Source organism: Lepidochelys kempii, unplaced genomic scaffold, assembly GCF_965140265.1.
Source record: "Lepidochelys kempii isolate rLepKem1 unplaced genomic scaffold, rLepKem1.hap2 scaffold_117, whole genome shotgun sequence".
Taxonomy (NCBI): domain Eukaryota; kingdom Metazoa; phylum Chordata; order Testudines; family Cheloniidae; genus Lepidochelys; species Lepidochelys kempii.
This window is the reverse complement of record NW_027333596.1, coordinates 14,910-75,857: the sequence shown is the minus strand read 5'-3', so window position 1 is coordinate 75,857 and position 60,948 is coordinate 14,910. Positions and strand designations below refer to the sequence as shown.

The window sequence follows — 60,948 nt, the reverse complement described above, 5'->3', positions numbered from 1 at the left end:
GCTGCCTCAGATTCACCCACTCATTATTGCTCATGGCTATGGCTACACAGGGATAAAAAAACCCATGGACGGCCTAGGTCAGCTAACTTGGGCTCATGCTCTGCGGCTGAAAAATCATGGTATAGACATTTGGGCTCGGGCTGGAGCCCAAGCTCTGGGACCCTGCAAGGGCAGAGGGTCTCAGAGCTTGGGTTCCAGCCTCAGCCCAAATGTCTACACAGCAATTTTTTGGTCCTGGAGCTCAAACCTTGTGAGCTCAAGTCAGCTGATACGGGCCAGCCATGGGTTTTTTATCCCTGTGTAGACAGACCCTAATTCCGCTGTTCACCTAGTCTACACAGAAGGAGTCCTAGAAATGTACAGTCAGCCAGCCACTTCTTTTCTTAAATCACCAGGCTAGATAGAGTATTTGAAGCTGTTCTGGCTTTTACATGTGTTTCCACACACTACTTTGTTAGCTAACAGTTAAGGTTACTAAATGCTAATTCAAAGAACATCTGCCATTGTACACACTATTTAGAAACAAATATTAAAGACATGGAAATCAAGAGCTAAGATTAATTATGCCATTTTTTGACCTCAAGCTTAACACACCCTTCATTAAAAACACACCTCAGATTGGAATTTTCTGTCTGAAGAACACCTGAACAAGCTTAACGCCACCCTCTATTCTTCCCTCCCTAGTTTCTGTTGTAACCACCTGACAGAGGTCTCCCAAAAAGAAATTTAAGTAGTCTGATTTCTGCCTCAGAGCTCTGCACTGATCTGGAAGTTGATGGGTTTCCATATTTAATATGTTAACTGTTGTGGGTTGTGTTATGAATTAACTGTGTGAATGGAGAGAGGCTGGGGACAAGTATTAATACTTGGTGGCATGGGCCCCTTGGTGAGGGCCTTACATGCTGATTGCACTTCCTCCTCTCTCCACTGTGGAATATCAGAGCTAATTTTGATTTTATTAGAAGTCTAGTTATAGGCTGCTGAGCTCACTTTGGGCTGACAGTGCACCAGCACTGGGGCTCCCCTACTATAAGCTGAATTCACCTAAGAGCTGAAATCACTGAGTGTTGTGTTAAGTAGTGGGGGAGCCTGAAGATATATTGTGGAGCAGTTTGCGGGACGGCTGGTGAAGCAGTTCGACACGGAGCAGTGTGTGGATGGCAGGAGCTGCTTGTGGGCCGTGGAGCTGAGTGAAGGAGTTTGTGGGGCGGCTGGCAGAGCGGAGCGCAGCTGAGCGAAGGAGTTCGTGGGGCGGCTGGCGGAGCGGAGCGGAGCGCAGCTGAGCGAAGGAGTTCGTGGGGCGGCTGGCGGAGCGGAGCGGAGCGCAGCTGAGCGAAGGAGTTCGTGGGGCGGCTGGCGGAGCGGAGCGCAGCTGAGCGAAGGAGTTCGTGGGGCGGCTGGCGGAGCGGAGTGCAGCTGCGCGAAGGAGTTTTGTGGGGCGGCTGGCGGAGCGGAGCGCCGCTATGGGGCGGTCAGCTTCAGATCACGTAAGGTGCCTCTTACCCCCGTCCCATTTCCACCCAGGTTGGGAGGTAAAGCTCCGCCGATAAACTTTCGAACTCTGGGGCTGCCCTGACCAGGGACAGAGACTTTTGGGGCATTGGACTTTTGGGGTTGCTGGACTCAAGAACCAAAGGGAAAAGGGCATGCCCCAATTTGCCTGGGGTGGGGTTGTTTTTGCTCATGGGTTGTGTTATGAATCCGGTTGGTGGTGTTTCCCCAACATAATGCCACATTGTTTCTCTCTGTTATTAAAAGACTTTTGCTACACTCAGACTCTGTGCTTGCGAGAGGGGAAGTATTGCCTCTTGGAGGCGCCCAGCGGGGGTGGTATATATTTGTCCCAGGTCACTGGGTGGGGGCTCGAGCCGGTTTGCATTGTGTTATTGGAATGGAACCCCTAGATATTGAACCCGGCCCTTGTTGCTGCCAACTCTGACGGGCAGAAGGGTTACATTTTAAAGCAGGTTAAGAAGTGTTCCTGTCTTTAACACTCAGATGCTCAACTCCCAATGGGGTCCAAACCCCAAATAAATCCATTTTACCCTGTATAATGCTTATACAGGGTAAACCCATAAATTGTTTGCCCTCTATAACACAGAAAAAGATGCACAGCTGTTTACCCCCCCCCCCCCGGTATTAATACATACTCTGGGTTAATTAATAAGTAAAAAGTGATTTTATTAAATAGAGAAAGTAGGATTTAAGTGGTTCCAAGTAATGACAGACAGAACAAAGTGAATTACCAAGCAAAATAAAATAGAACATGCAAATCTATGTCTAATACAGTAATAAAACTGAATGCAGATAAAAACCTCACCCTTAGAGGAATTCCAGTAAGCGTCCTTTTACAGACTAGCCTCCTTCTAGTCTGAGTCCAACAATCACTCATATCCCCGGTACTTACTGTCCTTTGTTCCAGTTTCTTTCAGGTATCCTTGGGGGTGGAGAGCCTCTCTCTTTGGCCAGCTGAAGACCAAATGGAGGGGTCTCCCATGGTTTTAAATAGACTTTCTCTTATGGGTGGAGACCCCCTCCTCTCTCCTATGCAAAGTCCAGCTCCAAGATGGAGTTTTGAAGTCACATGGGCAAGTCACATGTCCATGCATGACTCAGTTTTTACAGGCAGCAGCCATTGCTTACCTGCTACCTTGAACTTCCTCATGTACACTTCTTATGTGGATTGGAGCCTTCCAAGATCCATTGTCCCTTAAGTGCTTCTTGACTGGGCACTTAATTTGCACTTTCTCAAGAAGCTGACCAAATGCTTTACAAAGGCTATTTAAAAATCAAGCCAGTTCACAGCCAATATTCATAACTTCAAATATAAAACCAATACATGCATACAGATAGGATGAATAGATTCAGTAGACCATAACCTTTACAGAGATATGTTACATCACATATGTAGCATAAAACATATTCTAGTTATGTCATATATACATTCATAAGCATATTTCCATAAAGCCTTATGGGGTGCACCATCACAGACATCCCTGTGGTCTGGCCTCAGGGTAAGAGCCAGAAACAGGGAGTCAGAGCCAGATTCAGGAACCAGGCAAGGGAGCAGGGCTGGAGTAGGACAAGAATGAGGTAGGCACAGGCATGATCACAGCTTCAGGTGTGAGCATTCATGCTGAGCTTAAATGCAAACCTGTTGGTTCCTTGCAGCCAATTGTCTAGGCTGGCCAATCAGGCGACTCTGCTGCAGCCCAGCTAGGTACATTGACTGGCCTGAGGGATAAGTCCCAGACTCAGTTGAGGGAACTCAAGCCCATAATTCTTGACAGCATCTGTGCATTAGTGTATTGGCATGTAGAGACCAAGGTGGGGCAGTAGAGGGACATGAGACTGAGGGGAGCAGATTTTTTTCAGCCAAGGGAAGTGTACTAGAAGGCAGAAAGATAAAATTACTGCAGCTGAATCTGGGGATTGGTGGGTGGGAACATGGGAACTGTATGGCGGAGGGAGAGGAATTTCATAAAAAAACAAACAAACTCAACCTGTGGTGTCTCATCCCCTTGATCATTCTGAGTATGGCTATACTACCATGCTGTACAAGCCCATCTGAAATCCTGGTTATGTACTCGTGTTGATAGCCTATACTGGGGTCTATGCCACTGCATCTTCAGTGCTACTTTTAGCCATGCTAGGTAGATGAAAGGTGGTGCGGGTATGTCTATCCAAGATCCAAGATACAATCGCACCGGTAAATTGCAGTGTAGACATACTGTCCGCCTAGAGCTCATATCCCTCTCTGCCACACTTTCACCTGTCTTTATCTTTTTTAATTGTTCACTCTTTAGCATAAAGACTGTGACCTCCTCTGTTTGGAAAGCACCCAGCACAGCGTAGGTCCCACCAACTATCTCAATGTGAAAAAGTTTTGGGGGCAGGGACAATAATGCTAGAGAAGAAGCTGAGGATCCAAAACGGGATAGGTAAAACAATGTAGCTCTTTAATAGTGAATATCCTTTAGAAAAACTTACAGAATTTAATAGAAAATTATATGCCTGTGATAGAATTCTGTAGGCTGGTTTAAAAGCCATAAAAAGAATCTTACTATTCTATACCTTTTTCGAGTAATTTCTATAGAACCCTATTAGTTTCCATTCTTATTAAATTCTAGAGAAACTTTTCATAAGGGTGGCTTAAATTGTTGTAATATCCTGTCCTTTCTGCACAGTATAAGTCATGTTCAATGTTAAAATAATGTAGATTTAGTATTGCTCACGCTAGAAGGGTCCGGATCTCACAGCAGATTATCAGTACCTGGGGCCACAGGGAATAGCATCCCAATTTAAAAAGGCATAAGAAAACCAGACACACAATTGGGAGAGAAGTGCAGATAGTATATTTAAAATTTGGAAATTTACATCAGTATATGAAGAATCCCTCCCTCACATTGTGTATTGAATGTATAACTAGGGCCCTACCAAATTCACAGTCCATTTTGGTCAATTCCATGGTCATAGGATTTTAAAAATTGTAAATTTCATTATTTCAGATATTTAAATCTGAAATTTCACGGTATTGTAACTGTAGGGTCCTGACCCAACTCTGAGGCAGCAGCACAGAAGTAAGGGTGGCGGTATGCCACCCTTACTTCTGCGCTGCTGCTGGTGAGACACCGCCTTCAGAGCTGGGCACCTGGCCAACAGCCACTGCTCTCCACCCACCCAGCTCTGAAGGCAGCGTAGAAGTAAAGGTGGCAATACTGCAACCCCCCCAACAGTAATCTTGCAACTCCCCCCACAACCCTCTTTTGGGTTAGGACCCCCAGTTTGAGAAACGCTGGTCTCCCCTGTGAAATCTGTATAGTATAGGGTAAAAATACACAAAAGACCAGATTTCACAGTCCATGATGCATTTTTCACAGCCACGAATTTGGTAAAACTATGTAACAGGATATTTCCTGTCAGACAGGGTGTGGATTTTGTTTCTGTAGCAGAAATAGATTGATTTACTAATTGTGCACAGAAGACAGGAGCTTTCTTGTACTATTTCACTCAAGGTTATACAGACAAACTGACCACTGCACATCTTATAATCAGTTGGCCACATTTATGGTCTCAAAGGCTTTGACATCTGGAAACTTGTCACAGGAGAAATTAACAAGCAGTTGCTTGGTTCCACTCTTGGTGGGAATGATTTCAAATGGTATTTTGGAAGTTTGCCTGGACTGTAGTGAGGGTATTCTAAAAAACAGAAACAAAAGGAGAAATATCAGTTGAAAACAGCCTTGTATTTTATATTTGAGTTTCCCTGCCAGCCATCCTCCCTATGCATTTCTGTCAGGAGGGAGCAGGAGCTATACAATGGGCATCCAAAGGGGCCTAAAGGAGTTAGATCTCCAATGCTTTTGCTGGGAGTTGGGTACTTAGCTGTCTTCAGCCACTTTGGAGTTCCCTACTGTGAGTATGCAATAGATAATTCAGAGTCTGGTTAGCATTTTCACTTACATTTAAGGATATGCAGGTGTTAGACTAAAGGGCATAGACAAATAGAATATTTGGCAGGCATTTGTACCTGCCAAGTGCATGCAGAAGTTTGTGTGTACAGATCTGTGAAGGCCAGATGGAGGTCTGGCTGAAAATTTACTCTTCCTGGTTCTACAGTAAAATACCAGCATTACAAGACATTAATGATCCAAACATGTATGAAAAATGAACCGGATAGCATCTATTATATTACAGCTCTTTATAGCTATACCATACCTCATTTATCAGTAGCAAATACACTAGTGCCCCCTAATGAGTAAGGGTTTCAATTTATTGATCTAACCCCTACTGAATGTCTACATCTCCCAAAACAATGACATTTTTTGAATTTCAAAACCAAGGTTGAAAAATCATATATGCCAATGGTTACTATTTAGGAGAAATAGTCTCTTGTTTTAAAAAAGTATTTATCACAATATTCACCACTCCTTCCATTCTGTCCCTCCATAATTAATATATTTAAATCTCTAAATACACAAATTTTATATCTTTCAAAGTCTTAGCATGTCTGGCTTTCTAAACATTACGATTTAGGTCTGGATTATTAAAACCCAGCCTCTTTTTATCAGCAGTTTTTCCATATACTAGTTGCAGGAGGAATTTTGCCCCAGCAGTAGTTGTGCATGGAGAGAGACGGGGGTACATTTTCAGAAGGATGGCCTTCTTTTGAGGGTGCAATTTCTGTCTGAAATATTTGAACTTATTGAAATGTTCACAGTTTGAAATGCAGGCACAAATCTGCATACTTGCACCTCTACCTACCTGATATGGGTTAATATCAGAGAGAGAGAGAGAGAGAGAGAGAGAGAGAGAGAGAAATACTCAGATTTGCACACACACAGTTCATTTTAAAACGTTTTTAAAAGGACCCAAGGTTAACAGGTACAGCTTTTTTGGGTAGAAACCATCACTTACTCTGTATCATGCCTTCTACAGTAGGGAGTGACCTGGTTGGCACTGCCACAATATTCAAGTTTAATTGATTGCATCTGCAGACTGGCTGCCAGGGCCTCAGCCCCACTGAATGTTTATCCCACTTATATCATTTAGACTTTTACCCAATGTGTGGTGCAATCAGGTAAATGGGTGAATAAATAGCACCAACTTATGCCCACAGTTATTGGCACCTACAAACTGCAGTGCCAAAAGAAAGGTCAGGTTGAGGCCTCATTAAAAATCACGTCTTTGTTTTCTTGAGTCTCATTTCCACAGACAGACCTCTGTGGTCATAGCCAGAAGGAAAAATGTGTCATGCCAACATTTGCTTCAAAAACACCCAACCCTAAGTCCTGTTGTGTGCAGCGTTTGTGTCAAGAAGTTGATGCTCCTTGTACTTACTCTATCTCAAGCTTTCCTTTCACCAGGTCACTGCCTTCTGCCAGCAGCACACAGTCTTTCACTTCTTGGTCGAGAGGATTGGTAAATATCACTTCCACATTCACTGGTTCATTCACCTTCGCATCACTGGGGACCTGCACAGACCAAATACTTTCATGATCACATTCTAAAGCAGAAAATGATGTTATGAGTCATCAAATGTTGAGCACTCTTAAGACACCCCACCATGTCAGGATGAGAACAGAGCATCTCTGTCAATGGAAAAGACAGTTAATGTAGGAACAAAAGATCCAGTCTAAATCTCCTTTCATTGTCCCTTTTCCCCAGTGCTGAAGCTGTGTAAAGCAGCTGAAGCACTGTTTCTCTCCAGGTGGCAAAGGGACAGATCTTTACCTGCATGACAAGGTCAGGGTTATCCAGAGTGATGTTTCTTTCCACCACCACATCAATCCCACTTTCAACTTGACACAAAGCTGTTACTCGAATCATGTTGTCTCCTGTTAAATTTTGCTGGTACTCAGCATATGTTATCTTAACAGGAAACTGTTTCTCTGAAAGGCAATAATAACATAAAAAGAAAAGGAGTACTTGTGGCACCTTAGAGACTAACCAATTTATTAGAGCATAAGCTTTCGTGAGCTACAGCTCACTATAAAATTTTAAAAATAAATAGGATGAGATGCACTCGCAAAAGTCTAACAAATGTCATTCACCTAAAATGAGTATTTTCCTATCACCCAGTATCTGGTGCTAGATAGTACATGAGCTTCCCCTGCTTTTCTCTCACTTCTTGCTGCATTGCCTGTCTGCCTGTCTGGGACTGGACTGGGGTTGGTTTCTCTTCTTCAGTTCCTTCTGCCTCATTCTCTGCCCCTTTTTCCCTCCCCATTGTTCTTTCTGGAAGGTGATGAGGAGTAATGGTCTCAAGCTGCAGTGGGGGAGATTTAGGTTGGATATTAGGAAAAACCTTTTCACTAGGAGGGTGGTGAAACACTGGAATGCGTTACCTAGGGAGGTGGTGGAATCTCCTTCCTTAGAAGTTTTTAAGGTCAGGCTTGACAAAGCCTTGGCTGGGATGATTTAATTGGGGATTGGTCCTGCTTTTGAGCAGGGGGTTGGACTAGATGACCTCCTGAGGTCCCTTCCAACCCTGATATTCTATAATTTTATGATTCTATGAGGCAGATAACTTGCCACTTTGCATTTCATTAACTAGTTAGTGTCTATTTAATTGTAATGGGAAAATCTTCTCAGGCCCTATCCAGGACTAATTCCATAAGATGCATATTACCTGGACCTGCTTGTGTTGTGTACTTGCATTTTCTCAAGCTTTCCTCTATCTGTGCTTTATCCAAAGTTATTTTATAGCATTTTCCTTCTGAACTAATAATTCAGGCTTCTTTTTGTTCAAGATATAGTATAAACAGGGCATTTCAGCCACTTTTGAATCATCAATAATTTCATTCCCCCCAATGAAACAGTTTTCTTCCTTTTACTGTGCTGCTTCTTCCCATTATAAAAATCCATGTAACTTTTCAGAAGCCCTTTGGCTGCCATTAACTCATCTTGCTTTTTTGTTGTCCTTATCTTTTCCATACTAGCTTCTGTTAACTGAGTATTCTGGTTTACTTGCCACCACCTCTTCATTTCTGGTATGTTTCTTCCACCCCCTATATCTGAGCAGTGTTTGGGAACCACACGGGAAATGTTTTATTTCTTAGATTTTTCTCTTTTAGAAGAACTTTAACCTGCTTTGGATTAAAGATGGTGTCTCTTAGGAATCCTCAGCCTCCTTCCACGCTGGAATTTAAGACCCTTTCCCATTGCACCTTTCTTAGTAGATTTCTTCATTCCCTCAGTTTTGCCACCTTTAAATCTAATTCTCTCATACTGTTACGACAAACTTGTTTCTTTGGTTACACAATTATATGAAAAATTACCTTCTTCAGAAGCAAAAGTAGCTGAAAGGGAGTCTTTCCAGACCTTATGAATTGGCTTCCCAGTGTACACGATGGTCCAAGCAGTCAGATTTGCCTTTACAGTCTTAGCATCAGAGGTCAAATTTCTGAGAACCAAGATTAGGCTGACATCTTTGCCGATCTGTAAGGAGCCATCCACCTTGAACTTCCCTGAAATGTCAGGCTTTTGATCAATTTCTGGTCGCTTCTCTGATGTGGCACTAAAACCATATACTCGACCCAGCTTTGTACGAGCCTTTTCATACACTTCTCTTTCCTTCCGAGAGCCTATTAGAGAGAGAGAGTGAGCCATGAAAATCATAATAAAAAAAACAGTAAAATATGTCCATTTGTAAATGTTGTATGCAGGGTAGTTGTAGCGGCGTTGGTCCTAGGATATTTAGAGAGATAACCATCTTGTCTCTCCACTTTTAACTGACAAGCCTGATGCTTACCCAGCAGGATGTAGGGCCCTGACAGATCTGCCTCCAGGGGAGACAGAGCAACTGTTTACTGCAGCCACTATTAACCTGTTGGATGAGTGACAGGCATGCATTCATTTCAGAGTTGCTGTCCTTAAACTTGAGAGCACTAAACCTGTTAATTCCAGAGAGGAACTAAAGCTTAGTTCCGAAACCTTTCCTCATCCAACTTTTCCTAGGGCTGTACAAGTGGTAAATATAAATTCCAACTTGCTTCACTTTATTCTGTAAATGAAGCATCCCTCTAAACTGATGGGACTGACAGGCCTGCAGCTTACTTGAACAGGCCTTACTCTGATATGAGGGTTTGAATGATCAGCCCTCCCCCCCTTTAGACATTTTTAATATCTTTGTGTCTTACTCTTTTTTACACATGCAAACTTAGCTAATAGAAGTTTGTATTCTGTATTTTGTACAGGCAAAACTGAAGGTGCGAATTTAGCGGCCGGTTGAGGTCCTTTTGAAAGCGTTGCCCTTCTTGTGGAGTTTGCTATCTGTCTATCTTAGATTTCTATACAGTACCTGTAAACTATCTAATAACTGTGTTGTCAGTAGCAAATGCAATTTGAGCAGCCTGTGTTATCATGGACAGGACGGGACAGGACATGTTTTGCACAATGTAATTAAGAGCAACATTACCCAGATCTCATGAATCAAAACTGACATATCAGAAATGGTATGGCACAATACTATACCTTCCGTCTTCCTCCTTGGCGTAGCGCTGTAGGAGCCTCACTAGCTGTAACTTTTGTCCTAGCTGTTGTAGTACTTGCTAAGGTACTGGCTCCTATTACAATGTTTCTACCATTTTAAGAATTAAGCTTTCATGCTACTATCACAAAACAGGATTTTCTCTTTACCTTCTCCATATTTGTAATTATTAGTGACATCTACACGGGCATAACTGCCTACTGCCTTGGTGCTGATGAACTGGCCAATTGATTTGGTCTCAGAAGAGATCGGCTTTGCCTGTCTACGCCTAATGTCGTAAGTCCAGCTGATACGGTCTGCATTCACCTCAGCAAATACGAATGGACAATCATACTCAAGGTCTACATCTCCTTCTTTGATGGCTATAAGTGAGGCAGGACCACACTGATATATTCCTAGAGTATCAGGGAAAAGAAAATCAATTAGGGCTAGACTAGTCAAAACTCTCTAATAGAATGTAAGCAATGCACATTAGACATAAACTGTGTGTCAAGGACCCCTGAATTATACAGCCCTGCCACCCCACTCCAGCCCTCTCCTCCTTAAAGTTGTCCATTCCAGTCAGCAGCTTAGACTTTGTATTTATTTGTTTTGATGATAAATCCAATTTGTTTTATTCTGCCATCTAATTTTCAATAGCTGCAGATTTCTGTGCTGAAAACGTAGGAGTTTCTGGAAGAAGCTGGATAGGGAAGCTTGTTTTGTGTTTTGGCACCAAGTAGTAAACTGAGATCTTAACGGTGGAAAGGGATGCATGTTCTCATTTCCCTCCCTTTTTGGGCAGGGAGAGAAGTGATATTGTTTGGCCAGGGTTGAATTCCTCATTCTCCCCAACAAGTCCTGAGAGTGACTAGTTGTCCCCCTGCTTTAACATTTTCCTGAATTAAAATCCCTGTACCTGCACTTCTCTCCTGGGGAGTTGAATCCAGAATTTGCCATCCGTTGTAGGAGGGCCCCAGATCACTTCGGGTAAACCAGCTTTCATTCCAGACATGGAAATTCCTAGAGACAAGAATAAACGTGGTAAACAACTAATGTGTGACAGTTGTGTAGCGAGTTTCTGAGGGTCACTGATTGTATCCACTTCTACATGTCTGTAAACCCAGATTCTCTCATCTGACCAAATTGTTCATGCTGAAGGACCAACAAAACAAACAAAAACAGAGGCTTCATGTTGCCTTTGAGGCTCCTTCAGCCAGGAACTAGTTTGGCCCAGGACACAACTCACTGCAGCTTTAGGGGAGTTCTAAATTATGTTCAGCTGCTTACAGCCCCAAAAGCATATTGTGGCAGCCAGGGATTACAGGAGTGCAGCAGTGCTCTGGCCACATCCTGTGAACTGGGAGTTGCCAGTAGGGTGATCCAAAACCTCCTCTTCCCCTAGGGGAAACCCTCAGGTTGCTGATGAAGATGGCTTTCTGGCTACTCTTTGCTGCTGGCAGAAAGACCATAAGGGAGAATGGGGTCCATAAATACATTAAATGTCTGCACAACTTAATACATTTCCTAGCCGCACATTATACCCCCTAACAAAGCATTCGCAGTGAGACGTGGTTTCCCAGTGGTTTCTGTATTGGTATCTAATAGCTAAGAAAATAACAGAATGGTAAATGAAACAGCATAAATATTACTTTATTGCTGTTATAAACCATGCAAAATAAGAAATTATCCTGATTCTGGATCAGGCATGTCTCAGCAAGTAATGGCCCTTATTGAGGGTCCTCAACACTTCCAGCCTCCCACTAATTTACAGGAAATGCACTCCTTGTCTATCATTTATTGCTTACTATAGCAAATGTTGTAATTCTGTATATGTTCTCTCCTGAGACTGAATATTTCAGACTTGATCCTGAGAATCTCAACCTGAAGTTCTGGATGGGAGTTTCATTGGGAAATGTAAAATCAACAAGAATTTTATGTCTGACATAACTGAAAACAATCCCAGACATTTTATAGTTATACGGGAAGCCTTGGACCTGATTTTGAAAGGTTCTGAGCACTCTCAGCTTTCACTGGGTTCAACAGTGTTCCCTGGAGTACAAGGACTGAGATTATGGCTGGTCCTTGCACCCAGGATGCTCTCCCTTCCTGAGCACCTCTGCAGTTACACAGCATAATATCACACTAAATTTGTTCCTTAATTTATGCATCTACCATTTAATTCTGGGCATAATTCTGTGGATTTTCACCCCAGTGACCTGATATGGGGACAAGTAATACCTGTATAAAGGAAGCCTGTGTCCTGGTCATGCTGAAAGTTCACATCTTAATGAACACCCATAGGTGCTGGAACTAGGGGTCCTGGGAGAGCTGCTGAACCCCCTGGCTTGAAGTGGTTTCCATCATATCCAAGGTTTACAGTTTGGTTCAATGGCTCTCAGCACCCCCACTATAAAAATTGTTCCAGCACCACTTTGTGCACCCTTTTAAAAATCTGGACCCAAACTAATGAAGTCCCATTGTGTGATATTTTCAGGTTGACACCTTAGATTTTTGTATCCACTTTGGTCCTGTAGTTGTAGTATTGTTCGAACTCTTTCTAACTTAGCTTCAAGTGACTGCCGTAACTCTTTGTTAAATTAGACTCTGTACTAAATGAAGTACATGTGGATTAAATAGTGTTGATCATTGAGAATTGTTCTGCTCTTTGGAGAGAGAGAGAGAGAGAGACCATAATTTGGGTGTGAAGATTGGGGTAACCCGAGCTGGTGGTTTCCATGCTTTTTATTGTTTTGTTATTTATTTAATGATGTGTATCTTGTTTTGAGTTGCAGCTTTAACTATACGTTAACAATGTGTTTAGTGTGGGAATCTACACACTTTGATTGAGGAGTCTGTATCTATCCCGTCAATGCACAGGACCAAATCATGCCTTTGACTTGCATCTATAAGTCCCAATGATGTCAATGCTTAATACTGCAGATATTTAGAAGAGTAGTTGGTTACCAGACGCTGTCACTCCCCATGTTCAGATGATTTCCAGACTCATCATAATATATATCCACACTCAGGTTTCTATCTGCGTCATGGGCGGAGTTGAAATTTGAAATCACACGAGTAGGAATCCCCAGACACCTGAGCACTAAAGAAACCAAAACAAATAATTAAAAACCTGTATTTCTGAGATACAAAGTTTCTATGTTACTATCCTCAGCTAATATTTCTGGATAGTGATCCTGGCCAAACCAGGCTCTGACACTGCCAGTGCTTTGAAACAGGCCTCAGTATAGAGGGTTTAGCATTTCCCATAATGGAGCCTGTACAACAAACACGTCTGTGTTACTGAAACATACCTGTGGTCAGCACTGATGCAAAAACCCAGCATTGTCCATATCTAACAGGTCTAAATCCTGCATCCTTCCACTTTTGCAGGATTTCAACACTTCCATTCCAACTGCCTGGACTTGTTCCACCAGAGTAATTTCCACTCCAGTTTCCCAGCACCACCCCGTTATCATCATTACTGTTGACCTGGAAAAAAAATATACCCTAGATTAACACATAGCATAGTTTGCAGTAGAAGAAGGAAAGGAGGGAGAAACAGCCCTGTGTGGCATATAGTAATAATTAATACCTCTTATAACTGTTATGTAAGTGCTTTTTCATCAGTAGATCTCAAAGTGCAACACAGTCTTTACTATATTGATCCCCAGAATGCCCTTGTGCCATAGGACATTACTATTGACTCCATTTTACAGATGGGGAACTGGGGCACATAGAGGCTGAGTGACTTTCCCAAGGTCACACAGGGAGACTGTGTCAGAGGAAGGAACTGACCCTGAGTCTCCCAAGTCTTAGGCTAGTGCCCTAATCATTATACAAGGGGCAAAGCCACTGCTTCAGGGAACTGGCTTGCCACGAAGAAGGCATCTTATTTTAAGGGAAGTAGGAGATGTATTTAATCAAGAAATGAAAATATTTAGCCCCCTCTGCTCCTCCCACCCGAAAATAACAGCAGTAGGTCAAAGCACTTTACAGAACTTTAAGTGCATCATATCAGGATCCATGTGCCAGCAGTTGTGCAGCATACTGTAGATGTACTCCCCCAGCTTGAAACACGCTAAGTTTCAGCACAAACAAGCCCTTATGTGGGGAGATGTACATTACAACTTAGAGCAGCTTCATTGTTTTAAACTGAAACTAGTAGAAAAAATGTCTTGGCTGGATGCAGAAGTCTTAATAGTATATTGTCTCCTGCTTTTATTGCTACCTTTATAAATTTTTAAGTCAATTTAGTGCTCATGGAAGGAATGCTAGCCCCAGAGAATAAAATCCTCTACTTCAGGGGCAGAGCAACTGGAGAGATCAGGAGTAACATCTAGGATTCTGGGGAAGAGCCTTCTCAATAAAAAAATCCCTTGCCTATAGAACTCCTTACCAGAAGTGATCAAATAAGCCAAAATGTAAGACTACCAGGAATGACCTCTGTGAATACCACCAGACCCACTCTCAATCTCACTCTCTGTTTAAGGGGGGAAATGGAGTTATGAACTCTTTATTTTGTCTGACAACTGGATGCCAAAGTGATAGATGCCTCAGAAATACCATAGACTAAGAAGAACTTGCAGGCACAAATTGGGTAGTTGTCCATCACTGTGGTTTCTGAGCCACACAAACGGTGGATTTACCCTCACAGGGAAGTATCTTCCATCTGCTTTTAAAGAACTGCTTTTAAAGAAACAGTTAGTGGATTTGGCTTTTGCAATGTTTCTAATGCTGAGTAAATCAACCCTTTTCTTACCATGGCACTGAGCACACGGCCCACATAATTGGGATCATCTCTGCGAGACACATCAGTGGCAGGGTCTTGACGGTAGCTTAGGCTTCTATCCAGTATGGAAAGGCAGATATTCAGAATGTCCCCTTGAAACTGTGTTTTAAAAATAAGTTAATATATAGGTGATGCAAATTGTTCTTCCTTATAAATCTTAAGGGTACAATAGTCTAAATCAGTATTTGAAATAATAGTCTACATATTTCTTAAGGAGCCATTCTAGCTCCAACATAAATTATGGGCTTGGTGCAGGAGTTACTGGATACAAATCTCTGGCCTGTGTCATTCAGAAGATCAAACTAGATGATCGCAATGGTCCTTTCAGGCCCCAGAATTTATGACTGTGTAATAACAGTTGGGATAGTGCTGCCCAGCATCACAGCAGTTACATCTGTGTACAGTTTCAGAGTGGTAGCCTTGTTAGTCTCAGCAAAAACAACGAGGAGTCCTTATGGCACCTTAGAGACTAACAAATTTATTTGGGCATAAGCTTTCATGGGCTAGAACCCACTTCATCAGATGCACAGATTGTCTGTGTACAGTGTTATCCAGCAGAGACTTTAAAACATTTATAGCTGAACTATGGGAGTCCTGGTTTATGAGAAATGCGCAGTTATCGATACTGACCTTTATGTGAATTGGTATAAAGGGGGGCATGAGATGAGGCCTGATGCCTGTGACCAGGCTCCTGTTGTCCAGATAAGTCACTGGGAGGTAAAGAGGAACATGGCTAGGGCTGCCAGTGCCCCAGAAGGTCTCTCAAAGACAGTGCAGCACATAATGCAGCACAACGTATGAACTAGAAAGAGCAGGCAAGGTATTGATCTAGCTTGTGAGAATAAAGGAGGCCCAAACACCAAGTTCTTCACTTTGCATTTACCTGGCCATAATTCCAGCCCCGCCTGTGAATATAGTTTACGTTGCCCACAAAGAGAATTCCAAACTCTTCCAGCACGTACTCCTTGCGCTCAGAGCTGTCAGGCATAAACACATCATCCCCTGAAAATCCAAAGCAGAGATGCTGTAAAACCACAATGGGGCAGGGGTTTGAAAGCCTCAGATGAGCTTCTGTAAACACCCATCTGCTCTGCTCTCAATGTTCTCAATGGATTTTAGAAATTCAACCCTTTTGCAGTTGTGGGGTGAAGGAAGAGGGATGGGGGATAGCGAAGACACACCCATGGCTAAGTCTCTGTCCTGCAGGGGAAAGGAAGTGTGGGATAGATTCAGGGCCTTGTCTTTTTTTCTCTCGGGGATAGTACAGTGCCTAGTAGTGCCCAGTCTCCTCCCTTCTATGGTGGTGCTGAGCTGTGGGAGATACAGGGCTCAGTCTATGCCTTTCAGCGTAAGGGCTCTCTGGTAGGACTCCATAATCACACAAAAGCTACAGAGTGAACATGATGAGTTTGTAGCTTCCCTCTTGGGAATCCCACAGGACCCTGACTCTGCACAGAGAGGAGGTGGGGTGCACTCCCTACTGTGCGCTATACAGCAAATCTCTAAGACATTCAGCTGTTTTTTGTGTCACTGGAAGGTATTAGGACACTCTTGATTCCCACTCTTCGTGCTCAGTGTTACGGTACATATTGTTACTGTTCAGTTGCTGTACATCAGATGGGCAAGCTACACATATTAAAGCTGCAGTGAGTTACTTAGAGAGAAACCCAAGGTGTCTGTACCTGAAGACCAAGGGTTAAAGAGCAGAACGAATGTTCCGAGGGTCCGATGGGAGGCCCTACCACCTGAGGCAGGCTGCACGCTCAGTTTGTAGCGTCCGATGGCAGCATTAGCCGGGCTGGAAATAGAGATGCTGACGGAGCTGGAGTTGGTGGATTGTTGGACTGCACTCCAGGTACTATTGCTCGCTGTGCTGGAGATGTCAAATACAGCCTGGGTCTTAGCTTGCAGTGATGGTTGTGGTCCTTTCAAAGAGGATTAAGAACACTGAAATTTCTCCTGCACTCTGAAACTACATACAATTTCTATTCAACCCAGCAGAGAGGCAACCCCTGATGAGTGAGATTGTACCATATGTCAGCATGTTATAGACAAATTGATGCCAAATACTATTATTTGTGAGTCATACATTTAACACCCTGCACGGTCACCTGGGTAGGTACAACTGTGTTAACAATAGCTCTGAGGGGATGAATTCGTGCGGGCATTATTATCTCCTTCTGACGGGGTGAGTGGGCATCTGCGGGGAAGGACATCACCAGTTTATGAGGCAGCAACTTGTTTGTGTGAGGGACTGAAGAGGGGGCATTACCTGTTTCTGCAGTGAATGTTAAGCTCTCTCCAGTCTGCAGTGCTCTGTTGAAGGTCAAGATGATGGTGAAGGCTTGTCCTCTCCTCACAATCAGCTCTGTGCTGGAGTATTTATCAGTATGGTGTGCACTCGCATTTGCTTCAAGCTGCCAGTTGATATTTATCAATGTCAGAGCTGTGAGAAGAGAAAATAAAGGTAAGGAGAATCTCAAGGCCTTGTGGGGGCAGAGGAGTCTCTAGCGATGGACAGAAAAAAAGCTCGGTCATCTTCTTTGGAGTTGTACATGTTTTAAGTACAGGTGACTTGGGGCAATGGGAGGCAATTTGATGGAGGAGGTTCTTCCTGTGTTTGTGTCTCCATCACACAGAGGAACCAATTGTTCATTTTGCAAGCATTTATCTAGCTTCTTGGGAGATGGCATCTCTCAAAGCAGAGACTGTTGTAGCTAGTGCTGACTAAAATAGAACAAGATTTGGTTAATGCAGTACTAGAGGGAGGCTGGGAACGCATCTGAGAGGAGAGAGATGGTAGAGTTGAGAGTGAGTTGCTTGAATAAAGAATGCAGTTTAATTCTACTGACTGATTCTTTCAGTCAAAATACTGGCTGTGACGTGAGGCTGAAAATTTGAGGTATAAAGCAGGGTCATACAGGGGAATCCTCTTGGCCTCTGGGAAGGAAGCAGGGGACTCCAAAAACCTATAAAGCTGAGACATATTCCTGTTTTTTAAACAGTGATGTGACTTACTTCTGCAGCAAACTCAGCCCCTGTGGCTCCAAAGAGCAGGAAGTCAGCTCAGGTCTCTGGCACATCAAGACAAGACACCTGTTTAGACCTTGGGGTCAGATTTAACATGGCCTTCCAGGACCCTTCAGAATTAGTTCTGATTTCGTTTAAGCATTTGTCTCCATCTCTCTCCCATGCATATCACTTACACCAATTCCACAAGTGCAGTGTAGATAATATACAGAAGATGTGACCTCCAGCTAATACTGCATATTCTACTTACAAGTGAGAAGTGTCTCTTGAAATCACCACTCTACATGGCAGTGAATGTTTTCTCTAGAGTTTGGAACAAATATCTGCTTTGCATTTCCTTGAGCCCCCACTTTATAGTTCTAGTATATGATATTTCTGAGTCATGATATTTCTGAGTATGACTCAGACCTTAATTGTTTGTTATGCTACTAGGGCTGAAGGCTGTCAGACTGTGACTGAGAGGAGATTGTGAAACAAGCAGCTGAATCCTCCACAGTTGGGATGTAGCAGGGGCTCCATGAACCCCTTATTAAAATTCTGCAGTCAAATTGAGTGGAAAGTTTGGGTGCTTTCCCTGGGTCTGGAGGAGTTGCTCTCAGCCCCCTTTCTGGACGCTGCTAAATTAGCCCTGCCAGAAATGACTTACCTGGGTTCATTTGGATCTGCTGTAGAGCAAAATATTTCCTTTAAAATAGCCTTGATAGCACCAAGTGCCAGGTCCTGCATTTAAACAGTACCATGGGGAGGATCCTCCACACCTTTTCCCCAGGTCTACACCCCAGCCTCAGATCCCACAAATGGAACACTGGGCTGGGCTGTGAATGTGCTCTGAGTGGTTCACAAAAAGTCTGACCACATCCACCAAGTGCTGTCTTGTTTGTCAAGTGGGGCTGCCTCTTCCTGTTCCTGCAGTTAGGGTTATGAGAATGAGTTCTGTTTAAATGGAGAAAAACACAAATGGACAGATTCCCTATTCTCTCCTGCTTCCTTCTGTGAGCATATGCCAATGGTACATGGAGCATACTGGAGGTTTAGTGGAAAATGTTTGGGGAGCCACTTGTTAAAATATTGGCTATGATGTTGGCACATCATTGCGCAAATGTTACATGGAGGAAATTGTGGATTTGTGGTTATTTTCCTGTTGCTGCAATCTGTGGTTATTGTTTTTACTGTCCAGTTTTAACACGTACTCCCTCTGTTAACAAAGAGCTCTCTTAAACAGCCCAGTAGCATTTTTCATGGCTGTTTACTTAAGCAATATTTAGTGGAGCAGATTTTTTGGTACCTGCCCATACTACACACCTGACCCCTTTCCAACCCTGCTGCTTCTTAGTTCATTTCTTAGAGATGAACATTTAGATTAATGGAATGTCAGAGCCCACCTGGTACATTTAGAATTTCATCTAGTGGGCACTGGCAGACCATACACTGCACTTTCACCAACAAGTTAGGAAGTATTGGCAAAACGAATCCGCGAGGAATATGCCAAGATAGTAAGTGGTTCAAGTCACCCCAATAAATTTAAATAAAAACAAAATAACTTGTATAAATAAAATGCATGACTTTTAGAGTCCATGGGCCTGATTCTCTTCTCACTTCCTCTGTGTAGTTCCATTGACCTCAGTGGATTTACTCTTGATTTACATCAGCATGAGAGGAAAATCAAGGTCTCTGTTTCTGCTCTTTGGACACGGTTCTCTTATCAGTTTCACCAAGTGATGGTCCCGATTCACCTTATGCCTGCAGAGGCTAGGCTCCAAACTCTGGCAAAGAGGGTATGCCAAGAGAGGGGCGCAATCTCTCTCCAGGCTAGACTTCAATGCTTGGGCTCATATGAAGCCCTGTCTAGATTTAAAGGTGTTGTCCCCATCAGGTATAGTTGCTCCTGCAAGTACAAGGGGTGCACATTCCCTGCACCTACGGGATGGTATCTAGCCCCGTATGTGTGCTCAACACAGAAACACTTCTATAAACACAGGCTCTGTTAACACACAAACTCCATCTTAAAAGCTAGTTTTCAGTAAGTATTTGTAGACATGAGACCGAGTCCACAGAAGTATATTATTAATGCTCACAAAATACGTCTACCATAAATGCCTATATTAGTAATAGTTAGCTCTTGGCAAATGAAATTTAATGTGGATAAATGTAAAGTAATGCACATTGGAAAAAATAACCCCAACTATACATACAATATGATGGGGGCTAATTTAGCTACAACTAATCAGGAGAAAGATCTTGGAGTCATCATGGATAGTTCTCTGAAAATGTCCACACAGTGTGCAGCGGCAGTCAAAAAAGCAAAAGGGATGTTAGGAATCATTAAAAAAGGGATAGAGAATAAGACGGAGAATATCTTATTGCCCTTATATAAATTCATGGTACGCCCACATCTTGAATACTGAGTACAGATGTGGTCCCCGCATCTCAAAAAAGATATACTAGCATTAGAAAAGGTTCAGAAAAGGGCAACTAAAATGATTAGGGGTTTGGAACGGGTCCCATATGAGGAGAGATTAAAGAGGCTAGGACTTTTCAGCTTGGAAAAGAGGAGACTAAGGGGGGATATGATAGAGGTCTATAAAATCATGAGTGGTGTGGAGAAAGTGAATAAGGAAAAGTTATTTACTTGTTCCCATAATATAAGAACTAGGGGCCACCAAATGAAATTAATGGGTAGCAAGTTTAAAACAAATAAAAGGAAGTTCTTCACTCAGCGCACAGTCAACCTGTGGAACTCCTTGCCTGAGGAGGTTGTGAAGGCTAGGACTATAACAGGGTTTAAAGGAAAACTGGATAAATTCATGGAAGTTAAGTCCATTAATGGCTATTAGCCAGGATGGGTAAGGAATGGTGTCCCTAGCCTCTGTTTGTTAGAGGATGGAGATGGATCGAAGGAGAGAGATCACTAGATCATTACCTGTTAGGTCCACTCCCTCTGGGGCACCTAGCATTGGCCACTGTTGGCAGACAGGATACTGGGCTGGATGTACCTTTGGTCTGACCCAGTATGGCCATTCTTATGTTCTCTGATTCATATCTCTAGCTTGCCTTCTAAATTCCTAATATTTAACCTGACCAGCATAAAATAATCACATTCTGTACACTTTGGTAAATTCTTGGGTGATGCATCTGAACAGTCTTAGTGGTTCTCCACAACCCATTGTGCTCTGCATCTGTTTTGTAATACTGTACTCCAGTATTACAACCTATGGAATATCTTATTTTATCTGTTTGTTGTATTATTAAAAATTTAGGAAAATAAATGTTTAAAATATCTGTTACCAGTTATACAACTTATTCCAAATCCCAGAATATAGAGTATGCAACACTTAGAGCCCTTTGCAACAAACCCCCACTAAATAAACTATCCCAATAAGAGAATATAGCCTTATTCAGTTGCTCGCAGAGTATTTATTGAGAGACTTGTAATTTACTCACCAGCCATGATTTCTTGCTAGTCTGTGACTCGTGTTCTGTGTTCCTCTGGGCAGGTATGGTGCTGTATGATAAGGCTTCAAGCTGTGTTTGAAACACCATTTATAGAGAAAACCTTGGGCCTCTCCTTCTGTGCAAACCAATTACAATTCAAATGAGGTGGGTGAGGCACTCAGACAATGCGTTTAAATTTTCAGATGACAGTATGCTATCTGATAGGCTCTAAAGTCACTATAGTTATGCAAGACAGGAGGAAAAGCCAGGGTAGTGGAATCTACAAGTTACTTCTTCAGAGGGATCTGACTTAGTGATAAAGGAGTTCCAGGTTTCAGGTATAGTGATGTATCACTTCTAGGGATGAGGAGGAGTAATTTTTGAGTCAGTAAGAATTAATATCTTTTTCCCTATATGTCCCATAGGCAATTATATAACTTATAGGTCTTTTTTCCTGCTGTATGCTCAAAGCAGAGCTTCCAGCTCCTCAGAACTAGGGACTTGACTTCTCTCATGTATGAATCACTGGAGCCTGTTGAATTATGTTTTTCCCTCATGTTCAAAGTAGACTGTTTTGCTAGTGGTCACCAATCCCCTTTACTGCCACATATCCCTGGAGAGTAAAGTTCTCATATGGTAATAAACACCTACCCGAAAGAGAATCACATTTTTAAAAGGGTGGTCTCCTTTTTTCAGGCACAAATTACACACATATTTTCCACTTGAATTGTGGGTTCACAACTTGGTATTTACCCTTCGCCCGAATTTACCTCTGGGCACAAATCAGATAGCTAGAGGGTCAAATATTCTGACTTGCACCAGTAGTTCATTTCATAACACAAAAATACAGGCAGAAATTTTATGGGCACAAATCACCACATGCTGGAGTCTGTTTGTTTAACACACAAACACACACAGAGAGATTTGTTGTTATGGGGTAATTCATGAATGTTGGGATATGCCCTCTGGGCTGTGGTATGGTCTCATGGGACCATTGGTCTGTTGTTGCTGAATTTTTTTTAACTTTTTTTTTTTTAGGGGAAAGGGTATCAAATCACTTATGTTGAGAGACTGCTGCAAATGAAGTTCTGTATGGACATTGCAAGCAGAATTAAAACAAGGCAGGTGAAAGTTTCAGCTTCACAGTGGCCTCTCCCTATTTTGTTAGTACTTGAAGTTGAGCTGCATAACATAATTTTGTTTTTAATTTTCTATCTTTAAAACCAGCAAGGCATGAAAGAAGAGTTCAGTATGTGTACATTCTGAATAAATTGACTTAACATTATTCCTTATAGGAAGATTGTTTCCACGCCAAATGTTGATTCAGCAATGTGTCTTAGCTGTGACTTGCAAACTTACATTATGTCGAAATGCCAGGTCAAATATTTTTAAATTCCTAAGTGCTGTGACACACGCACACATAGACCTGATGGATTTCCTACACAGCTCTATGTCAAGCTCTATGTCTTTGGAAACAGAGCCTTGATTTGTAACAAGCAATTTAATGTTTTGCATAGGAAGACAGGAACGGCAATACTGGGTCAGACCAGTAAGTCATCTAGTCAAGAATTCTGTCTCTGACAGTACCAGCTGTTTCGGAGGAAACTGCATGAACCCTTATAGTCACATTTTGAAACAAGCAGTCCATAGGGGAAGGTTCTTCCTATCCCTGTCATTTAGGAGCTTACCACCTGAAGCAGGAAATTAATAACCCTTCTCCTTTATGTAAATGCCTCCTCCTTTTTTAATCCTCTAAATTAATCAGCTTATGCTATTTTGTGACAATGAGTTTCACAAGCTGTGTTGTGTAAAAATAATTGTCTTTTATTTCTGAACTTGTCTTTAATTGAACATCCCTTTGTTCTTGTGTTATGAGTAAAGGTTAATACGTGCCCAAAACTTTCCTGTACCAATCAGTATTTTATTTCTTTAATATCACCTTTTAATTGTTTCCTCCCTAAAGTAAATAATTCTAATGTTTTCTGTCTCTTTTCATACCGAAGTCTGTCCTTGGTCATATTTGTCACCCCCATTTCAGAGACTCTTTATTTCTGCTGTATCTTTTTTGAGATTTGAGGGTGGGGAATGAATAAAAAATGAAGGTACCAAACCAGAGATAAAACTGATGACATTATACTGATTTCAGTATTTTTTCCTCTTCTATTTCTTATGAATACTAGCATTTTGATCAAAGCTGCACACTAAGCAGAAAGTGCATGTGCCTCTCCTTCCCTTTTATCAATGTTCTTACATGGTAGATTTTGGTTTGTCTTTTTTTGCTCCTCATGATCAGCAAGATGTGTTTGTATTGCTTGTTCTTGGAACAATAATGTACAAGTAATTTGAACATAAGTATTTAGGAGGAAGCTGGGGCAGCAGTTGGAGCAACATGGTGACAAAGAAAACTTTGAATTAATCGCTTAGTAATGAAAACAACTTCAGTTGGTGGTGGAAATCCATTCCATTACAACAAAGTATATTAATAACTTGTTTGTTTTAAAGTCAACATTCTAATAACCTGTGCATGAAGAGGTCCAAAAATCTACTTATGTTTGAACTGTGGACTTCATAGAGCATTGTGTTTAAAGGCAGGGCTGGCTGAACTCATCAGTGTGTGTTTCTTTTCTTTTTTTCTTGTCCCCCGCTTTCTTCCTCCCCCGCCCCCAGGCATTTTCAAGGCATCTTCTGGCCATTAAAGAAGACTTATATTGGCCTTCTGAAACTCTCCAAAGAACAAAGAAACAAACCCCCAACTTGTGTGGATTAATCACAAATATTTTCATTCATGACTCTCAAAAGGCCTTTCAACTATGAAATGGTGACAACCACCTCTATAATAAATTATGCATGAGTATGAATACACTGTTTCAATTTCCTGTGTTGAAATCAGCTAATTGTCTAGCACAGCAATTCTCAAACTGTGGGTTGGGCCCCCAAAGTAGGTTGTGACTCTGTTTTAATGGGTCGCCAGTGCTGGTGTTAACTTGCTGGGGCTCAGGGCCAAAGCCCAAGCCCCACTACCCTGGACCAAAACCCCAGGGCTTCAGCCCTGGGTGGCAGGGCTCAAGCTTAGGCTCCCCTCCCTATGCCCGGAGCGAGCACAGGTTTTGCCCTCCCCCCCACTCTTGGGGTCACAGTGTAATTTTTGTTGTCAGAAGGGGGTCACGGTGCAATGAAGTTTGAGAACCCCTGGTCTAGCGTAAGGGTGGCATTTTTAGGGTTGTGGTCACTGTTTTCAGTGTGAAAATTGTCCTAAGAATTTTAAGCAGCTCTTTTGGCTGGAATTGAAGCATGTTTGTCCCTCTGTCTATCTAGCCTTTGGCACAGAGCAGTAATTTTCTTCTTTCAATATGTGACTATCCAAACTTGAACGCTAAAATTGGGAGTTATTTAATAAGCATTTATTAGATGTCCAAAAAAGCCATGATTCCATGATGAAGAAAGAGAACAACTTGGGCTAAAAGCTCAGCTTGGTTCAGTGGCAATGTGAAAGCAACAATTAGAAATATAAAGCAACATATAACAATAGAGAAAAAGGGGAAAGAAGCAGAGTGATGTGCTTTTATCCCTTAAGGATGACAAAGTGCTTTCCCATCCATTTAGTAACCAGTGAGGATGTTAAAGAACATCTATTGGGGTAAACATTTTCAAATTAGCAATTCTGAATAACTTGCACTCAGCAAAAGCTGGGTAAGGTGATCTCTAGCCCACTGATGTTCATTTTTTAAAAACTTGGAATAACAGGGAAATTCTAGGATACTGGAAGAATCCTAATGTTGTGGCAATATTAAAAAAGGGCAAGCAGAATGACCAGGGTTACTATAGGTTGATACGCCTGACATCAGTCCTGGGCAAAAGAATTAAAAAGTTGCTATGGGATTCAATTAATACAGAATTAAAGGACAGTAATATAACTAATGCCAGTCTGTATGGTTTTTATGGAAAATAGGTCTTATAAAGAAAACTGATTTCATTCTTTAAAAAGATTACAAGTTTGGATAATAAAGGTAACTGTTCAGATGTAATGGACTTCTCTAAAATGTTTGGTTTAGTACCTCATGACATTCTGATTTAAAAAATTAGCATTATACAGTATCGCTAAAAGCACACATTAAATGGATTAAGAATTGGCTGACAGACCTCAAAAGGTAGTTGTCAAGGGGAATCGTCATCCAAACAGGTATTTCTAGCAGGGATCTGCATGGATCAGTACTAGGCCTGAGGATGAAAATGTTGATTAGTAGTGATCTAGAAGTAAATATAAAATCACTGCTGATAACATTTGCGGATGACAGAAATATTGGTAAAGTGGTAAATAATGATACGCACAGGGAAATCGTACAAAGAGATCTGAATTGCTTGGTAAACAAAATGCATTTGAATACAGCCAAATGTAGTGTTCTTCATCTCGGAGCAAGGAATGTAGGCCATACCTACAGAATGGGGATCAGTATCCTGGAAAGCAGTGACTCTGAATAGAATATAGAGGTCATAGTCATAGTGGCCAGGCAACTCAACATGAGCTTCCAGTGTGATGCTGTGGCAAAAAGGAATATCACAATCTTTGGATGTATAAACGGGGCAGTGAATAGGAGTAGAAAGGTACATAGTGTTGGTGAGACTGATACTCTGTACATAGGTTTCAGAGTAACAGCCGTGTTAGTCTGTATTCGCAAAAAGAAAAGGAGGACTTGTGGCACCTTAGAGACTAACCAATTTATTAGAGCATAAGCTTTCGTGAGCTACAGCTCACTTCCTCAGATGCATATCGTGGAAACTGCAGCAGGCTTTATATATACACAGAGAATATGAAACAATACCTATTCCCACCCCACTGTCCTGCTGGTAATAGCTTATCTAAAGTGATTTCCAGCACAAATCCAGGTTTTCTCACCCTCCACCCCCCCACACAAATTCACTCTCCTGCTGGTGATAGCCCATCCAAAGTGACAACTCTTTACACAATGTGCATGACAATCAAGCTGGGCTATTTCCTGCATAAATCCAGGTTCTCACATCCCCCCCACCCCCATACACACACAAACTCACTCTCCTGCTGGTAATAGCTCATCCAAACTGACCACTCTTCAAGTTAAAATCCAAGTTAAACCAGAACATCTGGGGGGGGGGGTAGGAAAAAACAAGAGGAAACAGGCTACCTTGCATAATGACTTAGCCACTCCAAGTCTCTATTTAAGCCTAAATTAATAGTATCCAATTTGCAAATGAATTCCAATTCAGCAGTTTCTCGCTGGAGTCTGGATTTGAAGTTTTTTTGTTTTAAGATAGCGACCTTCATGTCTGTGATTGCGTGACCAGAGAGATTGAAGTGTTCTCCGACTGGTTTATGAATGTTATAATTCTTGACATCTGATTTGTTCTTTTACGTAGAGACTGTCCAGTTTGACCAATGTACATGGCAGAGGGGCATTGCTGGCACATGATGGCATATATCACATTGGTGGATGTGCAGGTGAACGAGCCTCTGATAGTGTGGCTGATGTTATTAGGCCCTGTGATGGTGTCCCCTGAATAGATATGTGGGCACAGTTGGCAACGGGCTTTGTTGCAAGGATAAGTTCCTGGGTTAGTGGTTCTGTTGTGTGGTATGTGGTTGTTGGTGAGTATTTGCTTCAGGTTGCGGGGCTGTCTGTAGGCAAGGACTGGCCTGTCTCCCAAGATTTGTGAGAGTGTTGGGTCATCCTTTAGGATAGGTTGTAGATCCTTAATAATGCGTTGGAGGGGTTTTAGTTGGGGGCTGAAGGTGACGGCTAGTGGCGTTCTGTTATTTTCTTTGTTAGGCCTGTCCTGTAGTAGGTAACTTCTGGGAACTCTTCTGGCTCTATCAATCTGTGTTGGTGAGACTGATACTAAAATACTTCATCTAGTTCTGGTGTCTATATTTTAAAAAGGATGTTGAAATATTGGAGCAGATGTAGAAAAGAACCACAAAAATTATTCGAGAGCAGGAGAAAATGCCTTACAATGACAGATTTAAGAAGCACACCTGTTTACACTATCAAACAGAGAGGTGACTTGTTTACAGTGTATAATACCTTCACAGGGAGAAAATACCAGATACTAATGGTCTCTTTAGTCTATCTTAGAAATGGATAACTAGAACCAATGTCTTGAAGCTGAAGCCAGATACATTCTAATTGGAAATAAGAAACACATTTTAACTGGGAGGGTGATTAACCATTGGAACTAACTCCCAAGGGAAGTGGTCAGGGCCAGGTTTACACCTTATGCACCCTTAGGCACAGCATCTTCAGCATCCCCCCTGCCTATAGCTGACTGTGTTGCACACAGTTTTAGAGAGATGAGGCACCCCTAGAACGCTGGGACCCCTAGGCACATGCTTACTGTGCCTGATTGGAAATCTGGACCTGGAAGTGGTGGATTCTCCCTCTCTAGATGTCTTCAAATCACCACTGGATGACTTTCTGGAAGATGCTTCAGACAAATACAAGTTATTGGCCTAAATACAGCGGAGACTAGGTAAAATTTAAGGTCCTGTGATACACAAGAGTTAAGATTAGATGATCTAATGTCCTTTCTGTCTGTAAACACTATGACAGTACACACTAGTGCTATGTCTGCATTAGGGTTTTTCAACTTTAGTAATTCTCCAGTTCATCAGCTCCACCGCCAGTAGACTAGTGGATGCTGTACTGTAAGACATGGGGAACAAATATTTAATATTGGGCTCCTCAATCTCAGAGAAAGGTCTAACACAATACAATGGCTGAAAATTGAATTTAGGAAAATTCAGACTAGAAATAGGACATAAATTTTTAACAGTAAGGGTAATTAACTGTTGGAACAAGTTGCCAAAGATCATGGTGGATTCTCCATCACCAGCAATTTTCAAACCAAGATGGGATTTTTTTCTAAAATATATACTCTGTAAATTATTTTATGGCCTGTGTAATACATGCGGTCAGACAAGATGATCGCAATGGTCTCTTCTGGCCTTGGAATCTATAAAGACAGCATAGTCTTCAGTCTGGCTAAGTTCTAGCCTGGGTTCTAGTTACACTATAGCTTCCACTGATGGCACTATACCCGTGGACAGTTACTGGTGAAATAAATCCTAGGGTGGACAAATCCTTGGCTGCCTCTGACTGAAAATGAACCCCTGGAACCTCAGTAACACCTTGCTCCTAGAAAGTTTTAATTTCAGTCACAGGACACAGAATTAACTTGAATTATCTAGACCTGTTCTGTGAAATCCATAATAGAGAGGTGCATAAATCACCTCTGTGTTATCTAGCTATTCTTGTTACATTTCCTTAGTTCAATGTCAAAAATTAAGTTATTTCTGACCTCTAACCCTACAGCTTATCTTACTTTTTTAAAAACCATCCTGTGCTCTTTGTGTTTTTTAATGTTGTCACCAACAAGAAAAACCCTGGAATTGGAACTTACTTGGCAGTTGTGACTAAGACAGAATCAGTTTTACTCTGCTAAAGACAGATTGGCTCAGGACTGATTGCAGTAAACAAGGTGGTTATGATTTGGACAGATACACGGGGACCACAGGACACAAAAGAAGTAAAGATACACGTATTCAAAGGCATTATTTCTAAAGAGTTACATTTCAGCCTATAACTGCACTTTAAAGAAATCTATGTATCTCTGGCACTGCAATTTTATAGTCACGTCAATGCCTCACAATTAGTCTGCAGTTCATCATAGATGAGGAAATGAGGGAAGTGTAGTCCCTCCAGAATTACAAGAAGGCAAGTAAGTATGGCGTTAGCACATCATCATCATGACTAACCTATAGAATTACAAACAGTGGGAAATTACTGTTTTGCTCAAGATTTTTACTTTAAAAGGTTCAGTCAAACAAACTATGATAGGCAAACTTAGGGCATATCCCACAGGATCAATTTGTGTGACTACAGGGGGAGAGTTGGGGGGGTGCTATATTCTTTCCCATTGTCATCTTTTTCCTGTGGTTCTGAATTATAATTTCTAGTTGCAAAATTTCTCAAGACAAGGGGAGGGATTATGCTTTAGCGGTTATAGGGTAAGACAAAGAGCGAGGGAGATCTGCCATTTAGAGAAGAGTGTTAGTCACTTATACTATACTAAAAATACTATCTATTTTTGACTCTGCATCTATGAATATGTTAGACTCTGACTCAGCCAGCATGGATTCACCAAGGGCAAGGTATGCCTGACTAACCTAATTGCCTTCTATGTTGAGATAACTGGCTCTGTGGATGAGGGGAAAGTGGTGGACATGTTATGCCTTGACTTTAGCAAAGCTTTTGATACGGTCTCCCATAGTATTCTTGCCAGCCAGTTAAAGAAGTATGGGCTGGATGAATGGACTATAAGGTGGATAGAAAGCTGGCTAGATTGTCGGGCTCAACGGGTAGTGATCAATGGCTCCATGTCTAGCTGGCAGCCGGTATCAAGCGGAGTGCCCCAAGGGTCGGTCCTGGGGCCAGTTTTGTTCAATATCTTCATAAATGATCTGGAGGATGGCATGGATTGCCTCAGCAAGTTTGCAGATGACACTAAACTGGGAGGAATGGTAGATACACCAGAGGGTAAGGATAGGGACAGCGGCAGTGGTGAGCTGGAGTGGTGAGTGGTTGTTACATTTTGAAGCAGTTTTAGAACTGGTTGTTAACCTGCTTCCCTGCAGGGGGCGCTGAGGCTTTGCTGGGCTCTTGCTGGGAAGTGATGTAATTCCTCCTCCGGCCACTGGGGGCGCTGCACTGCTGGAGCCATGTGGGCTGCCGCCAAGCCCTGGCACGAGTCCTGGTGCTGCTGCTGCTCCCCCAACCCCTGGCCCTGGGGCTCCCGCTGCTGCCTGGTGGGTCCCCATCTGCTCTGCTGGGCCTGGGCTGCATCCTGCTGCTCTGGCTGCTCCGAGCCGCACTCCCCGTGAGCACCCACCACCCTGCCTGCAGCCAGCCCCTGCCTCCAGCCACCCCCATACCCCCTGCCTGCAGCCAGCCCCTGCCTCCAGCCACCCCCGTACCCCCTGCCCTGCCTCCAGCCACCCCCTGCACTCCCTGCCTGCAGCCAGCCCTTGCACCCCCTGCCTGCAGCCAGCACCTACCTCCAGCCACCCCCGTACCCCCTGCCCTGCCTGCAGCCAGCCCCTGCCTCCAGCCACCCCCGTACCCCCTGCCCTGCCTCCAGCCACCCCCTGCACTCCCTGCCTGCAGCCAGCCCCTGCCTGCAGCCAGCCCTTGCACCCCCTGCCTGCAGCCAGCCCCTGCCTGCAGCCAGCCCCTGCCTCCAGCCACCCCCGTACCCCCTGCCCTGCCTCCAGCCACCCCCTGCACTCCCTGCCTGCAGCCAGCCCCTGCCTGCAGCCAGCCCTTGCACCCCTGCCTGCAGCCAGCCCTTGCACCCCCTGCCTGCAGCCAGCCCCTGTCTCCAGCCACCCCCGCACCCCCTGCCTGCAGCTAGCCCCTGCCTCCAGCCACCCCCGCACCCCCTGCCCTGCCTGCAGCCAGCCCCTGGCTCCAGCCACCCCCATACCCCCTGCCCTGCCTCCAGCCACCCCCTGCACTCCCTGCCTGCAGCCAGCCCTTGCACCCCCGCCTGCAGCCAGCCCCTGTCTCCAGCCACCCCCGCACTCCCTGCCTGCAGCCAGACCCTGCCTCCAGCCACCCCCGCACCCCCTGCCTGCAGCTAGCCCCTGCCTCCAGCCACCCCCGCACCCCCTGCCCTGCCTGCAGCCAGCCCCTGCCTCCAGCCAGCCCTTGCACCCCCTGCCTGCAGCCAGCCCCTGTCTCCAGCCACCCCCGCACCCCTGCCTGCAGCCAGCCCCTGCCTCCAGCCACCCCTGCACCCCCTGCCCTGCCCGCAGCCAGCCACTGCCTCCAGCCACCCCCTGCACTCCCTGCCTGCAGCCAGCCCCTGCCTCCAGCCACCCCCGTACCCTCTGCCCTGCCTCCAGCCACCCCCTGCACTCCCTGCCTGCAGCCAGCCCTTGCACCCCCGCCTGCAGCCAGCCCCTGTCTCCAGCCACCCCCGCACTCCCTGCCTGCAGCCAGCCCCTGCCTCCAGCCATCCCTTGCACCCCCTGCCTGCAGCCAGCCCCTGTCTCCAGCCACCCCCACACCCCCTGCCTGCAGCCAGCCCCTGCCTCCAGCCACCCCTGCACCCCCTGCCCTGACCGCAGCCAGCCCCTGCCTCCAGCCACCCCTGCACCCCCTGCCCTGACCGCAGCCAGCCCCTGCCTCCAGCCACCCCCGTACCCCCTGCCCTGCCTCCAGCCACCCCCTGCATTCCCTGCCTGCAGCCAGCCCCTGCCTGCAGCCAGCCCCTGCATCTCCTGCCTGCAGGCAGCCCCTGTCTCCAGCCACCCCCACAACCCTGCCTGCAGCCAGCCCCTGCCTCCAGCCACCCCCGCACCCCCTGCCCTGCCTCCAGCCACCCCCTGCATTCCCTGCCTGCAGCCAGCCCCTGCCTGCAGCCAGCCCCTGCATCTCCTGCCTGCAGGCAGCCCCTGTCTCCAGCCACCCCCACAACCCTGCCTGCAGCCAGCCCCTGCCTCCAGCCACCCCCGCACCCCCTGCCCTGCCTCCAGCCACCTCCCTCACCCCCTGCCCTGCCTGCAGCCAGCCCTGCACCCCCTGCCTCCAGCTAGCCTTGCCCCACGCCCCTGTCTGCAGCTGGCCCCACATCCACTGGTGCCCTGCAGTTCCCAGGGCAGTAACCCTGCACACCTGCTTCAATGAGGGGGGCAGGGAGCAGCTGGGACCCTCACATGTGCACACCCTAGGGTGACCAGACGGCAAGTGTGAAAAATCAGGACGGGGGTGGGAGGTAATAGGAGCCTATATAAGAAAAAGACCCCAAAATCGGAACTGTCCCTATAAAATCAGGACATCTGGTCACCCCCAGGGAGTGGCAGGGACCCACACATGTGAAACGGAGCTCATTTCTAGTTCAGGCCCATATTTTTTAAAAAGAGCTTTAGGCAGGGTTAACATACATCCGTATTTTCCCGGACAGGTCAGGCTTTTTGGTTCTTAAATCATTTAAAAATTCCTCCTGGGAAAATACAGACGTATGGAAAGCCTGTTGGTACAGAAAATACATACTGGGGCACGTCCCTTAAATCAGAACTTTTTATAGGGAACCGGTTATTAAGATTTTGTTAGGGGAAAAAACAATTAGTCCTTGCTTTTACCCCTTTAGGTGCTTGATTTGACTTTAGGATTTCACAATGTTTTAGATTCAGAGTTCAGTTTACACAGGCATCTTTTATTGGTGTACAGAAATACAGCTTGAGCTGGGTGCCGCCGGAGAGGGACCCCGCCCCTCAGAAATTGCAAGCAATTATACCCTTTACAGTTGGTAACACCGCCCTTGCCCATGTTTAAAGTTCAATTTTCTAATTTGAGTAGGGGTTTTTGCTTTTTTCCATTGGACAGTTTTGTTGCTGAGTGGACAGTCCGTTGCTGGGTGCAGGATTTGCTCTGGGAGACAGTCAGTTCTACTTGTATTTTTTTTTTAATCTTCAGTGATAACTGGCAGTTTTAACTGGTTTTGTAGCTGCTTTTTTAGCATTTCTTTTAGGTTAGCTTGACCTTGGCCTAAGGCTTTAACTACTTTAATTACTTATGCTAAGTTAGTAACTTATGCTAAGTTATAACAACAAACTGATTGAACATTCATATAAAATAGCATATAAGCACTTTTTTACAACAGTCCCCCCTTTGATTTTGTAGGCATTCCTGCCTATTTATTCTACAATTTACTTTGCATGAGCACTTTGCGATAGCCTTGAAAAGAACGAATTAACATATTTTGCAAAAGCTTTCTAATATACGATACTGCACAACATAATATTATTAGTACAATTAATACAGGAAGGAAAATTTTAAGTAATAAACTAAACAAACCACTAAGCCATGATGATAAACCCCACCCCGAAAACAGAGTTTGCAACCAATTGCTTTTAGGGGCGGTGTAGACAGCTTGTGCTTCTAATTCTGCGTGGGCCTCTGCCCGTACAACTTCCTAATAGACTTTATAGCTACTATTATTTACATACACACAACAACGGGACCCAAAGAGAGCGCAGACCCCTCCCTGGGATGCTAAAAGGTAGTCTAAGGCCAACCTGTTTTGGAGGGAATATGTTCTGAGTTGTTGTACTTCCTTATTTAATGTTTTTACCAGTGATTCCAAACCACTAATTGAGTCTTTTAACTTCAAGGCAACCTTTTTAAGTACCATTTGAAGTCTCATGGTGTAACGGCCTATGCATGTTATGGCTGGCCCTGTTAGTAGTGGTACTATTCCCAGAATGGAACACCCTAGGCAAACCATACCAATGTCGGCATCCTTTTCTATACCATACAAAAAACAACACCACCAATGTAAGTTCAATAAACAGGAACACAAGAAGTCCTGGTGGGCTGTAAAGGTTTCAATAACTGGAAAGCTTAGTCCATGGGTTGGAAGTGGCGTTCATTTGTGAAGTGGCTCATCCGATGGCTTGTTAGGATCAGGTGGGGGTCCCAGTGCCAACTTAACGTAGCTATGATGGATTTAGGAACCTTTACTTGCCAAGGGGTGGTGGCAGATGGTGGGAGTAATGTTCGTGGCTGTAAGGCATCTTTGGTATTTATCATTCGGAAGACAATTAGGGAGGACAGTGCATTTTGATGGTACTTGCCCACAAGCACAGATTTTAGCCCCTGGAATAAACCCACCTTACCACTTTACTCCACATTTCCAAGAATACATTTTGCAACTTTCTCCCTGCCAATGTACAATGCTCTGTCTTTGCCACCAAGGCCAATTTTTAATGTTTTTTGCAGTTAGGAATTTTTGGATTTTGGTGGTTTCAGCAGAGCAGGCGTTCTTTTTTCTCTTTTGGAACAGTTATGGTTTTGCATTATACAGGGGAGAGGTTACTAGCACGTTACCCTGTAGTGCTTTGGTTTTTTTAGCAAGTACTGAATGCAGGTTAGCTTTGTCAGTGGACAAGGGAGAGGTGACTAGCACTTTACCTTGTCCTTTTCCCTGCTGTTCAAAAGGAGGAAAGAAAAAACCCAGAAGGAGGGACAGGCTGATCAGTAGTTAAAGTGAAGTTATTTTAAGGTTGGAGGGTTTTTTTTGCAGTAAGAAGCATGGGTCCAGGCAGTCAGTCCTTGGCACTTCACAGCGGTGTTGGTAGTTAGCAGGACTTAATAAGGGCCTTTTCAGCATGGGGCCAGAGTAGTCTTTTGTTGATGGACCTTTATGTAGATCCAGTCACCTGGTTTTAACAAATGGCAGGTTTGCTCAGGATCCTTGGAGCAGGACTTTTTTCACCTGTAAATACAGAGACCTAACACATTTTATTAATGTCTGGCAGTGTTTTGCAGATTTTACAGCTGCTTGGGCACATTTAAGCCCCCCTCTTTCTTGGCTGTCAGCCAAATTCTAGCTGCAAGTAGTGTCCTTGGGCAGGCCAGCGTCTTATCTTTGGACCGAGCCTGCCAGCTACAGGGTTGAATTAGCTCGTTCTTTGTTTTTTTTTCTTTTTCCCTTCTTGGCTTTTATTAACCTGTAAAGGAAACTTTTACTTTCCACTCACACACCTTTGTTTAAAAATGAACACATATACATTGTCCATTATACAGCACTTTGGTCTTATTGTTTAATGTATGCCACATACACCCTTTTAGGAAAATGACTTTATTATGGAGCTTTGGAGCAACAAGCCAGGACAAGCACACCCACTTTTGAGGAGTTTACTTGGTACAACCTCTGGTGTTCAATAGCTTTTCTTCCTCCCCAGCCCTTTGGCTAGAAATTTGAGGTAGCCAGAAGGATTTCATGTATAATATGGGGAGTGGGTTAACCTTTCATGTCCTTGCTTCCAAAGACTGTTGGTGTGAGAATTTTAACAACAATTTTTTAATTAAAAGATTTGGCCAATGAAATTTCTTTTTCTTACTTAAGCAAATGTATTAAACTTTAGTATATCACATTTTTCTGATATTATTCAAACACTTTGTATTTCAAGTTGAATAAAACAAGTATTTGCATTTTGATTTAACCCTTCTATTTAGTTTTAAACTAAACTGTCCTATGAAAAATTAAACACAGCAATTCTGGCCACAAGACAAACACAAGACAGAACATAGAACACAGAACATAATTTCTATTGTGCCAGTAATTTCATGATATGTTGAATTGCTTTTCAACTGGCATCAGTTTTCTCTGATTTTTTGAAAGACAAAAAGAACATAGATCTACCCCTTTTGGGCAGTCAGTCATTGCTTAAAATATTTTCTTTTTATACAAATACTTTTGTTAATTGCAGGCAAAACAGAGGAATTACACATTTTTTTTTGTATTTGTTTCATAGGCAGCCCAGGTTTTAGTGGCTTCTACTTTATCAGTTAGGTAATTTACATTAAAACAAATGCTTTCCAGCCTGCTTCTAGATCCACAGCTTAAAGATTCTTACTTTAAAAAGGGCACAATAAACTTTACCAGACTTTTGATTGCCTTTTATTTTTAACTTCTGCTGTCAAACACACAGCAACCTGAAAAAGAAGACACCACTTATTGTAGCCCCTTGGAGCCTGAAGACACCACTTATTGTAGCCCCTTGGAGCCTGATAAGATATTAATTAAGTAGCACTGTATAATTGCATTCCTTTGGAAAAGGGCCCATTTTCCTTAAAAATGGCTGCAAAGAAACCAAGAGTTCTTTTTTTTCTAGTATTTCACAAAGTTCAACTGCTTAATTCTTTCCAGCAACTACAGAGTTAACTTTTTACTTTCCTTTTTTAAATCACTTGCTTATTTTCCAAAACGACACCCAATTAACTTAGATTTTTACCATTCCAAGTATTATTTCGGGATTTACGTTTCCCATTCCTGTAATTATTTACTTCTCTTTTTCCACTATGCCCTCCAAGTTTCCAACCTGTTTTCCAATTTTTTTATCTGTTGCCTGCCAGCTTGGGCCCGATCCTGTTTTTCTTTCTGAACTATCCCTTCCATGAGCACCAGCTTTATCCCACTACTAATTTAACAAGGAGGGTGGGCTTCTTAACTAGCCCCCCAACCCCCTGGTCTCTTCTCTTAAATATTCTCACTCACAAAGGCTACCCGAGTCTTCCCCTGTGAGGCTTGTCACCTGGACAGAACGCATGGCCAGTTGGCAAGCAAGAAGGTGACGGGTATAAGTCAGAAAGCCGAGGGTAAGCTGGAGGAGGGGCAGAAGCAGGCATAGCACAGAGCAGGGCTGGAGACCCCTGAGATGACTAAGAAAAGGAGGAGGAAAGAGGACGTCCTTTCGCACGTGACTAAGCCCAGTTGTCCCATACATACCAATAATCCATTTGTTTGGGAAACCTATTTTTCAATTGTTGGCGTAAAAAGGTTAATTTTTGTAAATTAAAAATCCCTATGCCTGGCCATCGCTCCGCAGGATTACCACCATTGGTTAAAAATGGCCAGTCCTCCTGACACAACTCTACCAGCTTCTTTTTCCCTAGCCCCTTGGTACCATCAATCCTCCTCCAATTTCCCAACACTTCGGACAAGGGTGTCCCCTTTTCCACGCCCGAAGAATTACCCATTTTATATTCTCCTTGGGTTGTGCTTTATACTGATCAGGCCACGCACCCTTTCCAAGTGCACTCTACCTATATTTCCTTGGGCTGCGCTTTATGCTGATCAGGCCACACACCAGTTCCAAGTGCACTTTAACCAGAAACCTAAATTTGGAATTTAGAATTTAAGACTCACCCCTCGGTGCCCCTCGCTGCCAAAGATCCCAGATGAACTCACCCGTTGGTGCCAGGTGGATGTTTGGAGGCGAGAGGCCCCGACGATGGTCGACTAGAGTCCTGCCGTGGTCGCCAAACTGTTAGAGAAAAAAACAATTAACCCTTGCTTTTACCCCTTTAGGTGCTTGATTTGACTTTAGGATTTCACAGAGTTTTAGATTCAGAGTTCAATTTACACAGGCATCTTTTATTGGTGTACAGAAATACAGCCTGAACTGGGTGCCGCCGGAGAGGGACCCCGCCCCTCAGAAATGGCAAGCAATTATACCCTTTACAGTTGGTAACACCGCCCTTGCCCATGTTTAAAGTTCAATTTTCTAATTTGAGTGGGGGTTTTTGCTTTTTTCCACTGGACAGTTTTGTTGCTGAATGGATAGTCCATTGCCAGGCGCTGGATTTGCTCTGGGAGACAGTCAGTTCTACTTCTTGCATTTTTTTTTTATCTTCAGTGATAATGGGCAGTTTTAACTGGTTTTGTAGCTGCTTTTTTAGCATTTCTTTTAGGTTAGCTTGACCTTGGCCTAAGGCTTTAACTACTTTAATTACTTATGCTAAGTTATAAGAACAAACTGATTGAACATTCATATAAAATAGCATATAAGCACTTTTTTATAACAGATTTTGGCAGCTCATCACTGGACAGAGGGACCTAGACAAATTAGAGGATTGGGACAAAAGATATCTGATGAGGTTCAACAAGGACATGTGCAGCGTCCTGCACTTCGGACGGAAGAATCCCATGCACTGCTGCAGACTAGGGACTGAGTGGCTAGGCAGCAGTTCTGCAGAAAAGGACCTAGGGGTTACAGTGGATGAGAAGCTGGATCTGAGTCAACAGTGTGCCCTTGTTGCCAAGAAGGCTAACGGCATTTTGGGCTGTATAAGTAGGAGCATTACCAGCAGATCGAGGGATGTGATCATTCCCCTCTATTCGGCATTGGTGAGGCCTCACCTGGAGTACTGTGTCCAGTTTTGGGCCCCACACTACAAGTATGCTCTGGCTGGGACCATTTAGCTGGGGATTGTTCCTGCTTTGAGCAGGGGGTTGGACTAGATGACCTCCTGAGATCCCTTCCAACCCTGATATTCTATGATTCTATGATATTTGTTGCCTGATGTTTTCCATTAGAAATATGGTATACCATTCAGTTTCTATTTAGTATCAGGGCTGGCTCCAGCTTTTTTGCTGCCCCAAGCGGAAAGAAAAAAAAAAGAAAAAAAGCAGAGCCTGCCGCCAAATTGCCACCAAAGATGTGGACGTGCCGCCCCAATCATTGACAGAGTGCTGCCCCTTTCTATTGGCTGCCCCAGGCACCTTGTGCCTGGAGCCTGCCCTGCTTAGTATAGCCTCATTTAAAGGTTTATGGATCCGCTGAAAAGCAGATTAAATCTACCTTTAAACTTTTATAACAGAGAATCACCATTTTTCAGAGACAAGTGATTTTCCAGCTGCTGGGAAGAGAATGCCTTTATTCATTCAAAATAAAATCTTTTGGGGAATAACTTGCTTAGTTTAATCCTGGAGGCACAACACTGTCACTGCACATGTCTTTAGGTCCCTAAAAAGATTGCTTACTGGGAGGTTAAGGGCTTATTTAACATCATAACGGGATTAACCAGACTACTGCTCTCTCAGGGACACTTATCCTTTGGTAACAATTCTCAATTACCAGCAGGACAGTGGGGTGGGAGGAGGTATTGTTTCATGATTTCTGTGTGTATATAAAGTCTGCTGCAGTTTCCACGGTAAACATCTGATGAAGTGAGCTGTAGCTCACGAAAGCTCATGCTCAAATAAATTGGTTAGTCTCTAAGGTGCCACAAGTACTCCTTTTCTTTTTGCGAATACAGACTAACACGGCTGTTCCTCTGAAACCTGAAATTCTCAATTACTGAATGACTGTTAAACATGAAGGATGTGAAGACAATGATATTGTTTAAAAAAATGACATTAGAATCTACTGCAAATCAAAACTGATATTCCACTCCCCAGTACAATACTATGGGCCTTTAATCGTAAACAAACAAACAAAGAAATTAATACAGAAGCTCCACAAACTGAGAAACAATTTACTAAAGCTGAAACACTGAAATTAATTAAGCAAAGATGTGGTCATATGCTATCTTACACTTTAGTCCAATTCCTAATATTTTTTTACTTCCTTTCTGATACATTTATATTACTATAAAGTCTTCTCTCTTACCACTAGAAGAGGAAACATTCATAATGCCTTACTTAGATTATTTTCTAAAGAGCAAACACTATCATTTCAAATATTTATATTCTTACGTGGCTTGGTACCTCAGTGTGAGTAACTAAATCAATTTTGAAATATTTACAAAACTCCCATTAAAATGTTTTACAAAATAAAGGCTCGGCGGAACTCAAAACCAGAATATTAGAACAAAACTACAGTAATTCTGAAAGATTGTTTTTCACTATGTTTACATAATGCAGCCATGTCCTAAATAGTGTGTGCATGTGTGTGTCTGCACCTTTCAGATTATTGGGTGCAGCATACACTGTGCATTCCATTTTTAGATGTGATAACTGGCCAATGACTTCCAAATATGACTATACTACAACTAGCCCAAAACATTTATTTCAAATATTAAATTTCCACTTAAAATAATTGAATAAACTAATCAAAGAACAAGACTTGAATGTCATCTTCTGGAACATTCACTTTCACAAAATAAACTTAGAAAAGTAGACCAGATAATTTAAATAACTACATTGCAAGGGAGAAAAAAGCAGGTAGCATAGCCTTTCTGATCCACTGATATAATACTGCATTAAATAGTCCATTTAGCATGCTTTCATCTATGAAAGCATGTCTTCTACGATGATAATGCTGATGTTATACCCAACTCTGAGAAGCTTTATTTAATAAATAAATAGCAGGTGGCAATCCTTGATTTTGCTACATGAAAAAATAATATTGGAATGAAAGGGTAGTTGTACAGGGCTAAAACAAACTGTTGCATCCGATGAGCCGTAGCTCACGAAAGCTTATGCTCAGATAAATTGGTTAGTCTCTAAGGTGCCACAAGTCCTCCTGTTCTTGTTGGAACTATGTGTCCTATAAATTAAAATATGAAACCCTCACTGTCGGTGTTATTGAATTGGCTCTATCCAACTAATCCGCCTTTTTCTTCTATTGAAGCAACTTTTCTTAAAAAATACATGCACCAGCACTCTCACAAGACAATTAATTTGTAAAGGTTGAAGTTATCAGAACTCTTTGATTTTATTACAAATTATATTTCATTCTTGAAAGCTTGCTCCTGAAAACTTAAATGTATTAGAGTAAATAAAAATCCTTCTCTTTGCACTCCCTCTATTTCAGGGGACAAGCACTAGCTACAAATTGTGTTGCGCAAGGTTTGAGACAGTTCCTGTAACTTCATTATTTAAAGAAGTTTGAGTAACCAGTTTGTTTCAACAGCTACTTCTGGTCTGCAAACTGAAAAAGTGTTGTCAGCGAAGGAATTATTGGCTAAGAGTTGAAACCATAAATGTGGCAAGGTTCAGAGGTCTTCCTTAGGACTACTTGTAAAATAAAAGAAATACCAGAACTAAAATAAGAACATTGCCACACAAAGGCAACTTGTTGCATGCTGGTTGTCTCCCTCCTTCCCCTCATCTCTCTCTCTCTCTGCCTTCCCCCAATGAATAACACACATTATGATTTCTTTAAATAAATAGACTGTTTAGTAAAATGAAGTAGCAGCTACCAAGCTGGAGAGGATACTCTGAGCCTAATCTTGCGAAAAAGAACTTGCATGTGGCACTTGCATTGAGATCAAGGGAACTTGTGTGCTGGAAACGCTTGCAAGACAGGGCCTATAAAATGCCCTAAGAATCACAAGCCACTCCATTCTTTGGGCATGAATAATAGTTTCCCCCACTTCTTTTTTTTTTTTTAAACAAAGACTAGATTACCAAACATAAATAACAGCTAAGCCATCTCAGTTCCATCATGTCCGGTTGCTCCAGTGAGTGTTGCACTAGATTGAAGTGTTATTTCAGTAAGCTATATTTTCACAATAGATCCCAAAAGCAGCAATAATGGTTTAGAGAAGTGTGGCAAATTTGTAATGCATAATAATGTATTTCCTTAAAAAAGAAAAAAGCTGCATCGTTTGCTCTGCTCTGTAATACTAGACAGAGTGGCCTCCCTCAAACCATTCCATGTAAGTCCCAATTCAAAGAATGCTGCTGCAATGGAAGATGAAAGCAGATGACACTATGACATACTGTTCTGTGTGGGAACAAAGCTGTGTATGGGTGCAGTTCTTTTTTTTTTGGTACCAGTTTCATTTTACTATAGTTTGCTGAGCTTTCTATAACTGTTTTCATATGAACTTTGCCTAATTCATGATGGTTTATAACAGTGGTTCTCAAACTTTTTTTTTCACGGACCACTTGAAAATTGCTGAGGGTCTCGGTGGACCACTTAATGATCTTTCCAAATCTTGTTTGTACCGTTAGCTAACTATTGTAAAGCGCTTTGGATAAAAACACTATATAAAAAAAACCTTATAATAATTAATATTTTTTGTTCTACAAATAAAAGCACACAACTCATATTTTAATGTCAGTAGTCTTACCTTTCTAATGTGATGGATGTGCCCTCTCTCCCCTGCCGTGGCAGTCCCCAAGCTGGGGCTGGGAAGGAGGACTGTCTCTCCCCAGCAACCGCAGCTCTGGAACTGGGGAAAGTCACCTCTTTCTCTGGCCACCACAGCCCTGCATGTCCCAAATTCCCCCCACCCCTCTTCTCACCCCACTGCCCCCTCCACCTATCCCCTATTCCCCCCCACGGCCACCACCTCACCTTACATGTGCATCTTCTCCAGGGTCTAGGCACCTAATTAGTGGAACCAAGCCTGTTTGGCTCCACTAATTAGGTGGCCCTTCATTCTTATGTGTGCGGCCGCCCGGGCACACACCTTAGAGGGAACTATCCACAGACCACCTGAATGGAGCTTGCGGACCACTGGTAATGTTATTTAGATGGAGAGAAAAGTACCATTGATAAACTGAACCCCAGGAAGAACTTCTGCCAAAACAAGCCAGTGAATCAGAAACCTAGGGCAGTAAGAATGACCTGCCAGCACACAGCAGACTGCTAGTGTGACACCAAGGTAAGCAATGATGATTACTGGGCACTTACTGCACCTTCACAGGTACCTCGCCCCCCGGTTACACCTGGACCCTGCTACTAGCGGGGGGGGTCTCTCAGCCTGTGTCTGTGGCTGTGACATGACGTCACAGGGAGCAGGTCACCAGAAATTCAGAAACTGGGTTGAGAACCTGGGTGGGCCGAGGAGAAGTGAAGCAGTGCAGTGTGGGAGCTGTAGTGTCTCCTGGCCTATATCTCCCATCGGTGATTGCGAGAGAGCTCCTGCAGGATATGGGGCAGGACAAGGGTGTTTGGTTTTGTGTGAGTAGACAGTTGGCAACCCTATGCAGCCATCCCCCTTCCAGCTGCACCCTGCCCCTCCCCCACCCTGCTGCACCCTGACCTGGCCCTTCCCAGCTGCAATCTTCCCCCACCCCACCCCTCACCCCACCAGCAGCTGCAAGCATGTGTCGCGCTGCTCCCCTGCTCCCTTGTTAGCAGGAGCAGGGCTAAGCCCTGTTTGGGCCCGGTCTGCAGGACAGATTTCTGCCCTTAGAGGTCAGAGCCCTTTGGGAGTCACTGAAGGGAAGAAAAGGAGTACTTGTGGCACCTTAGAGACTAACCAATTCATGCTCAAATAAATTGGTTAGTCTCTAAGGTGCCACAAGTACTCCTTTTCTTTTTGCGAATACAGACTAACACGGCTGTTACTCTGAAACTGAAGGGAAGGTCTGCAGTATAAACAAGTTGCCCAGTAACTGTGAATTAGAATTTGTTGCTGCACCAAGACAAGTATATTTCAAAGGAATATGCAAACTGGGGTCATGTGTTAGCATCATCAGAATAGCTTGATTACCTCCTAGCCAGAGCTTTTCATTCACGTATTTCAAAGGAAGGAATGTGTCGTCAGTCCCACACTACAGATGGCAAGACAAGCAGAGGATATTTTTCCAGTAGCCATTTACTAGTAGGTGATGTGTGTGTGACTGTGCCCCCCATAAGGCTTTATGGAAATATGCTTATGAATGTATATATGACATAACTAGAATATGTTTTATGCTACATATGCCATGTAACATATCTCTGTAAAAGTTATGATCTTCTGAATCTATTAATCCTATATGTATGCATGTATCATTTTTGTATTCAAAGTTATGAATATTGGCTGTGAACTGGCTTGATTTTTAAGTAGCCTTTGTAAAGCATTTTGTCAGCTTCTTGAGAAAGTGCAAATTAAGTGCCCAGTCAAGAAGCACTTAAGGGACAATGGATCTTGGAAGGCTCCAATCCACATAAGAAGTCTACATGAGGAGGTTCAAGGTAGCAGGTAAGCAATGGCTGCTGCCTGTAAAAACTGAGTCATGGATGGACATGTGACTTGCCCATGTGACTCCAAAACTCCATCTTGGAGCTGGACTTTGCATAGGAGAGAGGAGGGGGTCTCCACCCATAAGAGAAAGTCTATTTAAACCCCTGGGAGACCCCTCCATCTGGTCTTCAGCTGGCCAAAGAGAGAGCCTCTCCACCCCCAAGGATACCTGAAAGAAACTGGAACAAAGGACAGTAGGTACAGGGGGTGTGAGTGATTGTTGGACCCAGACTAGAAGGAGGCTAGTCTGTAAAAGGAAGCTTACTGGAATTCCTCTAAGGGTGAGGTTTTTATTTGCATTCAGTTTTATTACTGTATTAGACATAGATTTGCATGTTCTATTTTATTTTGCTTGGTAATTCACTTTGTTCTGTCTGTCATTACTTGGAACCACTTAAATCCTACTTTCTCTATTTAATAAAATCACTTTTTACTTATTAATTAACCCAGAGTATGTATTAATACCGGGGGGGGGGGCAAACAGCTGTGCATCTCTCTCTCTGTGTTACAGAGGGCAAACAATTTATGAGTTTACCCTGTATAAGCATTATACAGGGTAAAATGGATTTATTTGGGGTTTGGACCCCATTGGGAGTTGAGCATCTGAGTGTTAAAGACAGGAACACTTCTTAACCTACTTTCAATTAAGCCTACAACTGTTAGGGGACGTGGTTCAGACCTGGGTTTGGGTTTGCCTCAAACCAGGCAGGGCACTGGAGTCCCAAGCTGGCAGGGAAAGCAGGGACAGAAGTAGTCTTGGCACATCAGTTGGCAGCCCCAAGCGGGTTTCTGTGATCCAACCCGTCACACTGCATAAGTACATAAAATTGCTTGATTCGTACTAAATATTTAAACAGGCAGCCAAAAAGTCTCATGAATCAAGATAATGTGGAAAGTAACACATGAAATTAAAATGCAGATACTGGGTTTTACTGGTGATTATTACTTTCTCCAGTAATAAAAACTTCCAAGGAAGCTCCAGATTATTAATAAATTTCTTATAAATTACCTATCAAATTAAACTAGTTTTGAAGCAGTAACCAAAGCTCTTTAATGGGTATAAATTTCAAATAATAATTACCCTATACTGGTAGCTAATGTGAGGCTTAAAATATGTCTTTGAATTAAAAACCAGGGCTAAAAATTGTATAACTGTATATTGTATTTTTCTTTTAAGACAAGGTTAAACATTTTTTATCTGGGAAGATGATTGAAGCTGGTCATGTCAGTGCTGTGTTTACTGTCTGTTCATTTACTTTGCACAACAGAATTGCTTTGATACTATTGTTTCTACAAAACTTTGCAGGCCCAACAGTCAAAACAGGGCATATGTCTTCCCCGGAGGAAGGTTGGTTCCCAGGAGAGTGACCTGCCTGTAAACAGAGATGCTCAGCCCTTGCCTGTCTCCTCTTAAACATTACTGGGTTTGAGTCACTGGTTTCCATTTTCTCCTTCTCTGTACTTGATCTTGGTTTCCTTCAGAGAACATGAGCCTACTAGCAAGTGACGGTCCTCTCTGGGCATAAAGAGAAGTGTGGCCCAGTAGGCCATCTTACCTCTATTATATTCACTGCTTTGCATTATTATACATTTATTATATGTAGCAGTAATGCAAAGAACCTACAGGCCTGTATCCTGTAAGACATTGGCTTCAGCAGTTAGCATGACGCTTGAGGCCTATGAACTTTGGCATAGATAAATTTAGGTAACTCATAAGTTTTGGGGAACTGGAAGTAGAGTGCAGGGGGGAATTTTGTCCATAATCACATGAGCCAACCACAGAACATGAACTAACACCAGCTTCTGGAAAGTTTTGGATGGAACATCCGACCGCAAAAGTGCCATGGCAACAAATTGACATATATGATAATTGGGTGAAATCATAAATACACTAACCTATAGAAGAAGGACACCTTAACATTGGTAAGGGGAGGAAATACAAATAAGGAAGAGGGTAGAAACCCCTATTGAATATGCATTAGACATGGTAACATCAGTGTAACATATTATAAAAGTGGCATCCCAGGGCAGCAGGGGAGAGAGATGTAGCCCTTGGGAAGGGCCAGAGTGATGGCCACTGATGAAGATGAGGAAGATGATGGCTAACATTTCAGATTGTGCTGAAAGGGATGGTGTGAGTATGGATATTTTAATGTACTTCCTGTATTATCTCTATCTACCTTATTGAGTTAGAGTGTGTGTAACTTTGCAAAATGTATTAATAAATTATTTATATGTAAATATAAAAGCGTTCCTATAGTGTGAGTGTTGTACCTGTGCACATCGGTGTTCCCAACTATATAATAATTTTAATAATACTGGGCCTGATCTTGGGATAAGAACCTGTCAACCCTCAAAGTGATAACTAGGAATTTTTATTCATAATCTATAGATCAGGCTACAGAAGGAAGAGGGCCAATAGTCTCCTGTGAGCGGTGACTATTTTGGACGCTGTTTTTCACAGTACAGGAACATCCAGCTGCCCCTTCATTGTAGCTAAGACTGTTGGGGGAGTGTTGTTGTGGGGAGCGTCAGACAGAACCTTTTAGAGAAGCAAGAGCATCAGCCTGTGGCAATGCGGTCTCTGGCAATAACTTTCCTTTTGTGGTTTGTTTCCTGCCATAGGAGGACCTGAGCCAAGACCTGAGAGATGGAGACCAGGGAAGTCCATTCTGTTTGGCATAGATGGCTCCAGGTAACAACAGTCCAGCTGGGAGCAGAGCAGTTGCAAGCATCCCTGAGAAACTGTTCAGTTAGAGCTTTGAGTCCAGCCCTCCTGACTGGAGACAGGTCCTTCCTGTATTAGGTGGAACTGGGTTAGCAAGAAGGTTCCTGATCACCTGTGTGTCAGGGGACAGGGGAAGATAGCTGCTTGCAGGATAGGGATGTTAATATCCAGGGCAGGGTATAATATTTCCTCCCCAGGGCGAGCTTGGATCCAGGTGGTGACTAGAGCAGGGGTTCACAAACTTTCTGTATTGGAGATCCTTTTCAGGCAGCAAGCATCTGAGAGTGACCCCTTATTAATGAAAAACAGATTTTTATATTTAACACTATTTTAAATGCTAAATTTATAATCCTATTGTTTAAAATTAATTTACCTTTTCTATCCACTTCTAAAGTAATGATAAAACACATTTTATCGAATTATTTGTATAAGTAGAAAAAATGTTTAACCAGTTACTGTGTAATACTGGGGCGGGGGGCGGGCACAAAGAAATTTCGTCAATATCATTTTTCACTGCAGACTTAGCTAGAGGGCAGGAGCTCACACCACAGCACAGGTTTTGGGTAGCGATGGCTCTTTTTTTGGTTATTTGCTGTGCTTGCAGAGGACTCATCCAAGCCAGTGGAGCAGCCCAGTCACAGGAGATTCCTCTGGCCAGGAGGGATTTTAAAGGTGTTTACCCTTCCCTTTATATTTATGACAGGAAGTTTTTCCATACCGATAATCAGTGCGGTTGCCCTTCTCTGCACCTTTTCCAATTCTAATGAATCTATTTTGAGATCGGGCGACCAGAACTGCACACAGTAGTCAGTGTGTGGGCAAATCATGGATTCATTTAGTGGCATTAGGATATTTTCTGGCTCATCTATCCCTTTACTAATGGCTTCTAACATTCTGTTAGATCATTGTGCAGTGGCAGTCAAAAAGGGTATGTGAGGGCCTTCCTTTACGTAACACAGTTAGCAGTTATGCGATTTCATATATGAGTTCCTTCAGAATTCTTGGGTGAATACCATCAGATCCTGATGACTTATTACTATTTAACTAATCAATTTGTTCCAAAACCTCCTCTACTGACACTTCAGTCTGGGACAGTTCCTCAGATTTGTCACCTAGCAAGAATGGCTCAGATCCTCTGAATCACATCCTCTGCAGTAAAGACCAATGCAAATAATTCAGTTAGCTTCTCTGGAATGGCCTTGTCTTCCAAGAGCACTCATTTAGCATCTTGATCATCCAGTAGCCCCACTGTTGGTTTGTCAGGCTTCCTGCTTCTGATAGACTTAAAATAATTTTTACAGTTAGTTTTTCTGTCTTTTGCAAGTTGCTCTACAAATTCTTTTTTGGTCTAACTAACTCTACTTTTGCATAGTCAGATCTATAAGAGATCTATATATTATCACAGAGAGGGACTCTCCCACTATGCCTCATCATAGCAGTTCTTGCTCACAACCTATCAACTTCTGGAAAGAGACTTAACTATCTTGAAAAAGCTGACAGTGAAGAGTTACAAAGGGGTCCTCAGAAAACTTGGTGACTGGGCAACAAAATGACAGGTAAAGTTCAGCGTTGATAAGTGCAAAGTAATGCCCACTGGAAAACATAATTCTAACTATACATACTGCATACAGTTTTAGTCACTACATCTCACAAAAGATATATTAGAATTGGAAAAGGTGCAGAAAAGGGCGTCAAACACAACGATTGGGACAACTTCTATGGGAGGAAAGATCAAAAAGACTGGGAATGTTCATCTTAGAAAAGAGATAGTTAAGGGGGGTTACGATAAAAGTCCATAAAATCAGGAATGGTGGGAGAAAGTGAATAAGGAAGTGTTCTTTACCCCTCACGTAACACAAGAATCAGGAGGCCACCCAATGAAATTAATGGGCAGCAGGTTTCACACAAGTCTGCGGGGAGGGATAGCTCAGTGGTTTGAGCATTGGCCTGCTAAACCCAGGGTTGTGAGTTGAATCATTGAGGGGACCATTTAGGGATCTGGGGCAGAAATAAGGGACGGTACTTGGTCCTGCTGTGAAGGCAGGGGACTGGACTCGATGACCTTTCAAGGTCCCTTCCAGTTCTATGAGATAGGTATATCTCCAAATTAAAGCTAAAGGATGTACTTCTTCACACAACACCCAGTCAACCTGTGGAGTTCATCACAAGGGGCTATTGTGAAGGCCAAAATATAATTGGGTTAAAAAAAGAATTAGCTAAGTTCCTGGAGGATAGGTCCATCAACAACGCTCAGCCAAGATGGTCAGAGATGCAACCCCCTGCTGTGGGGTGTCCCTAAACCTTCAACTGCCAGAAGCATCTGGCACTGGCCACTGCCTGATACTGGACTAGTTGGACCATTGGTCTGACCCAGTATGAGTGTGCTTATTGTCTAATCCACCTGGAATTCCCACCTGCGCCCAGATGTAGGTGTCTGCATCCTTCCCTAAAGCTCCTTGTAACCCTGACACCGCTCCCAGACACTGAGCCCCCAAATCCCTGTACACCTGGTGCCTGCCCCTACTCCTCATGGCAGCCCAAGGCAGAGAAAGCCAAAATGCTGGAGATCATGTGGAGAGCCTGCAACAGGGCCACATGCTGGGTAATGACCCTGCCGCCTCCCATGCTCCAGGCTGAATCCATCTGCTCTGGGGAAGAGTCCATGTCACTTGTCATGCTCAGTGGCATGCACCCTCTTCCCTCAGTCTCCCCTCAGTCTCCCATGGGCTGAGCAGGATCTATCTGCCTATGGGCATGGTCTCTGTCATACTGGGAAGGATGCGTATGGCTTGCTGGGCTCAGGGGGGTGCTCCTCCCACACCCCATCTTTGTAGAGAATTTGGGTTCTCAAAGAAGTGGGGCTGGGACTAGAGCTGCCCAGACCCACGCTATCACCCCATAGCTCCATTACTGCAGCACCCAAAAGCCTTGCTCAGGGTCCAGATCTCATTGTGCTTGGCACTGCACGGACAATCAGAGACAGAGGGATGCATTTGGTGGGAGATGAGTGTATAAGGCATATGGATGGATGGAGGGGTGTGTCTGACATAGAGTGGGATGTATGGGTAGCTGAAGGGTTGGACAGAGGGCTGAAGGGGAGGATGGTGATGTCACAGGCTGGCAAGTTGGTGAGTTCAGCTCATGGCTGTTCGCGCTGTCACCTCCGGGCCCCCATTTCCTGCACCATCTCTGACTGTGCCTTGTCTCTTGCAGCCAGCACACAGCAGAGCCTGGCCCCACAGCGCTACACTGGTGCTACATCCAGTGCACAACCTGCTGCTCAGGGATGTACAAGCATGTGGACTTCTGGCTGCTGAACCACCTGCTCCAAAGCCTGCCGCAGGTCTCACCCTCCTTGGCCAGCAACGCCCCAGCCAGGGTGTCCCTCAAACCTCCTCATATCCTGTACTCAGAGCAGCCTACTCATCACAGAGCCTGAGGTCAGCAAACTCCACCTGCCCTCACCCAGCCTCCAGCTGGAGCTTGAGCCCAGGGCACAGCTGACCCAAACAGGTGAGGACCCGAGTGACTCAGGAGTGGGAAATATGGCCCCATCTTCTCTGTAGCACCATGGCACTGTTACGCCGTAGTGACTACCTCCAGGGTACAAAACTGGCTCAGCGGGGCAGACGAGGTTGCGATAGGGATGTAGCATCACAAATTGCAACATCCCAATTTCCTACCACTAGCAGTTAGACAACTAGGGTGGTTGTGGTTTTTTTTTTTGGTGGGGGGGCTGCCCTGTCACCACTTGGTACACCCACAATTTCCCATTCCTGGGTCTATGGGGGAGTGAGTTTTGACAGATGAGTTGGACTTTGTCAGACTTTCAACTTTGGTGAAATCTCTATTTTAAATGGGGATACTCATAAAATGAGACTTTTCTAATTTAATACATTTTTTTCTAAATTAGCAAAATCTTGTTTTACTTGTGTGTAAATTTAAGAAAGAGATTTCTCAGGAGCAACTGCTGTTTGCCCTTCCCCTGGTCCAGAAGTATACATTTGTGCCAAGCAACAATTCAGGTACCAGAGAAGTCACATGATCATGATGATGTTTTGTTTTTTAATAATGTATTAAATATGGTAAATGAGAGTCGCAATAAAACCCTAGGAAGTGTTATAAGAGTAAGATATGAAGGTTTCTTGAAAAGTACAGAATTAAAAGGTATGAAACTCCATTTCCTGGAGATAATTGGAAAGGGTGGCCAGTTCAGGTAATCAGCACAGCAGAGCAGACCAATTTGTGAACATATCTCTGTAGCTGTGTCACGTGTATGTAAACACCTGAATGAAGACAGAATATTTAAGGAGTGGGGTGTATAGTGGGGGTTTGGAAGCTCACTACATCATTTCAGAGAGGGAAGAGCAGCCTTGTCTAGACCTTACCCCCCTCCCCCCGGCCCTCCTTTTGCCCTTGTTACTGTACATGGTGAGCTCACTCCAACACACTCAACAGCAAAGTAACAGATTCTTCTGGGGAGCATGTTATAGCATTACAACAGCTAAGGGACTCTCGCTATGGGCTGGGTATGATGTTCCAGGGTGTAATCCAGACCAGTGAGGGGCTTCACTGTTGTAACCTCTGACTTAGGTCGCTCACAAACAGCCTGTCAGCGTGCAGCTCCCCTGCTCTCCCCATGAGTGTCTGTGGATGGTTAACGGCGCTGGCCCAGCAGCCGGTCAGAACTCACCAATCACATTTTGGTTTCCATCAGACCTGAGCTACTCCAGCACACTCCCTGTCCTGAACTTTACCCCAAAAATGTGTTGTGCACTGTCCAGTCCTCTCCGGGACAGGCCAGATAGGTTAGGTCTGTTGTACCTCTAGGAGGTCAATATACATAAATCTGCCCTTTTAAATGGAATTATCCACACAGTTCACAACACTGGATTAGTTTTGGTTCAAGAATAAAACTACAAAGAGAGGTTTTAAGTGCGTAAAAGCAGCATTAAAGTAAAAAATGGTTACAAGAAAAATAAAGATAAAATGTTTTCTAAACTTAACAAACTAGGCTTGTGAAGTCCCTTCCCACAGGTTCCGGTAATACTGCTGCCCAAACTCTCAGGTCAGGATCTGCTTCCATGGTCCAACTGCTGTTTCTCTGATCATCTTAGGTGAAAGGGAGATGGGTAGTGAAAGAGAACTTGGGGTGTTTTTATCCCTCACTTTTATAGCTCAGTCACCCTTTGAAAAGCATTTTCCCAAGCGTTTTCCCACCTTAGGTAAAGTTATTTCATGCCGAGAGCAAGGAGACATGGAGTCTGGTGGAGGAAGGAGGCTCTGTGCTGTTTCTTTTCACCTATGATTGCTGAAATGCTGCTTTTCCCTCTCTTGTCCTCTGTGGACTCAGTTTACTGCTGATATGCAAATTGAGGCAGACACACATCCCTTTCTTTAGGACAGGTGTGCTTGACCAGTTCCACCTAATCTGCCTACGTGAGTTGGAACTCGTGCCGTTAACACCCTATGGGGGGAATTTCATAATTTTACACAGACTGTTGCTACATCCATTTCACCATGATAGTATTGATCACTGAATTATTACTTTTCAAATGCTACCTCACAAGGGCAGGCATATTTTGTCCAAAGATTGTTACAAGAGTGTGCAGGGTGTGAATACAGGGTTTGGTCACAGTGGGCTAGGGTGTTTGTGCAGGGCTCTCTAGCCTTGTGCTTCCCTAGAAATTGCCAGGCAATGAACAGGCCAGGGAGGGGGAGAATTCCTGCCCCAATCCCAAATTGCTGGGTACCCCAGCCTGGCTGGAGTTGGTGTGATATCCTAGCGGAGTCATTTTTTCTCCCTGGTGGATTATGATTTTCCCCCTTGCAGTTAGTTGCACTTTCTCTGCTTCCCCACAGCCCCTCACGAGGTTCTCTAGGCGGCATCTCATTGCTTCATATTAAAGCTTCTTCCCTTTGGCTGTGTATGTTCTGGGGTGTTTGCTGTCATCAGTGAGACTGCGCCGGCTTGGGCCGGTGCTTGGCAAAGTGGGGGTTGTAAATTTCTGATGAAGAATGCTCTATGTTAAATAAAATTACCCTGTGACGAACAGCGGCATTTGGCTCTTTTCTTAAAGTGTGAAAGAGCCACCAGGGGTCACTGCCCAAATGGGAGGGTAAGGGGGTGGACGGACACACACATGGCACTGTCCCACCTGGGACACCCCAACTCCTTGACCTCCATCACTCATTAATGGTGCCTTCCCCCATTCCTGGCAGCAATCCAAGCTGCAGAAAGCTGACATGCTGAAGATAACAGTGTAGCACATGGAGAGCCTGCAACAGAGCAACACCCTGGGTAATGACTCCCTGGCACCTTGTAGTATTGCATGGACTGGTGAGGATCCATCTCGGGGGGAGGATCTGTCTGCCCCAATGCCACCCAGAGGGAGGGTCCACGCCTCCTATCAGGCTCAGTGGGTTACAATCTCTTGCTCCCCGTGGTCTCCTATGGGTCACATAGGATCTGTCTTCCCCAGGGATGGTCCCTGCCATGCTGAGGAGAGTTCATGCTGCCTTCCAGGATCAAGGTGTTGCTCCTTCCACATCTTCATGGGGACTTTGGGGAGATTCTTGTTGCTGTAATAGGGGAGCATAGAGCACGAGCGGCTAGTCGGGTGTCTTTGGGGCTAGGGAGTCTGGGCCTGAGAGGTGTGAACTCAGAGTCATGGCTTCAGGCTCAAGAGAAAAGGGGCTGAGACTAGAGATGCCCAGAGACACACTGTCACCCTACAGCTCCAGTCCTGCAGCACCCAAAAGCCTCACTCAGGTCTGGGCCTCATTGTGTTGGGCGCTGCATGGAAAATCAGAGAGAAACAGAGATGTGAATGGAGATGGATAGATGAGTGTCTCTGGCATACGGAGGAGGGATGGAGAGGTGTGCGTGGCATATGGGTGACTGATGGTGATGTTGCAGACTGTCAGGTTTGTGGGTTTGGCTTGTAGCTGATTGCCACAACAGCTCCTGGCCCCCCCATTTGCTGAGCTGTTTCTGACGCTGACCCATCTCTTGCAGCCACCACCAAGCAGAACCTGGCCACAGAGCAGCACTACAGCAGTGGCTACATCAGGTGCATGGACCAGCTGCACACTGTGCTCCTCAGCTGCTCAGGGACGGACAAGCACGTGGGCTCCTGGCTGCTGAAGAACCTGCTCCAGTGCCTGCCCCAGATTTCACCTTCTCCTGCTCCCAGAGTAGCCTGCTCACCACAGAGACCAAGACCAGCCCCCAGCTGGAGCCCCAGCCCAGGGCCCAGCTGGCCTGGCAGCCACTGTCCCTAATGTGCGTAGCCTGATGTCTGGTGGGGGGTGACATCCAACATCTCCTCTGTACTGTCAGGCTGTACTATTACAAACTGCTCCCGGTCCCAATTTCCTACCAGTTGCAGTTACTGACATCTACATAGCAAGTTTTTGCTGTCCTGCCGCAATTTGCCAAACGCACAATTCACCAGCCCTGGGTCTAGGGGTAGCAATATGTGACAGATGGGGTATGCCTTGTTAATCCTGGAAATCTTTATTTGCAATTGGGCCACTCATGAAATGAGTTTTCTAATTGAATACATTTTTCTAAATTAGAAAACATTTGTTTTATTGAGGTCCAAATTTAATATAGCAATTTCATGGAGTAGGAAATTGGGGCAGACACCATCTGTCACAAATTGCTACTTCTGGACGAGGGCTGAGGCAACCAAGGAAATCAGGCAGCACTGAAGTGACATGATCACAAATAATAGCGTGACATTATTAAAAAAAACCCACAAAACCTTGAGTATTAAAACCTGTAATTTACTGCATCACAATAAAAACATAGGAGGTGTTATAAGAGTTATGAAACTAATGTTTTTGAAAAGTCAATACAAGGAATTAAACTACATTTACAGGAAATGATGATACAGAATGGTCAATTTAAGCAAATAGAACAGCAAAAGAGACAAACCCTGAGCACTCACCTGCACTCACCTAATCCCAAACTCAAACTCTTGTTCCCCTAACCCCAATACTTTAACCCAACTCCTCCCCCTTACCTTTGACCCCCATCCCTACACCCCAACCCAACCCTAAACCCTGACCCTTCCCTTCACTCTAGCCAACCAAACCGTGATCCCCACACCCTAATCCTTCAACCAACCCTAATCCCCAACCATCACCCTACCCCAATCATAACCCCCCTCCCTGGTCATAACCCTAGCCCCTTAACGATAACCCACCTTTGAACCCAAACTCTTACCCAACCTAAGCCCTAAAGCTAATCCTAACCCTCACATTAAACACAACCTTCTAACCCTCACCCTGTGTCCCAGAACCCTAACCCCTCCCCGCCCCCAATCTAACTCTCCTCCTCAACCCTTAAACCTTTCCAAACCTAATCCACATCCTAAACCTACCCCTCCTTATCCCAACCCCTAGACCTCAACCCTCTAATTCCAACCCTAAACCCTCAAACCCCAATTTCTCCCGTGATGTTATTGACATAAACTGGGACCGTATAGATTATTGTTGCAACCAAAGTCCTGTAGTGGCACCAAACCTTGTATAAAGGGGGTCAAATGAAGTATCTAAGACAAGGTTATGGTTTTCTGGTTATGATTATGCTGTCTGTATGTGTGTATCATTTTTATAGTTAAAGTTATGAATATTGGCTCTATACTGTCTGTATTTCAAACTTGTGCTATGCTTCTGGGGAACAGTCCAGACAAGTTGGTGTCAGCTCTGCCTAGCCTGCTTGATGGCCCATTAAGGACCATCAGCTATAAAAATTGACCCACTGAGAGAAGGCAGACTTGCCTTATGACTTATGCAGGGACATGTCTATGGACAGAACTCTGAGGTTTTTCCAGGCCATGTGATGGACAGCTTGTCTTTGGGACAAAGAAAGCAGAGATCATATGGCAAGAGACTATAAAAAGCTGCTGCAGCGCCTCCATCTTGTCTTCAATCCTGCTTCTTACCTCTGGAGGAACTTTGCTACACTGAACAAAGGACTGAATTACCCATCCCAACTGTGGATGTTCTCCAGAGACTTGATTTGAACCTGCAGTTTATTCGATCACTGCTGCAAGCCTGAACCAAGAACTTTGCCATTACTGTACGTAATTGATTCCATTTAACCAATTCTAGCTCTCATCTATATTTCTCGCCTCTTATTAATAAATCTTTAGATTTTAGATTCTAAAGGATTGGCAACAGTGTGATTTGTGGGTAAGATCTGATTTGTATATTGACCTGGGTCTGGGGCTTGGTCCTTTGGGATTGAGAGAACCTTTTTTCTTTTACTGGGGTATTGGTTTTCATAACCATTTGTCCCCATAACGAGGGGCACCGGTGGTGATACTGGGAAACTGGAGTGTCTAAGGGAATTGTTTGTGTGACTTGTGGTTAGCCAGTGGGGTAAAACCAAAGTCTTCTCTGTTTGGCTGGTTTGGTTTGCCTTGGTGTGCATAGAAACCCAAGCCTTGGGCTGTAACTACCCTGCTTGAAACAATTTGTCTTGAATTGGCACACTCAGTTGGGTCCCTCCAGAACCAGCCTCGTTACACCCCCCCTCCATGGGCGGCACCATCCTTTTCCTGGGTGGGGGTGGGGTCTGAGGTAGGCTAGACAGAAAATTGGGGGGGGGCTGCACCCCCCCTTGCCACAAGGCCCCATCCATCTCTACGGGTCTGCTCCCTGCTCCTCTTCAGTTAAGTGCCTGCTCTTCCTCTGACCCCCGACCCCTGGCTTGCCCTCCTCCTGACCAGGTTGGAGGCTGGAGCCGGGCAGTGCGGAGTGACTGATGCGCTGGCTGGTGCCATGATATTGGCAGCTGTGGTGCTACCCTGTCTCCTCCTCCTAGTGCTGCTTAGGGTGACCAGATGTCCTGATTTTATAGGGACAGTCCCGATTTTGGGGTCTTTTTCTTATATAGGCTCTTATTACCCCCATCCCCTGTCCCGATTTTTCTCATTTACTGTCTCGTCACCCTAAACCTAACCCTAATCCGAACCCGGCTGTCCTTTGACTGCTTGCAGCCCCCAAGAGATGCCCAGGTGGGAGAACCTGGCTCTCGCAGAGCCCACGGGGAGCATCAACCACAGATGGCAGGGCCCAGGAGTCTGGTACAGAGTGGGTCTGCTTGGGTTACCATGGGACACCCTGAACTCTCTACCTGCTGTGGGCGGTGCATAGTTTTGAGTGGGGACCTCTGTGATGCTGCTCGTAGAGAGCTAACCGGTTAGGCTAGGGAACAGTGTGTGTCTCCAATAGAGGAGAAGTGACACCCAGGGGCCAGTCAACTCAACTGAGGTTAGGGTGAGGGTGAGGGTTAGGGTTAGGTTTAGGGTTAGGGTTAGGGTTTAGGGTGAGGGTTAGGGTTTAGGGTTAGGGTTAGGGTGAGGGTTAGGGTTTAGGGTTAGGGTTAGGGTTAGGGTTAGGGTTAGGGTTAGGGTTTAGGGTGAGGGTTAGGGTTTAGGGTTAGGGTTAGGGTTAGGGGGTTAGGGTTAGGGTTTAGGGTTAGGGTTAGGGTTAGGGTTAGGGTTAGGGTTAGGGTTAGGGTTTAGGGTTAGGGTTAGGGTTAGGGTTAGGGTTAGGGTTAGGGTTAGGGTTAGGGTTAGGGTTAGGGTTAGGGTTAGGGTTAGGGTTAGGGTTTAGGGTTAGGGTTAGGGTTAGGGTTAGGGTTAGGGTTAGGGTTAGGGTTAGGGTTAGGGTTAGGGTTAGGGTTAGGGTTAGGGTTAGGGTTAGGGTTAGGGTTAGGGTTAGGGTTAGGGTTAGGGTTAGGGTTAGGGTTAGGGTTAGGGTTAGGGTTAGGGTTTAGGGTTTAGGGTTAGGGTTAGGGTTAGGGTTAGGGTTAGGGTTAGGGTTAGGTTAGGGTTAGGGTTTAGGGTTAGGGTTAGGGTTAGGGTTAGGGTTAGGGTTAGGGTTAGGGTTAGGGTTAGGGTTAGGGTTAGGGTTTAGGGTTAGGGTTAGGGTTAGGGTTAGGGTTAGGGTTAGGGTTAGGGTTAGGGTTAGGGTTAGGGTTAGGGTTAGGGTTAGGGTTAGGGTTAGGGTTAGGGTTAGGGTTAGGGTTAGGGTTAGGGTTAGGGTTAGGGTTAGGGTTAGGGTTAGGGTTAGGGTTAGGGTTAGGGTTAGGGTTAGGGTTAGGGTTAGGGTTAGGGTTAGGGTTAGGGTTAGGGTTAGGGTTAGGGTTAGGGTTAGGGTTAGGGTTAGGGTTAGGGTTAGGGTTAGGGTTAGGGTTAGGGTTAGGGTTAGGGTTAGGGTTAGGGTTAGGGTTAGGGTTAGGGTTAGGGTTAGGGTTAGGGTTAGGGTTAGGGTTAGGGTTAGGGTTAGGGTTAGGGTTAGGGTTAGGGTTAGGGTTAGGGTTAGGGTTAGGGTTAGGGTTAGGGTTAGGGTTAGGGTTAGGGTTAGGGTTAGGGTTAGGGTTAGGGTTAGGGTTAGGGTTAGGGTTAGGGTTAGGGTTAGGGTTAGGGTTAGGGTTAGGGTTAGGGTTAGGGTTAGGGTTAGGGTTAGGGTTAGGGTTAGGGTTAGGGTTAGGGTTAGGGTTAGGGTTAGGGTTAGGGTTAGGGTTAGGGTTAGGGTTAGGGTTAGGGTTAGGGTTAGGGTTAGGGTTAGGGTTAGGGTTAGGGTTAGGGTTAGGGTTAGGGTTAGGGTTAGGGTTAGGGTTAGGGTTAGGGTTAGGGTTAGGGTTAGGGTTAGGGTTAGGGTTAGGGTTAGGGTTAGGGTTAGGGTTAGGGTTAGGGTTAGGGTTAGGGTTAGGGTTAGGGTTAGGGTTAGGGTTAGGGTTAGGGTTAGGGTTAGGGTTAGGGTTAGGGTTAGGGTTAGGGTTAGGGTTAGGGTTAGGGTTAGGGTTAGGGTTAGGGTTAGGGTTAGGGTTAGGGTTAGGGTTAGGGTTAGGGTTAGGGTTAGGGTTAGGGTTAGGGTTAGGGTTAGGGTTAGGGTTAGGGTTAGGGTTAGGGTTAGGGTTAGGGTTAGGGTTAGGGTTAGGGTTAGGGTTAGGGTTAGGGTTAGGGTTAGGGTTAGGGTTAGGGTTAGGGTTAGGGTTAGGGTTAGGGTTAGGGTTAGGGTTAGGGTTAGGGTTAGGGTTAGGGTTAGGGTTAGGGTTAGGGTTAGGGTTAGGGTTAGGGTTAGGGTTAGGGTTAGGGTTAGGGTTAGGGTTAGGGTTAGGGTTAGGGTTAGGGTTAGGGTTAGGGTTAGGGTTAGGGTTAGGGTTAGGGTTAGGGTTAGGGTTAGGGTTAGGGTTAGGGTTAGGGTTAGGGTTAGGGTTAGGGTTAGGGTTAGGGTTAGGGTTAGGGTTAGGGTTAGGGTTAGGGTTAGGGTTAGGGTTAGGGTTAGGGTTAGGGTTAGGGTTAGGGTTAGGGTTAGGGTTAGGGTTAGGGTTAGGGTTAGGGTTAGGGTTAGGGTTAGGGTTAGGGTTAGGGTTAGGGTTAGGGTTAGGGTTAGGGTTAGGGTTAGGGTTAGGGTTAGGGTTAGGGTTAGGGTTAGGGTTAGGGTTAGGGTTAGGGTTAGGGTTAGGGTTAGGGTTAGGGTTAGGGTTAGGGTTAGGGTTAGGGTTAGGGTTAGGGTTAGGGTTAGGGTTAGGGTTAGGGTTAGGGTTAGGGTTAGGGTTAGGGTTAGGGTTAGGGTTAGGGTTAGGGTTAGGGTTAGGGTTAGGGTTAGGGTTAGGGTTAGGGTTAGGGTTAGGGTTAGGGTTAGGGTTAGGGTTAGGGTTAGGGTTAGGGTTAGGGTTAGGGTTAGGGTTAGGGTTAGGGTTAGGGTTAGGGTTAGGGTTAGGGTTAGGGTTAGGGTTAGGGTTAGGGTTAGGGTTAGGGTTAGGGTTAGGGTTAGGGTTAGGGTTAGGGTTAGGGTTAGGGTTAGGGTTAGGGTTAGGGTTAGGGTTAGGGTTAGGGTTAGGGTTAGGGTTAGGGTTAGGGTTAGGGTTAGGGTTAGGGTTAGGGTTAGGGTTAGGGTTAGGGTTAGGGTTAGGGTTAGGGTTAGGGTTAGGGTTAGGGTTAGGGTTAGGGTTAGGGTTAGGGTTAGGGTTAGGGTTAGGGTTAGGGTTAGGGTTAGGGTTAGGGTTAGGGTTAGGGTTAGGGTTAGGGTTAGGGTTAGGGTTAGGGTTAGGGTTAGGGTTAGGGTTAGGGTTAGGGTTAGGGTTAGGGTTAGGGTTAGGGTTAGGGTTAGGGTTAGGGTTAGGGTTAGGGTTAGGGTTAGGGTTAGGGTTAGGGTTAGGGTTAGGGTTAGGGTTAGGGTTAGGGTTAGGGTTAGGGTTAGGGTTAGGGTTAGGGTTAGGGTTAGGGTTAGGGTTAGGGTTAGGGTTAGGGTTAGGGTTAGGGTTAGGGTTAGGGTTAGGGTTAGGGTTAGGGTTAGGGTTAGGGTTAGGGTTAGGGTTAGGGTTAGGGTTAGGGTTAGGGTTAGGGTTAGGGTTAGGGTTAGGGTTAGGGTTAGGGTTAGGGTTAGGGTTAGGGTTAGGGTTAGGGTTAGGGTTAGGGTTAGGGTTAGGGTTAGGGTTAGGGTTAGGGTTAGGGTTAGGGTTAGGGTTAGGGTTAGGGTTAGGGTTAGGGTTAGGGTTAGGGTTAGGGTTAGGGTTAGGGTTAGGGTTAGGGTTAGGGTTAGGGTTAGGGTTAGGGTTAGGGTTAGGGTTAGGGTTAGGGTTAGGGTTAGGGTTAGGGTTAGGGTTAGGGTTAGGGTTAGGGTTAGGGTTAGGGTTAGGGTTAGGGTTAGGGTTAGGGTTAGGGTTAGGGTTAGGGTTAGGGTTAGGGTTAGGGTTAGGGTTAGGGTTAGGGTTAGGGTTAGGGTTAGGGTTAGGGTTAGGGTTAGGGTTAGGGTTAGGGTTAGGGTTAGGGTTAGGGTTAGGGTTAGGGTTAGGGTTAGGGTTAGGGTTAGGGTTAGGGTTAGGGTTAGGGTTAGGGTTAGGGTTAGGGTTAGGGTTAGGGTTAGGGTTAGGGTTAGGGTTAGGGTTAGGGTTAGGGTTAGGGTTAGGGTTAGGGTTAGGGTTAGGGTTAGGGTTAGGGTTAGGGTTAGGGTTAGGGTTAGGGTTAGGGTTAGGGTTAGGGTTAGGGTTAGGGTTAGGGTTAGGGTTAGGGTTAGGGTTAGGGTTAGGGTTAGGGTTAGGGTTAGGGTTAGGGTTAGGGTTAGGGTTAGGGTTAGGGTTAGGGTTAGGGTTAGGGTTAGGGTTAGGGTTAGGGTTAGGGTTAGGGTTAGGGTTAGGGTTAGGGTTAGGGTTAGGGTTAGGGTTAGGGTTAGGGTTAGGGTTAGGGTTAGGGTTAGGGTTAGGGTTAGGGTTAGGGTTAGGGTTAGGGTTAGGGTTAGGGTTAGGGTTAGGGTTAGGGTTAGGGTTAGGGTTAGGGTTAGGGTTAGGGTTAGGGTTAGGGTTAGGGTTAGGGTTAGGGTTAGGGTTAGGGTTAGGGTTAGGGTTAGGGTTAGGGTTAGGGTTAGGGTTAGGGTTAGGGTTAGGGTTAGGGTTAGGGTTAGGGTTAGGGTTAGGGTTAGGGTTAGGGTTAGGGTTAGGGTTAGGGTTAGGGTTAGGGTTAGGGTTAGGGTTAGGGTTAGGGTTAGGGTTAGGGTTAGGGTTAGGGTTAGGGTTAGGGTTAGGGTTAGGGTTAGGGTTAGGGTTAGGGTTAGGGTTAGGGTTAGGGTTAGGGTTAGGGTTAGGGTTAGGGTTAGGGTTAGGGTTAGGGTTAGGGTTAGGGTTAGGGTTAGGGTTAGGGTTAGGGTTAGGGTTAGGGTTAGGGTTAGGGTTAGGGTTAGGGTTAGGGTT

At 44.4% G+C, this 60,948-nt stretch overlaps 1 protein-coding gene and 1 long non-coding RNA gene across 3 annotated transcripts; one reads left to right on the top strand and one right to left on the bottom strand.

Annotated features, from left to right (window-relative positions):
* Positions 1-3,528: 3,528 nt before the first annotated feature.
* LOC140904464 (protein-glutamine gamma-glutamyltransferase E-like) lies at positions 3,529-21,394 on the bottom strand. Of its 2 annotated transcripts, XM_073326841.1 has the most exons (14): positions 21,234-21,394; positions 18,439-18,698; positions 17,035-17,208; positions 16,445-16,687; positions 15,646-15,764; positions 14,733-14,861; positions 13,285-13,462; positions 12,938-13,073; positions 10,890-10,993; positions 10,141-10,386; positions 8,781-9,086; positions 7,234-7,391; positions 6,841-6,974; positions 3,529-5,199 (listed from the first exon to the last, which is right to left on the bottom strand). In XM_073326841.1, exons 2-14 carry the CDS (start codon positions 18,446-18,448, stop codon positions 5,052-5,054), a joined length of 2,085 nt encoding a protein of 694 aa, XP_073182942.1. In that variant the 5' UTR covers positions 18,449-18,698; positions 21,234-21,394; the 3' UTR covers positions 3,529-5,051. The 2 variants fall into 2 exon arrangements, with proteins under 2 accessions (XP_073182942.1, XP_073182943.1); XM_073326842.1 differs by lacking the exon at positions 18,439-18,698.
* A 24,174-nt stretch (positions 21,395-45,568) lies between these two features.
* On the top strand, positions 45,569-53,315 carry LOC140904457 (uncharacterized). The gene is made up of 4 exons (XR_012156530.1): positions 45,569-45,641; positions 46,133-46,202; positions 49,449-49,748; positions 53,254-53,315. It is a non-coding gene; the product is annotated as an uncharacterized lncRNA (long non-coding RNA).
* Positions 53,316-60,948: the final 7,633 nt, after the last annotated feature.

Coding starts and splice junctions, on each gene's coding strand:
- LOC140904464 (XM_073326841.1), bottom strand. Junction 7,392..8,780: donor TACTTTTGCTTCTGAAGAAG/GTAATTTTTCAT, acceptor ATTGCCTTTCAG/AGAAACAGTTTCCTGTTAAG. Junction 5,200..6,840: donor AAAGGAAAGCTTGAGATAGA/GTAAGTACAAGG, acceptor TCTGTTTTTTAG/AATACCCTCACTACAGTCCA.